This window comes from Azolla caroliniana, unplaced genomic scaffold, assembly GCF_043228905.1.
Source record: "Azolla caroliniana isolate FFs.n. ecotype wild unplaced genomic scaffold, voAzoCaro1.0.p SCAF_3, whole genome shotgun sequence".
NCBI classification, from domain to species: domain Eukaryota; kingdom Viridiplantae; phylum Streptophyta; class Polypodiopsida; order Salviniales; family Salviniaceae; genus Azolla; species Azolla caroliniana.
This window is the reverse complement of record NW_028230438.1, coordinates 17,963,701-18,035,789: the sequence shown is the minus strand read 5'-3', so window position 1 is coordinate 18,035,789 and position 72,089 is coordinate 17,963,701. Positions and strand designations below refer to the sequence as shown.

The 72,089-nt window shown below is 40.4% G+C and overlaps 2 protein-coding genes across 2 annotated transcripts; one reads left to right on the top strand and one right to left on the bottom strand.

Moving 5' to 3' along the window:
- The first annotated feature begins 36,642 nt into the window (after window positions 1-36,642).
- On the top strand, window positions 36,643-62,330 carry LOC147866371 (sec34-like family protein). The gene is made up of 25 exons (XM_087316811.1): window positions 36,643-36,779; window positions 38,607-38,687; window positions 38,830-38,937; window positions 39,518-39,562; window positions 39,670-39,744; window positions 42,285-42,380; window positions 42,529-42,606; window positions 43,558-43,643; window positions 43,760-43,826; window positions 44,395-44,457; window positions 45,271-45,378; window positions 45,458-45,562; window positions 45,658-45,750; window positions 45,973-46,061; window positions 46,129-46,348; window positions 46,763-46,852; window positions 46,942-47,058; window positions 47,134-47,166; window positions 47,257-47,343; window positions 47,468-47,530; window positions 47,673-47,789; window positions 47,884-47,976; window positions 49,553-49,663; window positions 50,845-50,945; window positions 61,891-62,330. The coding sequence occupies exons 1-25, from the start codon at window positions 36,699-36,701 to the stop codon at window positions 62,018-62,020; spliced, it is 2,337 nt and encodes a 778-aa protein (XP_087172937.1). The 5' UTR covers window positions 36,643-36,698; the 3' UTR covers window positions 62,021-62,330.
- An 868-nt stretch (window positions 62,331-63,198) lies between these two features.
- Window positions 63,199-65,312, bottom strand: LOC147866370 (guard cell S-type anion channel SLAC1-like). Its single transcript, XM_087316747.1, has 3 exons — window positions 64,500-65,312; window positions 63,610-63,641; window positions 63,199-63,508 (listed from the first exon to the last, which is right to left on the bottom strand). Exons 1-3 carry the CDS (start codon window positions 65,310-65,312, stop codon window positions 63,199-63,201), a joined length of 1,155 nt encoding a protein of 384 aa, XP_087172873.1.
- Window positions 65,313-72,089: the final 6,777 nt, after the last annotated feature.

Here is a 72,089-nt window from a genome sequence, read left to right as displayed (position 1 = left end):
CTCAATTGTAGAATCACAGAGAAGTTGGGTAATGAAAAACGACCAATGGCATGGCTCCTACTACAACCAGACTTGGTCATTTTTTTGTTGTCGAGAAACCTCTACGTGATAGGCATGGTGGAATTGGTGTTGAGTGCCCTACACAGGGCAATGCTGGATGACATGGCCGGGGGTACCACAATAGAGAAAGAGGCCATTGTCACGTCGATGTTGGCATTGGGCATCAACTACTGGTTGGAACCAAGCGTGGTTGATCTCCATTGGGGTATGGGTATCGGCCTCCATCGAGGTATGTGTATCAGTGGAAGATGGTAAGGTTGGTGTGGTTGGCAAAATTGATACATATGGCATGGTTATTGATGTGTTTCGGTAGGACTGAAACCCTCGAGTCCCACGTTCTTCCTGACAAAGTTCAAAAGACGATTATCACACTGAACCGCTTGGGACATTACTTGAGAGAGTTGGAACCGACCGTCAAGTGCGGAACAATCTCAACACTCTTTGAGTTGAAGATCTTCAACGAGTACAAAGAAATAGGATGACAACAATGGACAATTGAATCATAAGACAAGATCAACAATGGAACAAGGGAAGAGAGACAACAAAGTAGGCACAAGCCAGATGTAACTGTATTATTCTTAGAGAGTTACAATAGCACAATGTACAAAATGAATATTAACCTTTACACTAGGTTACAAGAGTTAGTTTAAATACTAACTGACTTAGGGCAACTGCCATTTCCACTATTTAAAGAAATAGCCTAAACCTAGTGTGTCCAATGGGACAATGTGAATACGTCCATTAGAGATCCGTATTCGACACTCCCTTGTAATGGGCGCAATAAAAATCTGTAAAAATGAATGAACAAGAAATACAGATTTATACAAGGTTGTCGGACAAGTCAGCTTTGTTCGAGTCGACAAAATCTGAGAACATAAGACCGGGTCAGCCTGGGTCGGAAGAGCTGAAGCTGAACTTTGAACTTTCGATGCTAATTGTCCGAAACCATGATGAGTGTTCGACTCAATCAAGTTGATTCTTCGTTACGCCCATTTGGTGCCGAATGGATCGGAACTGATCCGTCAAAAGATACTTTGTCATCCCATCAGCGACATTATCGATTGTAGATATCTTCTTGAGGTCGATTTTCCCTAAAATGGTAGTCCCGAATGAAATGATGTCTCACATCAATGTGCTTCGAGGTGTTGTGTTGAGCAAGATTTTTTGGAGTCGACTTATCAAAATGTTGTCATGAAATCTGCATGTCTGTGTCGGAACGAGCGGAACCACTGGGGTCTTGAACTAAGGAGCCAGAGAGACCACCAACCTTGCAGAGAATGTCTTGTTCGGTTGCTAGAGGTCTTTATAGAGTGCGTGGGCTTGCAAGAACTTGTATTCTATCCAGGCCTGTCGCCGTATTATGGTATATTTCCTTTGGCATTGTTAATTTTAATACCAATGGAGCATATTTTTTATGGAAAAACAAAAGACTCAAGTAAAAACGCGAAAAACGGACAAAAATAGAGACTAGAATGCAAACCCAAACACACACACAGAGCGAGATTTAGATACAGCAAACCAGAAATCGATTAAATGATAGAAAATACAACTGGACTTGGCCGACAACAGAGGTTCGAGCTCCGAACACACACTGACACACAGAAACGATTAGCCTCTGGTTGGGAGCACGCGGGCTTCCTAGCGAGCAGAGGCCTCACCTTCCTTCACCGACTACACATAAGAGGGAAACCGAAATTTGCAAACCAACAACACATTCCCCTCTCCAAAATGACCCCCCCAAAAGGTCTTCCTTCCTTCCTTCTATATCTCAAGGATGGTTGGTTACATCATCCTTTATGACAACCTTTTTTTATCAGTGATCCTCCTCTTGATTCTCTCCCATCACACGCTTTATTCTCCTCTTTTTGTGGGCATCAAAAGTACCTTATAGCATTCTCTACCTAGTACTTACAATACTTCAATATGTATATTTGTTTTTAATAAAGACTCCCCTTTTTGTGTGCATCCGTGCACACCCCGTTCCCACTGCGGTGTGTATCTACACGAGAATTCGTGTCGAATTCCCTCCTCCTGTAGATAACTTGTGAATTGGTCGGAGAAGTACTCCTTCCCGCCATCGAACCGTAGGCATTTGATCTTACGCCCTATTTCCCTTTCCGCAAGGCTCTTCACCTTCAGGAAACATGTGAAGACTTCGCTCTTCTTCGCGATCGTGCATACCCACGTGTGCCAAGTAAAGTCATCAATGAAGGTTACAAATTAACTGCTTCCACTGAGACTCACATTTTGTGCCGGACCCCACACATCCGAATGGATCAAATCTAGCGGATTTCGATTACGATTACGCTCGTTGGGGAATGGAAATCGGTGTTGTTTTCCCATCTGGTAGGCTTCGCAAACTTGGCCATTCCGGCCTCGAAATTTCGGCAAGCCGAACACAATGTTCTTTGTCTACATTTCACGAAGCCGCGGGAAGTTAATATGGCCGAACCGCTTATGCCATAGGTCGATGTCCGACTCGACCTTCTGCCCTTTCGCAAACATAGCGGTGCCCATATTGTTGGTTCCGAGGATAAACATCCTCCCTTCACGGCGCCCTTGCGCGATTACTTTGCCTTCCTCTTCTATGAAGCACCCTAGATGCGGGAATCGAACCTGCATTCCTTGGTCGACAATCTGACCGACCGACACCAGGTTCTTCGTTATTGGCAGGACATTCAACACGTTCATGAGTTTCACTTTCTGCCCAACGTGGCTGAGGAGAACTTCGCCGACATGTTTGATGGTATGCGGAGTGTCGTCTCCCGTTTCGACCACTCCTTGCGATTCTAGTTTCTCCAAGTATGAGAACCATTCCTCATGACTCGTCATATGATTTGACGCTCCGAAATCAACATGCCACACCTCACTCGATTTTGAGGTGTTCACAGCCATAGAATTGGCCTTATGCTTCATTATGAAGGCGGGGCCCGATCCATTTCCACCTCGTTCGGAGTCCTCAGCGTAGTGCGACCTTTGACGCCTCTCTGCATCTCTTCGGCTTGATCCAGCTTTGTCTGAATCGGCTCTCTTTTTCCAACACTCGCTCTCCTTGTGGCCTTTCTTGCCACAGTACCAGCATTCCGACGCAGCCTTCTCTTGCCAGCTTCCGGTGCCGCCATGACTCCCCCTGCTTGTGGAGGGTCCGGAACTGTTGTCGATATTTCAATTATGCCGCTTGTTCTACTCTTGTCGGCCGCCTCCATTGCGCGCCGATCCGCCTCTTCCACCACGACCACGGAGCCTATCATCCTCCGTGTACAACATATTGTTGTCAACGTGCGTACTCGTCGATGCACCCGCATTGTTTTCCTCTATGAGCAACATCGATTGAAGCTCGAAAAATGACGGCGTATTCTCCCTCGTACATACCGCCGTTCGGAAAGCTCCGAACCTGGACGCTAGCCCACCAAGGCACACTTGAACCATCTCGTCCTCCTCGACGTTCATATTGACAGAGGCGAGTGAGTCACAGATTTCCTTGATTCGGGTCGTGTAATCAGCCACAGACAAATCTTTCTGTCGGACATTGTTGAGCTCCTGCCTGAGTTATAGCTTCCTGGCCATTGTGCTTGTGGCGAAAAGCTTTATGAGATTCGCCCATGCGTCCTTTGGCATCTTAGCATCCTGAATATAGCTCAATAGTTGGTCGCTCACACAGGATGCAAAGCAGTAGAGAACTCTGCTTGTCACTTGTTCCCAAGCTGAAAAATCTTTGTGTGTCGAATCAAGTGCTACATCATTAGCTTCTTCGACATAACTCCAGTAGCCGTGACCGAGCAGGTACTGGTGCATCTTGTACGACCAAGATGCATTGTTGCTCCTATCGAGCTTCTCAGTCGGTAGCGAGCTTCCCATTCCTCTGTCCATGTTGTTCTCTTATCTTTTCCGAAACAACTCAACTATGTCTCTATCGCAAGCTTTTCTGTCGGTTGTAGAAGACTTCAACCCTCGCGCTCTAATACCATGTAAAAGAATACGTGTGTGGAAGCGTATGCAAAACACAAAGTACATTGTTTGAAGAACGATAGTTTGGTAAAACATAGAAAATGCAGAGATGGAGATGGAAAGGGAGAGAGAGAGAGGGAGAGAGAGGGAGCAGACAACTCAGTTCTATTTCAAAATAATGACACTCTGTACATACTTCATGCTCAGTGAGCACCTTTTATACAAGCCCCGACTATCGGGCTGACAGAAGTACTGACAGTACTTGACTGCTCATAAATGAGCCTACTATACTAACTCCCAAAATTATTCCTTACGAGGAATACCATACTAACGGCCTTTCGGTTTACGCACCAATACGGCCAAGTTATGCATATTGTTTTACGCACCCAATCTACACACTGGGTTACGCACTGTGTTACACACCCAACGTTGAGCTTGTCACTCAACATTCTCACGCTACCACAACTCACGATCAAGCCCAAGCAAAGGGGAAGAAAAGAGACAACGTCGCAATAGTCGTCGAAGAGGTAGCAGCAGCTTGCTACTCATACCCCCGGTTGGGCTAAAGAAGAGTCATGACAATAAAAAACGCCCCCAACTACTATGAGAGGAGCATTTCCCGAACCATCAGAACCTGTTTGAATTAAGTTGAAGTGGCAAGATACGGTGCAAGGACAGTCCGGCGGTAGAGCACACTAGGAGACTATCGAGGAGGAAGGGTTGGATGAAGAGCTGGAAGAAGAAGAGAAACCTGTCCAGAGATGTAGAAGAGTGTGTCAGGACGAGAAAAAGGAGAGAGGATCAAGTCCAGAGTTGGACAGAACACCGACCGTCAGCTCAACAGTGGTGGAGCCAAGGCCGGTGGAGTGCAGACACAGCAAGATCGGAAGAGGTTCAACCGGTTCAAAATGAATCGGAGCCAGAAAGGCGCACTCAACCGGGACAAGCCAATTAGCAAACTAATGAGGTCAGCAACTGGCTTGAGGGCCTGAGGTCCTGAGGGATCTGGAACCAGATACGCAAGAAGAACCGGTGTTGTTGTTCCTAAGAGAAACCGGTGAACAAGGAGGGATATCGGTGGCAACACAGGAGTTTGTCGTAATCACCCAACATGGGACTTGTTGGCAAATACTTGAATGTTTAGGACACTAGGTCACCGGGGTGGCAGAAAGGGTGGACACAGAACAACGGGAATGGATGAGTCGACCCACACAGGCGGAAAGGACAGCGGCGATGGCCGGACAATTGTCGGAGGCCCAAAGCCGTATTCAGACATTGGAGGAAGAGTTGCAACGGGCCAAGGCATTATTGGCCATACAGGTCCATCTAGGCCAGGACAACAATAAAGCCGGAAACAAATGTACGGGGCATAGTACCGGTGGAGGCTCGGAGGAAGGAACCAGTTGCAGCGATGGCACTGGAGAAAGAAAGAGAATGGGAGGCTCTAAAGGATGAATTGGTTGCTCAAAAGACATTGAAGGAAAAAGAAAAATAGTTACAGAAATCAGCCGAAGATGAGAAGCAGAGAATGGAGGAAGGACTTCGAAGAATGCAAGGAAACATGGACCGGTTGAAAGAAGAGAAGGACGCGCTGCAACAAGAAAAGGACAAGCTCTAGAGGATGGCAGAAACCGAAATCGAATGATTGAAAGAAGAGCTCTTGTAGTAGAAGGATCGGGACAATCAGCTGCACACACAAGGAAATCAACATCTCAAAGAAAAAACGAAGGAGTACGACCAACAGTGCGAGAAGCTCAAGGAAGCCCACACAGAAGTCAAAGAAAAAACGGAGGCCTTGATGGTGCAAGAGAAGGTGTTGGCGGAAACAACATCGAAGCTATTGGAGGGCGCGACAAAGGAACGAATGGAGTTGTTGTTGGATCATAGTCGGGTAGTAGAACGAAGGTTGTATTGAATAAAGTGTAAATGTCCTACTAGACCCAAGCAGCAAACTATGAGATCCATGCTAAGGCCACCATGCAACTAATCAAGCAGCTGAAACAAGAAAAGTAGGCCACGGAGGAGAAGGTGCAAATGGGCCTTAAGCGAATCCGAATGATTGTTGGAGGCCAGCGAGATTGGAAGAATGTTCCGTGGTTATATGGGACCAATGGTCAAATCAGGTAGCCGAACTCCAAATCTTACGAGCTTATGTAGAGAACCGAAAGAAATCCGATGACAACTTCTATCAGATGGACCAAGAAAGCATCATCACCATCCAGAAGGAGTTGTCGGAAGATTTCTACGCCACAAGGTCTGGAAGCTCCAGGAGGAGTTTGAAGACAACCAACTGCAGGTAACATTGGAGTTGGAGGCCTATGAACGGGAGAGAACGCGAAAAGCAGTTAGGCAAAGGCAGAACAAATTAATATTAGTGATGAAGACCTACAAGTTGAGCCGAGTACCTTGAAGACACACCAACCAAAGTCTCAGTCAGAGATGTAGAGAGAAGAGTCAGAGTCACGAAAGGATCTGGATTGTATGTATTAGAGAGCGAATAATATAACTCTTGTTGTTTTATCTTGTGTACTTGTTGTCTGTGCTTGCAATTTCTTATATGTGTAACCTATAAGCGGATACTGTGTATGTGTTCCGGATACGTTTATTAGTGTAATGAAGCATTAATCCATCTCTCTAACCACACCTTTGGAGAAGTATTCCGGAAAGGGATAGCTTTTGTTTGTGGCTGAAGTCTGACCCAGGGTAAACAAACTCTTCCTGAGTCGGCAGATTAGATGTTCCAATTCGGATACCACAAAGCCTTTTGGCTGCACCATATAAATTTCCTCCTCGAGATCACCATGGAGCAAAGCCATTTTAACATCTAGTTGAATCAGCACCAAATCCTCGACTACCACAACTCAGAGCATAAAGAGAAGGGTTGTCATTTTCACCACTGGTGAAAACATCTCGTAGAAGTTGACACCATGTTCTTGTCGAAACCCTTTTGCTACCAATCTAGCCTTGAATTTTGGGGTGGTCAAATTGGATGTCTCTTTTAATCTATAGACTCATTTGCACAGAAGAGCACGTCGATTCTTAGATAATTCAACCAAGTCCCAAGTCTTGTTTTGCCGTTGACTCCATCGCTAGATGCCATGTGGCCGAATCAGTTGATGCCAATGCTTATTCGTATGACGTCAGTTCGCCAGCGTTCATGAAGAAGACTCTAGGAGAATACCTCTCCGGGAACTACAACAAACTCTCGGATCTTCAAGGTAAGACTGGGTTAGTCGCATCGGGTGTGTCTGAGTCAGATGGTCCAAAGCTGAATCATTCGGTTCAAAGCTGAATCATTCAGTTGTGCCGATTTGGTTGGTGCCGAGTCGGTGCTAGAGGATTCGGCTACCCGTGAAGTCAACCTCGTGTTATGGGTTGGGCCATCCTAAAGGGCCGATACTTCAGAAAGGTTACCCTTTAGACTTCAAGTGGCCTTTCGGTCGTCTTATGCATAGCTGGCTCATTGAACACTACATCCGAACTTTGGATGATTTGCTTGTGCTTGGGGTTCCAAAGTCAGTATTCGAAGTCCTAGAGGCCTACTTGGTGACACCTAGAAGATTGAGAACACCCAATCTTTGGTTATGTCCAAATAAACTCATACCTTTTTGTTTGAGTCGTCAACAAAGCTTATGAAATAGAAGGCACCACCAAGAGACTAATGTGGCATAGGCCCACAGATGTCTGAATGAACCAAATTGAGTGGATTCTATTCTCCTAGTGTGGTCATAGGGTGTGAGGATGCAACTTGTTTGCCATACTGGCAACACTCCAGAATTGGTGATCTGAGAAGGAGAGTTTGGGGATATATCCGGTTTTGGATAAGCGCTTTATGTCAGCCTTGTTGAGGTGTCTGGGTCGTTCGTGCCATAGTGATGATACGATGACATCAACCAAGAACAAGTCAACCTCTCTTAGTGTGACGTATAACAGATGTAATGAATGTTGTTGATGGGTGGGGGGTGGAGCCACCCCCCCCCTCCCAAGGGGGTTGAGTGTGAGGAAGAGAGAGAGAGAGAGAAAGAGAGACAATTATTGAGAGGCAAAAACTACTATTATTCATTCATGTACCCTTGGGTGGGGTTATATAGGTACATTACATGAGGGTTCCAAATCAAGAACATTCAATCAGGCTTGGAAGGTAGTTACATACCCTTATAACAACATATAGTCACTTTACAACACTTTTCCATATTCGCACACATTCACATAAACATGCATATGTTTACACATATTAATATACTCACACTTACTCTTGTGTTCACTTGCACATACTTACAAAATGACTTTTAACACAAGATTTTACACTTATCTATCCATGTACTATCATTTATACACTCATACACTTACAATCCCACGGATAATAAATGTACTTTTGGTTTTGGAGCAAGTAAGAGAGTTGTCCAACTGAGATGAGTGGTCGTGAGAGTTTCGGTACATGTCATACATTATGTAGTACAAGTGTAAAGCCACTTGGAAGGTTGAGCTCTACAGTGCCGATTCCGATTATGGCACAATGTTGCGAGTTTCCGACTCGAACTAAGTTGGAATGTTGGGCCAAATATTGCTGAAATTGGGATCTGTGAGGGGTCACATGGTATGAAGCGCCTAAATCCAAGAGCCAAGTACTTGACTCTTCAATTGTAAGCAGAACTTCTAATTCAACTGAGTGCTCGATGAACAGAATGTTCTGGTCATTTGTCAATACTTCGATTGACAAGCCGACACAGTTGACCTCCTCATGCCATCCACTATTTTGATCAGCCCGCTGAGCTTTATCATTCCTAGCTTTGAGGGCGCAGAAATCTGACTTGATATGTCTGGGTTTCTCGCAGTAATTGCATATTCGATTATCCTGAGACTTGCTCCGGCTTCGTATGTTGTTCGGCGGTTGGGAAGAACTTCTTCCTCGACTGTTCAATGGGTCAGCCAAACTTTGTGCTACATAGGTGGCACTGGTAGAATCGTTTGCAAGCGAATTTCTCTGAGCAACTTCCGTCAAGATTGAGCTCATGACCTCAGAGTATTTAATGGCAGTAGACGACGCATTGCATACAGTTGTGATGAAAGTTTCCCACGAAGTGGGGAGACTACTCATTCAAAGCATAGATTTTAGTTCATCCTTTATCGTCGTCCACTGGGCCGAAATCTAGGAGCGTAGACTTTCGTACTCGTTTAGGTGTGCCTGGTCCGAGTTAGATTCTTTCATTTGAAGGTTGTAAAGGCACTGAATCAAATATATCTTTGTGGCAGCGACCTTCTTTTCATAGGTGTCTGAAACTGTCTTCGATAGTTGGAAGGCAATAGAACACGATTGCATTGTGAAGTACACTAACTCTGATAAGTGCATCCAAATAGTGGCACGAACGATTCTGTCTAGCTTTGTCCACTCATTTGGCTTGTATTCTTTTGGGACATTTTCTGTCTCAAATGGCTCGATTTGACCCTTGACTATTAGATAGTCCTGCAGCTGTGTCCTTCCAAAAGTTGAAGTTCGATCCGTTAAACTTCCTTAGACTCATCTCTTATGAGCTGTATGTTGATGCCATCAGTGTTGGCTTGCTAGACTCTGTCCGGAGTCGACCGCGAACAGTGGTGGGATGCAACTAATTGGCTCACCCGATATCGTTCTAGTCGGATTTGGACATGAGTCAAATCGACTTCGACTATTAGAGGGTTCTGTCTTAAGTGGTTACAGTAGATCGACTTAGCCGAGTTGGACCCGAATTTGCCAATTTAATTGTCGATTGGATTTGGAATAGCAGTTGGGTGCTAAACTTGCTCGGAGTGGCTACGATGAATGGAGGGATAGAGCCACTTAGTCTTCCCGAATATCACCTGGTCGAATTGAGCACAATTAACTGCCGATTCAATTTTGAATGTTGATTTTAAGATACCGATCACAAATTATGTGTTGTTGTTCCAAGCCAATCCTGCTTCGGGTGACTACAATAGAGAGAGGGACCGATTTGACCGGTCTTCCCAAATGTTGTCTACCCGAGTGAAGCATGGAAGGCGGTTATTCCTGTGGTGGACTTTGCTCCAAGTGGTTACGACGAGCGAGTGAACAGCGTCAGATGACCTATTCGGTCGTCACCTAACTGGGTGAAGCACAAGTATGGCCTGTCCAAGGAAGAAGTCTAACTCCGAGTGGCTACAATCACAAAAACAAAGTACAACTGACTGGCTTACTTTAACAGTGATTTAGATCAGTCGAGTGCAGACTTTTCATGTGTTCTCTTCACTGAAAATGATCTTCTAAGGAGTTACCAAACAAGGGATTTTAGTAGGACTAAAATCTTGGAATCTGTTATAACATAAAAAATCTTCAGAAGCGACAAAAGAAGAGTTGTTGATGAAGACAAAGTAGATGGCGACAACAAAATCAAAATGCCTCACTCAGATACCAGATGTTGTGACCAACCATCTTGTGTGGAACCAAGAATCAACACTCTTCTTGTGAAGATCTTAAAGAGGTAGCAGATAATAACAAATTGGTAATATAAGACAATCAAATCATAAGACACAAGAAGAAGAGAGACACCAAGATAGGCAAAAGCAAATTGTAATTGTGTATTATTCTCAGAGTTATAATGGCCAAATGTACAAAATGAACAACCTTAAAACTAGGTTACAAAAGTCAATTTAAATACTAACTAACTTAGGGCTACTGCCCTTTCCACTATCTACATGAATAGCCTTGTAAAGAATTGAGAGTGATGTAGGTGATGTTGTGCAGCAGAAGTAAACTCTGTGTGTGTGTGTGTGCGTGTGTGTACGTAAGACAAAGCGAGAGAGAGAGAGAGAGAGAGAGCTTTGAACAAGAGGCTATATTCGTAAAAATAGAATTACATCCAACAACAACTAAGTTACAAGGAGTTGGTTTAAATACCAACTAGTCTAGGGCAAGTGCCCTTTCTACTAATTACAAAACTAGCCTAGTATAATGCCCACTGGCTAGTGTGAACACTATCTTTATGGGAAGTTGAGTTCAATTCTCAACACACCCCTTCGAACACAACTTCCGGATGTCGAAAAGTTGGTTCAGTTCGATCCTTGAAAATTTTCAATTTGGCTTAATCGGCTTTCAGAAGGTTAGTCGACACTGCTTTGATTGTTCGGATGCTTTCTACTAATCACAAAACTAGCCTCGTATGATGTCCACTGGCTAGTGTGAACACTATCTCAATGGGAAGTTGAGTTCGGTTCTCAACATGCCTAAACCTAGTATGTCCAAATGGGACAATATGAATACGACCATTATATACCCATATTCGACAATTTGGTCTAGTGACATGATTCTCGCTTACGGTGTGAAAGATCCTACGTTCAATTCTCATATTTGTTTACTAACTCCGATGTGAGATTTTTTACATTGATTACTTAAATGTGGCTACAAAACTTGACAAGGGCATTGGATCTAGTGGCCTAATTCTCGCTTATAAATGGAGTGCATGCTTTGATTCTAGGCTTCGAGCCGGTTGGAAATCATATTACTTTTTGGAGAACCAATGCAATCAAAGTCATACTTGTGCATGGGAAGTAAAACTAATTTTATTCAATGCCATGCTAACTCAAGTATTGCTTTATGGAGTAGAAGTATGGGGTGGCATCATCTCTCTTGATGCATGGAATAAGATAGAGAAATTTCAAAAGATGTTTTTAAGGAGGCAATTAGGAGTTAAACGCACTACCTCTTACCAAGTTATGCTCTTGAAAACTGGTGTTCGGCCCATAGAGGTATTGGCACTCCAAACTATATATATGTAGATGCATTACAAAAGTCAAGAATATGTTGAATCATCGATTACCACATCTTTCTTGGAATGTTGGATATAAGCTACACAATGTTGGATGCAAGCCATAGAAGAATCATAAGAGTAAAATTCTCTCATCCAGTTGGGTTGTTGACATAAGTAAATGGTTCAGATGATGGGGTGTGGATGATCTTTTAGAGATTTCGAGCGATGATATGCATTATGAAATGATTGAGGAAAGGTTGGTGGAATCATTAAAGATGAAGTGGGAAGATGCTAAGAGGACAAAGCTAGAATACAACATTACAAATCTTAACCCTAAACGTTGGTCTCAATATAAGGCAAGAATGCCTATTGATCGTATCCAACCTTATCTCATTATCAATATGAGTAGTAATGCTCATAGAGCCCTCACACTACTTCACACTCAACCTCACAAGTTAGGTATTAAAGTTGCATCACGATATCAAAATGTAATGAATTTAAAGGCATGTAAAGTATGCAATGAAGCCATGATAGAGGATGAATGTCACTTGTTCTTCACATGCTTGACATATAGTGCAATTCGTTCAAGATATCAAGACATATTAAGAGGGAGTGATAACGTAAGTGCCATACTGAAGACACCACCTAGAAGGTTGAGCTCATATGTGTATGCCTTATTCATACATAGAGACTTTGTGCTTCAATGAATACCCCTTTTTAGGAAGGAGACACATATCAAGAACACATGTATACTCTTGTCCCATAGGTCAAAACTGGCCTCTTAATGGATGATAAAAAATTCTTCTCTCTCTTATGTTTGTGTCAACACTCCACATTCAACTCTCGGCTTCTAACTTTTAGTAAAAATGACCTAATTATTAAATTAACACTAGTAAAAAGTTAAAGTGAACTAGCCTGCTTAACCGGTTTGGCAGGGCTCAAGCCGAGTTGAACTAAACTCAAACCATTTAAGCAAGCTCAAGCCTTAGCCAAGCCATTAAACCGTCAAACTGGTTTAGTAGATCAATTTAAGTTTGAACCAAGTTGTTGCCAATCCCTACTATCAACATCAAATTGATAGGAAATTTCGCTCGGGAATTCCGTTTCATCGTTAGATTTGGGGTGTACATTCTTGATTAGTTTTACAAGCATAGATAATGATGCACTCAAAGGTCTTTCACTCTCCATATGAGTATTTTGGATACATGATAAGATTGAGACAAATAAATACATTCATTACTCCTACCGCGAGTAATATAGATGCCAAGAATGTGTTTTGCATTTCCCAATTTTTCATGTCAAATGTTCGACGTAGATTTTTCTTTAGCATGGACAACTCATCCTTGTTTTTACAACCAATGAGCATGTCATCTACATAGAGTATCAAAATCATATACGTGCCACTAGAAATTTCTTTGTTATAGATAAGTGTCTTCATAGCTCCAATTATAATTTTGTGACCTCATAAACCACTTTCGAGAAGATAGCTTAAGCCCATACCAACTTTTCTGAATATTACATACCAAATACATTCAAAGTTGCATCACTTTTTGTCCTATATACATTGTACTATTTGTGGGAAATACATTTATGGCCTTTCACACTATGCAATGTGCATGGTAGGAAAACCTCAACTATGCTATCTTCCAAGGCAACAACAATGAGAATACTTGCATGATGGTTGTAATGGACACTTCATTAATATGTGATAATATATGGGCTTGACATATAATACACAGATGCGCACGCACACACACACATTGTTAGATATAATCAATGATCAACCCCAAGCTGTCAATTTATCCCCATATGTATTCTTAGAATGCACATTTTGTAATAGCTCCCCAAATGAGGAGTAGCTATTGTGCAATCCGACCATATGGATCGATAAGGTGTCGATGTAGGATAGAATGGATTTAGGAAAAAGGGAAGTAGAGTAATAAGTTTAACTAGTCAGGTCGACTAGAAGAATATTATGTGGGCAAGTTAAGATTTACTTAGTCTTGAAGTATGTATCATTGAATTTAAGGTAAGTATTGTCTAGCACTAGCTTGTATCTAGGGAGCTTGGTCATATTAAATGACAAGTCAGTTGACAAAAAAGGAATATCCTACTATTATCAACTGCTTTGCACATTTAATGTGACTCAACCCAAACAAAGAATATAATCCTCTCTCTCTCTCTCTCTCTCTAATAGAGGAAAGTTGGCGTGGAGTTAAAGGTTTATATTGTTGCTTCATAGACTTTTTGAAAGCTTATGATATGGTACCTCGTGAGCATCTTTGGAGGCGAATGCAAGAACTCAAGATGCCAAGTGAATATATGCTTGCAATCTCCTGAATATATCAGAAGGTTATATGTTTTGTGTGTATGAGGGATAAAGTTTTAGATTTTTTCAATAGCACTATAGGTTTTAAGCAAGGATGCCCAATCTCACCAACTCTATTTGGTCTATGCATTGATGAATTGGAAGAAATGGTGGTCAAGTTTGTAAAGGAAGAAGGTGTTGAAGAAGTTTCAATTGGGAATGTTGTCATTATGCTTTTGCTATATGCGGATGATGTAGTGCTTTTTGCAAATACTTTAGGAGATGCGCAAAAGCTTATGCATGCACTGGGAAAAAAGTGCACGCATACGATATTAAGTGTTAATAGCTCTAAAACAAAGATTGTCCTTGTGAAGAGACAAAAAAGAGATAACCTACGCATTATGTACAATATGAGCCACTTGAATGTGTGGAAAGCTTCAAATATATTGGCCTTGAAGTTCCTTCAAATCATAGATGGAATGAATGTGCTACATGCCGCTTAGAGGCGGGAAAACGAGCATATTATGCATTTAAGAACACATGTAATCATTGAGATATTAAGTGTTGGGTTCTCAAGAAATACATTTTTGACACTTTGGTGACACCGGTCCTCTATGTGGTGGTAGCATCCCTAAATCTACTTGGAAAGAGTTTGAAAATATCCAAAAACATTTTCTTACAAAGTTTCCACAAGTTAAGAAAAAAACACCATACATCCTCCTCCTCCTTGAGACGTGATCACTTCCCATTGAGATCATGTCCATGGAAAGGGTTCTTGAATACATGCTTAAGGTTCAAAAAAGTCCCTCACATCGACTTCATAGAATCGCATAAAAGATCCAGAAGACGCATAAAAGCAAAATTTTGCGTTCCGGTTGGATACAAGACATGAAAAAGTGGTTTGGTAGATGGGATGCAACACATTTGCCTCATGAGGCATCACTAGATTCCTCTATAAATGAGGCCTTTTTGCAATGCCAATGTATCATGACATGGGAAAACGTGGAGGCTCACGCATCACACATTATACTACACATGTTGCACCCAACTACAAAACCATATTCTTCGCGGAAAGGGGAAAACGTACACATCGATACATGGTAGAGCCCATTCCATTGGCTTCCATTCGAACCATTGCTTCCATGCAACTTAGCTCACATGCATTGCAATGTGAGACGAGGCGTTTGGGAACAAGTGATGAGAGTGGTTGACTATGCACACTTTGCCCCTAAACAAGTTCGAGAGTTTGAGTATCACATATTGATAGAATGCTCTGTCTTTGATCATATTTTACCATGCTTTCCACACATCTTCGATCAAGCCCAATCCTTGCTCAAATTTCTCTAACAACCACAATATGCACTCTTGATTGCAGCATTCATTGGTTTTGAACATCGAGAGTCGCAACTCACTTTCACATGTATCATGGGAAATGTAATATTTTTTGTCTCAAGGGTCCTATTTGACCTCCAAAGACGATAATATAATCTATCTATATATATATCACACACACACAAAGTAGTTAAGACTATTATCTGTCCCACTAATCTGTAGTTGACTAGTCTAGATCCCATCTAAGCTATAAGGTGTGAATACATGGGTGGCCTACCATTATGAGCTACTCTCATATGTCATAGAAAGTTTGTTTTCAAATATACATCTTTGTAATTGTAACCCTATATACTTATCTAATCAATTCTCAAATTTTCTCACGTATATATGCATCAATGGCGGTATTTCAAGCAATCATTCAATCAACAACTCTTCTTTGCCTTCATCTAGGTAAAAAATCGCAATGAGGTAAGTACATGAAATTAGATCATCTATGCAAAACACGCCTCAATCATAATTGTTTATATGGCCTACTAAGGCTTCTCAATGAATAACCTTGCCTTCATATAAGGTTGTCATGCTACAAGTGACTTTGTTCCATGACAAAGAGGGACACTTTCGATGGAGCAACCCACAATCTCTTGTTTGGAAAAGCAAATGCATCCTTCTGGGATGTTATATGCCTAAAAAGAATTACATGCAGAAGCTTGTAGACGTAACCGACTTCACCGGATATCAACATATAACGGTAGGTTTAATGGAAGCTTCACAAAACACACACACACACACACAGGGAGGGAGAGAGAGAGAGTTAGAGCAGAACAGTAAAACTTAATTTCAAAATAACACTTTGTACATAAAATGTGCTCCGAGAGAACTTTTATACAAGTCCTTGAAAGGACTAACGAAAGTACCTAGTACTTCAATGCTCGTACCGAGCTGCTGACACTAACTCCTAGGATAACTACCTAGTAGTCTAGGAGTGTAGACCCCCAACGGCGTTCTGGTTTGCACTCTGATCCGACTCTTTTGTTCCGGATACTGATCTGGCTCTGGCTTACTCAGCCAATCCGGATCTAGTTCAACTTGTCCGCTCAACACTCCCCCTCAAGCTCAACTTGAGGTCGGATCATGGTGTCAGTGTTTGTCGGTCCTTCCCTCCGGCTCCTCCTGGTGTCTACCCGCCTTGCTCGCACTCTTCAACCCATCCGGTCCCGCTTTCCATGACTCGTCCAGTTCCGTGCTCCTCGACCTTCTCGGTCGGCTTGTCTACTCAACAGGCCCATCTCAACTCCTTCGTTGTTGTGACTTCGACACTTCTCAACCCATCGGTGTCGACTTCCACTGCCTTCTTGTCTGCTTGGCCTTCAATTGATCCAGCTCCTCTGAATCAAACTATTGAATCAAATCGGTTGCCTCTGATTCATTCCCGCTCTTCTCCAAGTTGGCTTTCTCCAACTCTTCTTCGGTCTTCAAGCCCTTCACAACATCAGACCACGTCCAAGTCTTGGCCTTCTTCTTTCGGTCAGCTCTATCCTTCTTGATTCTGCTACCGTCGCCTCTCATTCTGATTTTTTCGAATGTGCTGACTTCTTCAGCCAACTTGGCTCCCTTTTTCTTCTTGTCTCCCCCTGTTTCGGTCATTTCGTCCTGCTCTCCGGTGCCTTTACCTGTCTTTCCAATTTCTGTTTCGGCTCTCCCCATACCAGTACCGGTTCTCCCCCTCAAGTGCGGCACGTCGAGATGTTGTAGCTGAAGCATCGCCGAAAATTGTTGCAACTTGTCCGATCCGAGTGGCTTGGTGAATATATCGGCAACTTGTCAATCCATTCAAACATACCGGAGTTCGACTTCACCGCTCAGGACTCGCTCATGCACAAAGTGATTATGCACTTCGATATGCTTTATGTGAGCATGGAAGATAGGGTTCTTCGCAAGCTGCATGCTACTCATGTTGTCGTAGTAGATTAGGATCGGAGTTAGTACTTCGATCCAGAGGTCTTGCAGCAATCGCCGAAGCCAAGTGGCTTCACAGGTGGCGACGGTAGCACCCCGATACTTAGCCTTAGTGCTTGATAGAGCCACTACCAAGTGCTTTTTGTTGCTCCACGCAATAACCGCGCTACCTAGAGAAAACATATGACCGGAAGTGGACCGACGATCTGACGCATCACCAGCCCAATCAGCATCTGTATAACTGACTAGATTTTCAGTTATAGCATGTCGATATAATAGTCCCCAGTCCTTACTGCCGCTAACATACCTGAGTATTCGGTGCGCGCACTATAGGTGCTCCACGGTCGGCTTCTGCATAAATTGACTTATCATCCCGACCAGATAGTTGATGTCGGGTCGGGTGATAGTAAGATAGATGAGGCTTCCGACAATTTATCGGAACCGTTTCTCGTTGCAGGCCGATCCGGAGTCGGGACGAAGCTTCATGTTCCGGTCCAAGGGTGTGGAAACCGATCGGCAATCCGTCATGCCAAACTTGTACAACATATTCAACACATAGTGTCTCTGAGATAGCAATATGCCATCAAGGGTATGAATCACTTCGATCCCAATGAAGTAATGAAGGTCCCCCAGGTCCTTCATTTTGAATGTGTCCAACAGTTGGAACTTCACTCGCCTGATTTCAACGAGTCTGAGTCTGGTGATGACTAGATCATCCACATATAGCAAGATGTATACTGGACCTTCCAGACCTTTTCAAATGAACAACGAAGAGTCAAACTTCGAGGCCGTAAACCCTAGCTACTGGAGCGAAGGTCTCATCGTAGTCGATTTCGTGGGTCTGCGTTGACCACTAACCGGGGCTTGTACCGGTTGACCGAACCGTTGGCATTGTATTTCACCTTGAATATCCACTTGCTGCCGATTGGTTTGCAATGTCGGGGAGGGTCAACCTAGTCCCATGTGTCATTGGCATCGAGTGCCGCATCTCTTCCTTCATAGCGGCATGCCAATATGCATCCTTTGCCACTTCTACGTAGCTCTCCGGTTCATGCACTTCCACCACTTTCGTCATGCATGCCTAATGATGCGACATGTACTCATTATACCTGTACCGGTTGACAAGATTCTTCTGGAGGGTAGATCGGCGTAACCTCTCGTTAACCAATTTAAGGGCCCTCTTGGCCGATTTGGACTTCTTCTCCGGAGGTTCATCTTCATTCCTTCCGGAGTCGGATTTGCTCAGCTCTGACTCATCTCTATCGATGTCTTATTCCAACATCGTCTTCTTTCCCTTCTCTTTGCGTGTGAACCGTCTCCTTGGTTCCTTGCGCGGGGACAACACAGCCGAGTCTCCACTACTCGACAACTCTTCATATGACTAGTTGTTCCTATCACAGACACACCAACTATTAGAGATCTAAGTACTAAAGTAAGCTTAAGATAAGGATAAACAAATGATAGATAGAAAGGAGAAAGAGAAAGAAGGGTGTCGATCCACCCGACCACCCCCGAGCGAAGGGATTGAGACGGACTCGAGCCTCGATCGGCGTCCCATACCACCGTCGTGGCGTCGAGTCGTACCTAGTGCTGGCGCACTCGCTACAAGAGTTGACCCACCACAAGAGCAGAGTCTCGATGTAGTCAAAAGATGATCAAATGAAGGTAGCTAGGCCTCTTATTTATAGCGATACCCAAGGCCCCCAGGCAAGTTCACACTTGACCTAATGGGTTGTCTCAATCCTGAGGATTAAAAGTAATCCTCCCCTTCTTTACACTCTCGTTTAACCCTCACACTTATCCATGTGTATAGAATACTACGGTAAATTCTCACCACGGGATATTAAATGGTCATGCCCGTAACACCAACCGCGGACTCGGACGAAGTATGGATGATGGGGCTATGAGTGACAGGCTACAATTGATAAGGCTACGAACGTGGAACTAGATGCAATGAGGCTAGAAACTCAGGAAGTTGGGAGCGACGAGACGATGAACTTAAGACACTAGAAATGACACAAGAGAATGAAGACAATGATAAAGATCAAGGAGACAAGATGGGGGGAAACGAGAATACTAGATTGATGTGTCAATGATTGATGCTGAATACCTTGAAAGGAACCAAGGAGGTTACAAGTATTTATACAAGTTCTGAAATGAAATATCTCTAGAATATACCCGACAAATATCTCTAGAATATACTTACTTAGAATACACCATAGAATATTTCTAGAATATTCTGGAATGTACTATATGCTAGAATATATAGTACTAAACTATTATATACAAATACAAGCTCACATCCAAATGGTTCGACATGATTTCTTGTTGAAGTGAGGTAGTAGGTTCAATCCTTACAAACTAAGTATTTTATGCCACTGTGTCATGACATTATCCTCCCCTTTACGACTACCTTTTTGGAAGCGTCGTGTAGGGGTGAGCAGGAATTGGAGCACCAACAGACATGAGTGCCCATGTGCGGTCCTCACCAGAGACGGGAACACCGATGGCCGTGAGCGACCATGTGCGGTCCTCATCGGGAACACGAACAAGCGTGAGTGACCATGCGATCCTCACCAAGAACTGGAGCACGAACAGACATGAGCGACCATGTGCAGTTCTCATCGGGAACACGAACGGGCGTAAGCAACCATGCAGTCCTCACCAAGAACTAGAAAAGGAATAAAGTGAGCAACCATGTTCGGCCCTCTCCTGGAACTGGAACACGAATAGAGTGAGCAACCATGTGGTTGTCACCGGGAATTGGAACACGAACAGGAGTGAGCGACCATGTGCGGCCCTCACCGGGAACTAGAACACAAACGAGAGTGAGTGACCATGTGGCCCTCACAATGAACTCAAACACGAACGAGCATGAGCAACCATGTGCGGCCCTTACCAGGAACTCGAACACGAATGGGAGTGAACGACCATGCGGCCCTCACCAGGAACTCGAACACGAACGGGCGTGAGTGACCATGTAGCCCTCACCGGGAACTCGAACACGAACGACCATGAGCGACCATGTGTTGCCCTCATGGGGAACTCGAACATGAATGGGAGTGAGCGACCATGATGTCCTCACCGAGAACTGGAATGTGAGCGACCATATGCGGTTCTCACAAGGAACTGGAACACCGACGGGCATGAGCGACCATGCGGGCCTCACCGAGAACTAGAACACGAACAGGCAAAACAGTGCACGTGAAGCGGTCGACTCGACTTCTTCTATTATGAGAGGGTAAATAGTTGAGGTTGACCGAAAACACAGCAAAAACGGCAGCGCTAGCAAGAAACTGATGTGATCCCCACTAGGAAAGTGAGCGGTTGTGACCCCCACCGAAACTAGAAGTTGAGCGATTGAAATTGGTCCTCACCAAAGGAAAGTGGCGGGAGACTTGAACTATAATGAAAATGGAGTGCAAGCGAACAATGATCTGATCCCCACCAGGAAAGTGAGTGGTTGTGACCCCACCGGAAATGGGAAAGTGAGCAATCAAAAGCAATCCTCACCAAAATCGTGATGCAAAATGATACCTATAAATGATAACAAGTAGTGTTGATGACGATGAAGGTTGGGCGAAGAGGTGCTGAAAATGATGATGTCGAAGACAAGGATGTTGATGACGGTAACTCTAGAAGCAAGGACTATGACGATGGTAACTCTAGAAGCAAGGGCGATGACCAAGGTGGGTGATGCTTCCAGTTGGAAGGGATTCAAACTGTCACAGACACACCAACTATGGATAGGGACGGAGCACAAATGATGGCGCTACGAACAATGGGTTGTGAACTTAGAGCTAGAAGTGATGAGGCTAGAAACTCAGGAACAACAAAATAGAATGAAGACAAAGATAAAGATCAAGGAGACAAGATGGGGCGAAACGAGAATACTAGATTGATGTGTCAATGACTAGTGTTGAATCCCTTGAAAGGAACCAAGGAGGTTACAAGTATTTATACAAGTTCTGAGATGGAATATCTCTAGAATATACTCGAGAAATATCTCTAGAATATACCTGACAAATACCTCTAGAATATACCTATTTAGAATACACCATAGAATATTTCTAGAATATACCAAAGACTAAAATATTCTGGAATGTATTATATGCTAGAATATATAGTACTAAACTACTATATACAAATACGTGTTCCCATCCAAATGGTTAGACATGATATCTTGTTGAAGTGAGGTAGTAGGTTCAATCCTCACCAACTATGTATTTTATGCCACTGTGTCGTGACAGTTCCGACTCAGTCGCTCGTTCGGCCCACTCAGCAGAAATGAAATTGGACTCTCATCTAAAGTACCAAACTCTTCTTCCTCTTCTACCTGGATTGTTTCGGGCTCACTAGCCTCATCTTCTTGAGTCCGGTCGGAGGTCGGAATCAATAAAGAGTACCATGATGCCGACTTGTCAAATTTGACATCTCGGCTTACTCGAACTGTCTTTGTCCGGGGTTTATAACACTTATACCTCTTTTTCTCATGTGAATAGCCGACTAGTATGCACTTCTCCAACATCGGATCTAACTTCCTCCGTTTCTCATCCGGTACACGCACATAAGCTATGCTACTGAATATCCTAAGGTGTCTTAAGTTCGGCTTCCGCCCGAAATACAGCTCCTGTGCTGACACCTTCTTCCCGATCCGATTTTGGATGTAGACGGTCGTCTGAACCGCCTCAGCAAGTAGAACTTAGGCATGCTTTTCTGCTCAAGCATTGCTCATGCCACTTCCACAATTGACCGATTCTTCCTCTCAGCAATGTCGTTTTGTTCTAGCATGTATCGGCAACTGAATTCCCTCCGAATTCCTTTCTGTTACAAATAATTGTTGAATTGGCCGGAAAAATATTCTTTTCTTCCATCAGACCGTATCCACTTGATATTTCTCTCTGTTTCCTATTTGACAAGACTTTGTAGGTTCCAAAAACAATCGAAGACATCGCTTTTCTTCTCAATGAGATAGATCCACGTGTGCCGGTTGTAGTCGTCGATGAAGGAGACAATATATCAACTCATGCCAAGACTAACGTTCTCTGCCAGTCCCCATACGTCTGAATGTATTAAGTCGAGCTTCTTATGGCTCCAGTTTCTTTTGGTGGGGAATGGAATTCGGTGTTGTTTCCCGAGTTGGCAGGCTTCACAATTTTGGGCCTTCTAGCCACTGAATTTCGACAGTACGAACACGACCTGTTTCAACTACATGTCCTAAAGCCTTTGATAATTGACGTGGCCGATCCGCTTGTGCCAGAAGTCGATATCTGACTCGACTTTCTGTCCTTTTGCGAACAAAGTGGTGCCTACGTTGTTGGTGTCGAGGATGAACATCCTCCCGTCTCAGTGCCCTTGCGCAATGAAGCACCTTCTTCCTCAATGAAGCACCCAAGTTGAGTAAACCACACCTACATCCCCTGGTCAACAATCTGTCAGACTGACACCAGGTTCTTTGTGATTGTCAGAACATGTAAAACATTCATCAACATTCCCTTTTGTCCGACATGACTCAAAAGGACTTCTTTGACATGCTCGATCGGGTGAGGAGTGTTGTCTCCGGTTTCGACAACTCCCTTTTCCGGTGTCGTGAAGATCCGTCACTACGTGCGGATCATGAGGCGGAACCGCCAGGGTTTTGGACCGGAAGGATTCGAAGTTCGCACAAGCTTTAGCGAGAAAGTATTTAAGATAGATTGAAAGAGAGAGAGAGATTGAGATAAGATAAAACGCTTGACTTTAGATTGAGAGAGAGATTAAGATTGAACTCTTGACTTTAGATTTGAAGAACAAGATTAATACATCAATTGGATAACGAATTTTCTTCTTAATTTTAATTTTGATATAAAGTACAAAGGTTTTTTTGATAAAAATCCCCCCTTTTGCTTGATTCCTCCACTCTTTTATAGATGCCCCCCTGCATATGGTGCATGTGAGGGTACAAGACATGCACACAATGCATGCTTGCCATGTCATCATCTAAGCTCTCACACATGAAAATTTCCATGTAAAGCTATAATGATAAAAATATAATCCCTAAAGAAATGGTTTGGCTTAATGGTAAGCCTATTGCTTCCTATCTTGGAGGTGTTAAGTTCGATTCTTGCTTACATCTTTTTCTTTTATGCACAAAATACTATTAGGCTTTTGGATCAAATATCTTTAAGACACCATGCACCGCGATCAACCGACCCGACCGATCCGTCTTATTTGCATCCGTTTGGTCCAGCCCAGTCCGCATCCTGAGTCGCTTGTCGGTCACCGGCTCCTTCGCTCGATGCCGCCGGCTCGTCGGCTCCGTTGTCGGTGTTCACTGGCTCCGTCACCGGTTCCGTCGTCGGTTGCCGCCGGCTCATCGGCTACGTCGTCGGTGTTCACCGGCTCCGTCACTGGCTCCGTCGCCGGATGTTGATCTCGCCAGCTCCGTCGGTTGCCATCGGCTCCGTCACTAGCTCCGTCTCTGGCTCCGTCGGTTGCCATCGGCTCCGTCACTAGCTCCGTCTCTGGCTCCGTCGGTTGCTAGATCATCGATCATCGGTTCCGTCGCCGATCACCAGTTGTCAGAACCGTTCGGTCACCGGTTGTCGGATGCATCCGGTTACCGATTGCCGGCTCCGTCACCGGTTCCGTCGTCGGTTGTCGCCGGCTCACCGGCTCCGTCACTGGCTCCGTCGATCGTTGTCGCCAGTTACCGCCGGTTACCCTCAGTCGCTGGATCGTCGATCATCGGTTCCGTCGCCAATCACCGGTTGTCGGTTCCGTCCGATCACCAATTGCCGGATGCATCCGGTCACCGATTGCTGGCTCCATCCGGTTTCCGATTCTGTCGTCAACCGGTTTGAGTTTCTTCACCAACCGGTTCGGGCACTTAGCCATATCCGGCGACTTACCCACATATGTCCATCTAGACAAAAGTGGCTCCAGTCCAACTATTGCTTATGTGCTCTTAACACATATATGAATCATGATGGATCTCAATCTGCTTATATAGTTGGGGCCTAAACTTTTCCTATCTATGTGGGATATTTCACAGTTTTATTTTTCTCTTTTCCTTTGCAAACTTCCTACCCACATAACTTGAGGCTTAGATGTCTGTTTCTTATGTAGTAAGGTGCATTCGAAAGCTCTTGCAGACCTCCATCTTTTTGTACTAAGATATTAAACATATTTAAAATAATATTTTCACTATTATTGTTTTATATGATTCATACTCGATTTCGTATGTTTTATGCGATTTTCACACCATTGCCGAAAATCTTCACGACACCGGTCTTTCCGGTTCCGGATCCTTCTGATCCTTCTGATCCTTCTACATAGTGCAATTGTTGTTGGTTCTCCTGTCTGGCCTTACCATATTTGGATTTATCCGAATCAGCACGCTTCTTCCAGCACTCACTTTCCTTGTGGCCTTTCTTGCCACATTACCAGCATTTTGTATCGGCCTTCGATTGCTGGTTCCCAACGCCACTTTGACTCCCCTTGCTCATGGAGGGTCTGGAACTATTGTCGGCACTATCTCCGTGCCTCTGATTCTACTCTTGTCGGTCGCCATTATTGCGTGTCCATTCACCTCGTCCTCCACGCCCACAGGGCTGATGCACCTCTATGTACAACATACAACTGTCTGGTTGAGTGGTCCTCGACCCACTCACGTGGTTGAAGAAGGATGGTGGTTTTTACCAAGTGCAAATCACTATCCGGATTGGCCCATACCGATGTGCTAGACCACGAGGCAGATCTTGACCATTTCGCCTTCGTCCACCGTCACATTGATGGAACCTAATGCATCGCAGATCTCCTTGATCTTGGTGGTGTAGTCGGTAACCGACATGTCCCTTTGTCGGATGTTGTTGAGCTCTTGCCGGAGCTGCAACTTCCGGGCCGTGGTGGTAGTGGCGAAAAGCTTCTTCAAAGTTTCCCAAGCTTCTTTCGGTGACTTCTTGTCTTTGATGTAGTCGAGCATCCGATCTTGCTCATAGTATTGAGAATCAATCGTCGATCCACGGCAAAGATATGCTGAAATACACAAAATGCACAGGGCACAACGTTTTACGTGGAAACCTTAAATGGGGAAAAACCACGGGAACAAAGATTCCACTATACAGAGAGAATACAAAATGAAATCACAATACAACACTCTCCACACAAAGTGTATCAGCCACACAAGGCTCTTAGCATCAAACCTCGCTTGGCTCTAGCGTCAGACTCACTCTCTCACACTCTATCGCTAACCCCTTATTCTGTTCAACTCACACTCTATGTTTTGCATCATATGGGCTATTTACAAGTGTAGCCCCTACTACACATCATTATTGTTATTATTATTATAGTTATAATAATAATAGTAACAATGTATGGTTAATCAACCGACTCTCCATTGTCAACTCTTCGACTCTTGGTACTTGGCCCATACCGATATGCTAGACCACAAGGAAGATCTGAACCATCTCGTCTTCATCCACCGTCACATTGATGGAACTAGTGCATCGCAGATCTCCTTGATCTTGGTGGTGTAGTCGGTAACCGACATCTCCCTTTGCCGGATGTTGTTGAGCTATTGTCGTAGCTACAACTTCTGGGCCGTGGTGGCAGCAGTGGAAATCTTCTTCAAATTTTCCCAAGCTTCTTTCGGTGACTTCCCGTCTTTGATGTCGCGAGCATGTCGTCGACATATAGGATCAGATAAATTCTAGACTCGTCAGCCAGTTTCCGAATGTACATACATGGGTCGGAGTCTAATCGACGGTATCCAAGCTGTCTGATGTTGGAGTTGAACTTCTAGTACCACATCCTTGGTGCTTGTTTCAAGCCATAAAGGTTTTTCTTCAGTCAACATATGAGGTGACTTTCCTCCCCTGTCATCATGAAGCCTGCCGGTTGAGACATTTAAATGTCTTCTTCCATATCTCTGTGTAGAAATGTCGTCTTTACATCTAGCTGCTCTAGCTCTAGGTCTTCTATCACCACAACTCCTAGTAGGAGTCTAAGGGTGGTCATCTTGACTACTAGTGAGAATATCTCATCGTAGTTGACCCCATGTTCTTGTTTGAACCCTTTCACGACAAGCCGAGCTTAGTACTTGGATTTCTCTGAGTCAGATACATATTTATATCGAATAACCCATTTGCAAGGTAGCAGCTTTCTTCCAATTGGTAGTTCGACCAACTCCCATGTCTGATTCTTGTGAATCAAGTCCATTTCGGATTTCATGGCTTGTAGCCATGTTTCGGAGTCTGGTGCGGCTATAGCTTCTTCATATGTGCTTGGTTCTCCTACATCAGTGTAATTGACATAGTCGAGGCCCGGTTGATAGAACTTTGTCGGCCTTCGAGCTCGTCCAGATCTCCTGGGTGCTGAAATGAGTGGTTCAGATCCTTCGATCGGCTTTATTGGTCAAACGACATTTGTTGAACCAGTAGTATCAGGAGTCTTGTTAGATGACCCGCCCCCATGTTGGGAGTTCAACAATGTCATGCCGTTCTCCCTTGGGTACTCGGTCGACTCAGATTTGTTTATCCCTTGAGTCATATCCGGTGTTTCGGTCGGTTGGACTCTATCTCTTGTGACTCTGTCATTTCCAACTCTGGTCTATTTGAGTTTGTCTTCGAGTTCGACTCTTGGACCTGTTGCCGATTTGGAGGCGGTAGGTGTATTGTTGTCTTGTTCAAGTTCGACTATTTGTCGAATCTTTGAGTCGGCCCGGTGGGTGGGTCCTTCTGCGACAACTCTATCATCTTCGAAGGATACCTTTTTACCAACTATTTTCTGCTGAGAGAAGATAGAGTCTTCGTTGAAGTCTATGTCACTGCTCCGGATTAGTTTCCGGTTCTCAAGGTCCTATAGCCGGTAGCCAAAGTCCCCATTGGTTCCATAATCGAGAAATATGCATTTCGTTGCATGGGGTGCCAACTTGGTTCTTTCTCCCTGGGCATGAACGTGTAGGCTTTGCATCCGAATATACAAAGCCTATAATAGGTCGGTTGTTTGCCTGACCATAATATCTGTGGCACCTTGAGCTTTATTGCTCTCAACGGCGACGATTTATCAGGCATACTACCGTCTGCAATGCCTCGGCCCAGAACTCTAACTTTACTCCGGCTTGTCGGAGCATTGCCATCACCCTCTCCTGGATCATTCGGTTTATCCGTTCTGCCACTTCTTTCTACATGGGTGTGTAAGGAACGGTCTTTTGATGTCGGATCCCTTTGTCGGAAAGGTACTGCTTGAAGGTTCTAGAGGTGTATCCGCCTCCGTTGTCAGATCAGAGTGTCTTTACTCTGTATCTATCAAGAGCAGTACTAAGACAAAGAAGTATTGTCAAGAACAATACTAAGACAGAGAAGGAATTAGTACTAAAAGATGAGGTTTAGTACTAAGGGAGGTGTAGAACTCTCGAGAGAATGAAAGAGTGAGAGAGAGAGAATGAGGATAACAAAAGATATATATTATGTTAAGGGAATATACAATAGTAGCTAGGAGGCTTAAGACTGGCGTTGAATCGATTTGGTTCGAAATAATGCCTTGTGCCTCCTTTTATAGTGTTCTCAGGAGTATTCATGAAGTTTCTAGAATGTTCTAAAGAAATCTGGAATATACATCAATTTTCTATAGTAAAACTTAAATGAAAATAATATCCTTCGTATTACAATACATAGCCTAATGATAAGAGCTCGACCCATGTAACATAAGGTCATGGGTTCGAGTCTTGCCATATCATGACACTATCTCCCCTTTAAAACGTGATGAGTGTCACGAGTCATTTTGGATTGAGGACCCGGTTTGTCTGGATATTGACAATGGAAGTCTTCAAGAAGAGCACGAGCATTGGTCACATTCTCTATCGGTTCCCAAGTACGCTCGTTGGGACTATATCCTAGCCAATCGACTAAATAGTAGAGCTTGTTGCGAACAATCTTGGAATCGAGGATGGCGGCAACCTCTTACTCAGGTCCATCTTCAAGTTCGATCGGGGGTGGAGGTGGTTTAATCCGACCTGGGATGGTGTTGTCCTGATAGGGTTCTAGGAGAGAACACCGGATGTATCCGTAGCTGCGGAGGTAGATCGAGACGAAAAGCGACATCATTAATCTTTTTGATAATACGGAAAGGACCTAATCGTCGATAATCCAACTTCTCGCATGGGCGAGTAGTCTTGATGTGTCGTCATAGTAGCCACACCCGATCTCCAATGTCAAAACTGGATGGAAGCCGATGACGATCCGCGTAAACCTTCTGTGTTTGTTGAGCTTGTTGTAGATGAGTATATAAATCGGCTTGTATCTTACGTAGCCGCTCCAAACGATCCTCTGCACAAGGATTTGTAGGTAACTTTGGGGTTTCAAATACACACCACCGAGGGTGATAGCTCGTGTAAGCATAAAATGGTGTCACCTTTGTTGATGAGTGAACAGAGTTATTATACACAAATTCGACGAAGTGGAGAATATCCGCCCAGTCATCTTGATGATAGCTTAAAAAACACCGAAGATACTGCTCCAATGTTTGATTTGTTCGTTCTGCTTAGCCGTCTGTTTGCGGTTGGTAGCCAGAGGAGAGGTTACAAGTGACCTTAAGCATTTTAAAGAGGTGCTTCCAGAACTTCGAGACGAACTGGGGTCCACGATCGTTGATGATACTATCGGGAAGGCCATGATGCCGACATACTTCACGCATGACAATTGCGGCGGTTTCTTCACTAGAGATTTCCTTAGTACATGGTAGGAAATGGGCCATCTTTGTATATCGATCTACTATTGTTAAGATCGCATCGAATCCCTTAGAGACCGAAAGATCTATGATGAAATCTAGGGCAATGTATTGTCATGGCTTCCTTGGAATTGGTAATGGTTCTAATAAACCATATGGATGATGCCTTGGAATTTTTGCTCTGCAACATGTATCACAAGTCTGAACAAAATCTTCGACAAATTGTCGCATATGGGGCCACCAAAATCATCATTGTATTAAAACTAGTGTTTTAGTACTACCAAAATGCCCAGCTGTATATGTGTCATGACAAATTTGGACTACTTGAAGGCGACAAGTACCATTAGGAACATACAAGAGTTTCTTAAAGAATAGTAATCCATCATGACATTTGAATTGTCGATAGTCCGTACCTAGTTGTTGCGACTGTGAACAAGATGCTCGAGAGGGATCAATTTGTGCTAGAATGGCTTGAGCGAAAGCATCTGTCTTCAAGTCCTCACGTATGGTATCGATAACGTGGGAATCCAAGGGCATACCGAAGACCTGCATTGCTTGCAGTCGTGCCGGTCCCATGATTACTCGCTTTTGGTTATCGAAAGCCGGCTCACCGGGACGCGGTGTTAGATACGAGCGCCGTGATAATGCATCTGCCTTCCCTTGTTGCTTCCCCAGACGATATGTAATTTTGAAGTCGAAACGAGTGAGGAATTGGGCACCACCAAGCTTGACGTCGATTTAACACACGAGCATTCTGAAAGTAGGCAAGGTTTTTGTGATCATTGAATACGATGACTTGATGAGAAGAGGGCTCTAGAAAATGCCTCCATTGTGTAAAAGAGTCCACTATTGCTAATAGCTCCTTATCATGAATTTCATAGTTGATTTCCGCAGTGTCAAACTTGTGTGAATGGAAAACCACAGGATGTAGCTTTTCATCATTGCCTTGTTGAGACAGAATGCTACCCAAGGCGAAATCCGACGCGTCTGCTTCAATGATGAATGGTTTTTCTGGATCAACATAAGCTAAAATAGGAGCTTATGTAAATGCCTTCTTAAGACTCTCAAAAGCCATGTCTATTTCTTCAGACCAAACGAACGATTGTCTCGTCCTGGTAAGTTGTGTGAGAGGGAGAACAAGCTTTGAGTTGTATGAACTTGTGGTAAACATTGGCAAAGCCTAAAAAGCATTGCACATCTCGCAACGAATGTAGAGTCTACCACTCTACTACCGTTTTGACCTTAACTGGATCCATGGAGATGCCTTCCGAGGAAATGACATAGCCCAAAAATTCTACTTGGTTGCACCCGAAACTACATTTTTCTAGCTTTGCATAAAGACCATGTTCTCGAAGTCATTTTAGTACTAATAGTACATGAGAATCATGCTCTTCTTGGATCTTCAAATAAACCAGCAGATCATCCAAATAGATGATCAAAAAATCATCCAAGAGATCTCGGAATATATCATTTGCCATTTGTTGGAAGACTGTTGCCACATTAGTGAGGCCGAATGGCATGATCGTATACTCGAAGTGCTCATATGTGGTGCAAAACGCAGATTTCCATTCATCTCCTGGTCAGATCCGTACGAGGTTATATGCTCCTCTTAAGTCGATCTTTGTGAAGAACCTAGCACCATTGATCCGTTCTAAAAGACTTGAGATAAGGGGAAGTGCATACCTATTCTTGATGTTGACTTTATTCAATCCACGGTAATCTACGACGAGACAAAGTGATCCATCCTTTTTCTTGACGAGGAAAATGGGTGCGTCGGCTAGAGATTTCGAATGTCGAATGAAACCACTTGCCAAATTCTCCTTTATATAGGCTCGAAGAACTTCTAGCTCGGTTGGTGACAAATTGTAGATCGGTCCCCATGGTGGCTCTTTTCCCGGTTGTAAATCGATGGGGCAATCATACAGTCGATGGTGAGGAAGCGTATTGGCTCGTACTTTATTGAACACATCAGCATAGTGACGATACTTCTTTGGAAGTTGAACGGTGAACTCCTCTTTATTGATACCGGAGGGGTTTACTGATATTGCGATGAGAAACATTTCTTCCTTGCATCCTTCCTCACGCAACTGATGTAGCAAAATGGTTGCAATTTTATGAGTAGATCCTTGGGTTTGTCGACACCGTATTTCTCTTGTTCTCCAATCTATGGCTAGGTTATGTAATTCAAACCATGGTAATCCCAAAACAATGGGATGTTCTGGGATACTAATTATATTAAATGATACTACACACACTAAGTTATCTAGGACAATATTAACGGGTTCAGAATCTTCTATAATATTTCTGGAAGCAATAGGATGACCATCAATGACTTCTACAAAGGCTTGACACGGGAGTTTTTTTAGGGATATCTGATGAGCTTGGGCAAAATTCCTATCCATGAAGCAAGAGTTGGCTCCGGAATCTAAGAGTGCTAAGACATGTACTGGAGGAGTACTTTTAGTACTAACCATTACTTGAGCTAAGACCACATTGCTAACTTGCTTAGAGGAAATGGAACCACTAATGGGCTGCATAGATCTAGGGTTGTCCAACTAAATGGCTCCTATTTTGGCTAGACTTAATTGTTTAACTCTTCTTCTAGTTGACTAAGGATTTCAAATTTGTTTGAAAGGCTTGGGCTGTTAGGACTATCAGACACATCTAGAGAAATAGACTCGAGTTTAGTACTATTAGTACTAGCGGTTATTTGATTTACCTGCCTTTTTGGCCGATGGGGACAGTTCACTGCAATATGCCCCGGTCCACCGCAATAAAGTCATAATCGATTTGTCTTGCGTCGCTGCTTTTCTTCTTCCGATAGTGGTCCGCAACGACATGTGGTGTCGATTTCCATTGGAGTCGGAGTATTTGTTGGAGACATATTGAATGACTTCCTTGGGAAAGGCTTTGCTACGATTGAAGCGTAGGTGGGCTCCGATCTTGTCATTGGCATTTGGAACTAACATTCCGAATGTGGTTCGAAGAGGCGATTATTGCATCACACCACACGACTGATTGCTTTTGTCAATGACTTTGGCTCCTCGAGGAAAGTTAAGAGTAAATCTTTAACATCATTACATAGGCCAAAATGAAATTGCTCCATTAGTGCCTGGTCATCCCAGGGAATATCGGTGGCAAGAAGACGGAAATCCGCAGCATAAGCCAAGGTCGGCCGCTCACCTTGGCGCAATCTTCGGATTTTGTTGATTGTTGTTCTAACACTGTCGGTATCTCCAAAACAGGCTTTAAACTCGGTAATAAACTCTTCGAAATTATTTAACAAGGGAGAGCTTTTTTCTAATAGGGGGACGAACCACGCCACTAAGTAGAGTGCCTACTAGTCCCACTCGTGATGCATCGGTGGGATATCGAGAATGATGCATTTGAATGACTAATCGTACCTGATTAAGGAATCCTCTAAACTGCGATCGGGTTCCATCGAATTTCATGGGAAGGCCGATCTTGGGTTCTTTATGAACCCCTTGTGTATTGGGTCCTTGTTGTTGCATTGTTACTATGGTTGCTTCGAGCTGTTGCACGCGTAACGCTAGTTCCCTATGTTGTTGTTGCGTCTGCTGCTTCTCTAAGGAGATTTGTTGAAGCTCCCCCAACAGTCATTGATTTTCTTGTTCCAGTGCGAGAAACTTCTCTTTCAAGCATTGCAACTCCGAAAAAACAAATTGATATTCTTGAGTGCTAACAGTGGCCATAGTATGAGAGAAAAGAGGAATAAGAGATTAGTATGAAGGGAGGGAGAAGTAAGAAGATAAAGGAAGAGAAGGAAGGGGAGAAAATCGGTTCAAACTGTCAGGAGCAGTACTAAGACAGAGAAGTACTGTTAGGAACAGTAGTAAGACAGAGAAGGAATTAGTACTAAAAGATGAGGATTAGTAGTAAGGGAGGTGTAGAACTCTCGAGAGAATGAAAGAGTGAGTGAGAGAGAGAGAAAGAATGAGGATAACAAAAGATATATATTATGTTAAGGGAATATACAATAGTAGTTAGGAGGCTTAAGACTGGTGTTGAACTGATTTGGTTCGAAATAATGCCTTGTGCCTCCTTTTATAGTGTTCTCAGGAGTACTCCTGAAGTTTCTAGAATGTTCTAGAGAAATCTGGAATATACATCAATTTTCTATAGTAAAACTTAAATGAAAATAATATCTTTTGTATTACAATATATAGCCTAATGGTAAGAGCTCGACCCATGTAACATAAGGTCATGGGTTCGAGTCTTGTCATATCATGATATTATCTTGACTGGTTCTCCACTTCAGTTGTCCACCAAGTGAAGACCGTGAGCGCTTCGTCTTTGGACCTGATGGAGTGCGCCCATACCTTCCATGTACAATCATCTACAAATGTGATGAAGTACCAGGAGCCTCCTAGTGATCACTTTGGCATAGGCCCACATATATCTATGTGCACGAGCTCTAGGGGTTGTCGTATTGTCTCGTAGTGGAGAGAGTGCGGACTTTGGGTCTATTTCCCGTATCGACAATGCTCGCAGAAGTCCGTCTTAACTTGGAGTTTAGCCGATCAAGTCTGGCTTGAGACATATGGCCGAGTCGGCCATGCCATAAGTTCGGCTCGGTCTTTTCAGTTACTTTCATGACCCTATCTAGATTGACCGCCATCAATGGGTACAAGTTGTTGTACTTGTGCCCGCTTCCAATCTTCAAATTTCCACGGTTGATCATCCATGTTGACTCATTGAAAGTCGTTCGGTACCCATCTTCGGCTAACATGCCAATGGAGACCAAATTCCTTTTCAGATCAGGTACGTGCCAGACTTGGTGCAGGGTGATCATGTTGCCATTGGGAAATTGGATGGGAACCTCTCCGGTCCCTGCGATTCTGTACTACTACCCATTGCCTAGTTGGATTGTGCCACTGGCATTGGCCAAATAGTTTGAAAACCATTCGATGTTGGGGGTCACGTGGAATGTGGCACCGGAATCCAGTAACCACGTGTGTGCATCTTGTGCATTGTAGAGGACTTCTCCGATCATCGAGTCCTCTAAGGAAAGGATTTCTCCTGATCGGGTGTCGACAACATTGATTTGGTTGCATGTAGGAGAGTGGTCCGAGTTGGGTCATCCTCGATTTCGCTCAAATCGCCGACCACTATCTTTCCTCTTGATCGACCAACAGTCAGAAACATTGCGGCCAACTTTTCTACAATGTGTGCAGAATTCAACTGATCGGCCCATTCTCGACTTCGACTGTTGTCGGTCTCCCCTTGTTTTCGATCGACTATGGTTTCGACCGGCTCTGTCAGCTTGTTCTCTTGATCGACTCAATTGGTCGACCAACTCGGTCAAGTGGTGGGCTTCTGTCGATTCGTCGATGGTGAGTCCCATCGATTTTCGCCGAATGTCCTCGGTGAGGACTTGGCCGATCGTCTCATCTAAATTTAGGATTGGTTGGCAATTGGCGTACGTCGTGCAGAATACATCCCAACTCGCCAGTAAGCTCGATAGAAGGGCAAGGGCTTTCACTTCTTCTTCGAAGTTAATCCTTGTGAGGAGAGTTCTGACAACACCCGACTGAAGGTGTTGATGTGGGAGGTAGTTGGATCGGGTTCTCTCATCTTCATGTTTAACAGTTGTTCAATTAGAATCGGTTTTGAAGATGAAGGGACTTTTTCTCGTACATAGCTTGTAGCTTCTCCCACAATGAGAACGATATTGTCTCTTTTGCCATACTAAAGTAGACGTTTTCGGCCAAATGCATTCGGATGGTGGAGTGTGCAATTTCGTCTGTAGATCTCCACTCTTCGGTTGTTATCGAGGCAGGTTTTTCACTGTGTTGAATGGCTTCGACTTGTCTTCTGATGATCAACACATCCTGCATCATCTCCTTCCATAGTGCAAAGTTTTTGCCATTGAATTTTCTGATTTCAACTCCAATTCCGGATGTTGAAGCCATGTTCTTCTTTGAAAGTGAGATTTTACTGACTTGGTCTTTTTCCTTTCAGTTTCTCTGTTGCTTGTTGCCCAACCACAAGTCGCTCTGATACTAGTTGTGGGCAGATATGCGCGGAAACATAAGTGTGTGTGAGGACCTGTCGTATCTATTCAGCAAACTACACTGAATAGAGGCAAGAAGATATAACAGAAGATAAACACGGTTTAAGCTTTAATGGAAGCTCTGTTATTGCATTCATTCTCTCTCTCTCTCTCTCTCTCTCTCTCTTTGAGACTTGATTTACAAGATGATCAAGTGGTGCTTCTTTACAATGTTAGGTTATTGCTTATATACTAAACCCTAACTCTTTGGACGAGTTCACACTAGGATACAAATTGGAAGGAGACATCGTTTTATGCCAACACCTTCACCTTGCCTTGGTAAAGCACAATGTCTTCGCTAAATATATGTTTGAGCAACATCCCATTGGACTTTGTGAATGGGCACTTTGCAACATTGAGGTTGAGTTGGGTTGCTTGGAACATTTCAAAGTGTTAACCGTTGTGTACCCAGACATTGCAAATATTTATTCATTGGGTTGCTTGATCAACAATCCTTATCATACCAAAACTAGTCATGCAACATAATCAAGCATGTCTATTTGTTCCATTAGTTTTATATTTTGACCTTATTGTCTTTTACACTCATTCGATAGATGACAAAAGTTTAATGGGAATATGCAATTTTTTTAAATGATATCCTATCTTCTTACTATTTCATGCATAGAACGAAAACTTAACCTTGAAGAGTAACTTTTATTTCATTGGTGCCCTTAGAATTAATTCTTTATACAAAAGTTTCTAACCATGGGCAATGTGTGCACCTCTTTCCCATATTCGTATGGAATGTTTAAGAAATATTGAACTCTATTGCTGGAAATATTTCTGAAGGCAACAAATCTCACAGAAATATACAAAAGCATTTGTATGATTTACAAAAAACTGGTCAATAATGCTTTGTTACTTTATGCATCGAAAGGAAAATCAACATTTGAGTAAGGAAAAATGCATTGAAATAACCCTATGTTGCTAGCATTATTTATTGTAATTAGCTTACCATAGTCATAAGTTGTTATATTGTTAATCACAGGGGTTGAATTTAAGGCTCAACTTTTACACTTCTCTATTATATATTATACCATACATATTTTTCTTTATTGGCTAAATGCCACTAAAGAATGTAGGGGTTTAATGCATGACCTTCTGGTCTCTATTGGACAACCTTACCAATACCGTTATATCTATCTATGCAATTGTTATTTCTTTGCTATAAAACTTGCAATTGGCGACTTAGTTTTGGTTCAAAGTATTTACGAATAATAACTGGGGCGATTACGTGCAACTCTTTCTCAAAGATCCACATCGCAAATTGCAATGCAATGCAATGCTTAAGATTGATGAGTGTGGCCTCATTTGTAATGTAAAGAATGTAAAATAGCGAGACTAAATTTGTATATTTTCAGGATTTGGGGCTTATTAGTTTTAAGCGAGGAATTAAAAAAGGAAGAAGCAAAGACATTAAACAATACCAAAACTCTTGTAGGGGCTAGTTTTGTAAATCTGTAACTTTTGTTTTAGACTAGGTAGAAAAGAAAAGAAAAACTACAGACAGAGCTACCAAAACACTGTCCTGCACAGAGGGGTGTGGGTGTGTGTGCTTGTTTAGATCTGCAGAATGGCAGCTCGTGTTCCGACTGTTGCTGCAAGACCTGCTGCTGTTTCCAAAGGCTACACTTTCGCATCCACTTGGGATCAGGTACTCTTTTCTCCTCTTCATACAGAAAGGGTTTGATTACCTACCTAAGGGAGACAGAGGGGTATGATGTATTTTTGTCCTCTGGAAGTCTGCCGATTGACTGACTACCTGAGGGATAAATGATATAGATAGATAGAAAGGCGTATTATTTTCCACGGCAGCTGATGATTGATCACCTCAGAGAGACAAAGAACTGATGATGGTAATGAATTTGATGTATTATTGTCCTCAGGAAGCCAGTCATTGATCACTTTTAAGAGATAAATGATGTTGATGATTATGCATTATCGTCCTTGGGAAGTCAATGATTGGCCACCTAGCAGAGACAAAGAGATGATAATGATGATGTATTTTCGTCCTCAGGATTCAAAGGAACAAAATGACCTATAAGGCTGAAGGTATTCAATCTAGGTGGCATCCTATACGATCTCTGATAACAGGGGAAAGAAAGATAAGATCTAGGGTGGCGAATGCTCGTCTAAAAACTAGCCTGGCCAGTCTCAGGGGCTTCCAAATCCTCTCTCTTTTTGCATATGAGTTGAGCTCCACTTCAAGTACCGTTACACGTATTTTTTGGGTGTGGTTGATCGTGATTGTCCTGATTCCCCTGGATGTTAGAATCACCGGATTTGTGAATAGATACTATTGTATGTCTATTCTACAGTCTGGGAATCCCTCCTCCTTGATCCAGTTGAAGCAATGATTTAGTGATGGCTGCATAGACGAAGTGCTTACTCTGCAACCATTTATGGCTGCAGACCTATCTTGTTGCAAGGGCCAAATATCACACTACCATGCCTGGAGTGAAGAAGTCAGAGCTGGAAGGTTGTGGTTTGGGTGCTAACGGTATTGGAAATTGCCATCAACTTTGCATAATCATCACATGATATTGTGCCATGCTACAGTGCTATCCATACTCATGAGTAGATGGTGCATCCATCAAGTCCCTTCTCTTGTGGCATGTAAGAAGCTCATCTGTTGTCTAACTTCCCTCTCTGTATTTTCTCCTAGTGAATATCTCTACACATCACCATACCATTGTTTTTGCAGCATAGTCCTTTGGGGAGGAGTATGTTCCATGTGTATAGTGTATGGGAAGTGGCTGATGATTGATGTATGGATGATAGATAGTATTTGGGTTGTGAATGTGGATTGTGATGTGAATGGATGAAAAAGGAAACACCCATTGTGAGCCTCAGATGAGCATATATTGGGTACCTCATGTGTGAAGGGAATGGTGGTGTATGATGTTTGCAGTGCATGTGTAAGAGATGGTGTCTCCAATGAAAGGCAGACATGATCTTGAGTAGAAATGGGTGTGGGGATGAAGAAAGGCAGCAGGTGTGTTGTCGTTCTGGAACCCAATGGTGCACTAAATGCTGATTTCATCCCCATCTGCTGCATCCTCTGGACTACATTTCAAGTTCTGGAATAGATAACGAGACATGTTGGGAACCCATTGGCAGTGAAAATAGCTATATCAGTGGATGTGAGACTTCACTTTGACAGAATTTTATGGTCAGGAAGTTGTGGTTGATTGATGCACTAGGTAATCATTACTGTCAGCATATGCTGCTCCCCCCTTAATCTCATGTTTTTTGGTCATGTGTGTATACATGCACCATATTCCTTGACTAGGGTCTAGACCTCTTCATGCTCCATTATCAATGGATAAGCCATTTCTGTGAGTAGGAGAAGAGATTAATCGTCTCACTCTCGATGAGGATGGCAGAAAGACATGTACAATATTTGATGCTTATTCAGGTCATTTTTGCGGCATGCCAAGCTAGCTATATTTTCCTTATCATTCGTTTTTGTGTTTTGTAGAATGCTCCATTGACAGAAGGACAAAAAGCAGCTGTTGCAGCTGTTGCTCAAACATTTGCAGAGCGGCCAATTCCTTCTCATGTAAGTCCTTTCTCGATGCGATGTTTCCTGCATTTTACTATTCGAAAGAAAGTTGGCTACCACAATAACAAAGTCTTATAAGTTAGCTTATACAACATTTGTATGTGTTTTTAACAAATGTTTATTCTTTTATATCATACAGGTTGAAGAGTCTTTGAATGGACACTTTTCTGATGCTTCCTTTGCATCAGATGAAGCTTCACATCATAATGCATTTCCCACTGAAGTAGTCCTACTTAACAGCCATCAGGTATGCTGAAGATATTCAGTGTACTTACTGTAAGATATGTGCATTGTGTGCACTTTTATCTTTAGCTCTATTTGTATGTGATCTGGATTACGTTATTCTTAAACTTGCTAATATCTGGATTCACCATAACCATCATAAATTGGAGATTACACAATTGAACTCAATTAAGTTAAATGAGATAATCTGAGGGGATAAATAGCAAGTTCATGTTGAAAAATTTAATGTTTATGATTTCTCTTCACAGTAAAACCACGAATATTCTTCCAAACACTGTCGAAAAAACTTGGAAAAAGCTCCAAATTTTCTGGGCTGTAGGAAACAAAATGTAGGGAAACTTCCATATCTTTTTCCAGCACTAAATTGAGAATTTCTGGGAACTATGATGTGTGTATATACATACATGTGTATGTATAAACATTATTATATCATATACAATATTCTACCCTACAAGCAATTGATATGGATATCATATGGGCATTAGGATATCCTAAATGCACAAGTATTTTCTCTCTACTGGATGATACATCTAGCTATTGAATTTCATGCTCTTGCACTAACTCGTGAGACAAGTTAATTGCAGTTTTACAAGTGGTTCACAGATCTTGAATCAGCCATGAAGTCAGAGGTTTGTTTTGGTGTTTTTATGTTTTCGAATACTTGATAAAACTTCCTGTTTACATTGTTGGATGTAGAAATAAAAATTATGATAATGGTACTTTTACTTGGACATAGACAGAGGAAAAATATCAGAGATATGTGAAGACATTAACGGAGCATTTGCTGACTTGCGATCAGATTATGGAACAAGTAAGAACCTCTTCTTGTTTTCGGGCTTGTGAGATAAAGTTAATATATCAAGTAACATGTAGTGTAGTTCACTTGAGTTGAATGTTGGCTCATTATATATGTTAATAACATCTTTCTCTCATTAACATGTCAAACTATCATGGTTAGCTCGGGTATGATGAAGTTATATAGTAGTATAATGGAACAAAAGATTAGCTTGTGGGCTGAACATCATCAAAACGAGCACTTGGTCAAGTAGGCTTTAGACCAAAACATTCCATTGTCGATCATTTGGTTTTCGTTTGTGTAATTATAGATGAAAGTCGACTTCAAGGAAAACTTGGATATCAAAATGCCATTAGAGTATAGAGTAGTTTTAGTACAATTGTATGTGCAAATTAGATGCCAATTGCAAATGGATAGTGTTTGCTCGAAGTTCCTCTCGAGCAACATGGGGGTCAAGCAAGAGTTTCCACTCTCTCCACAATCTTTGGTCTATACATTGATAAACTTGAACAAATTGTAAACAAAGCTGCAAAAGAAGAAGGATTAGATGGCCCAAAAGTCATGCAAGAGCTTATTTTTATACTCTTATATGCCGATGACGTGGTTTTATTCTCATATACTTTGGATGATATGTAGCCATCGTCAGTGGTTTTGTTTGGGAGTCTCAAACTCAAACTGTTTAAAAAAATTTGAAACTTAAATGGAACTAATTAAACCATGGAAACATTTTAACCGAAACTGTTTAAACTGAACTTTTAAAGGACCTAGGTTCTACTTACAGGAGGCTGCTTGTGCCCGACTTTCTCGTGGATATGCAGCCCTTGGTGCTCTCGAGAGACAATGTGCACATTTGCAGTTCCAAGAGTCACGGACTAAGCGATGGTTATTTGATACACTTGTCACACCAACTCTTCTCTATGGAGTAGAAACATGGGGACCGAGTCTTTCTTAACAAGGCAAATCATTGGAAAGATTTAGAGGGACCTTTAGTGTCAATGATTGCTCGCATGATAAGGAGCAAAGCATCGGTGCCCCACGATATAATCCGGGTAGAGATGGGAGCAACACCTAATATAACCGAGGCATTGTTCCGATCAATGACATTTATCCAACGTTTTCGGGAGCTCCCTAAACGAAGGTACCCAAGGTTGGCACTTATGTCATCAAGACAACTGGCTGAAAATGGAGACACTCATTGTTGGTATGCTGAAATGCAGCAATGGTTCGAGTCACATGGCAAGAGTATAAATGCACTACCCCCGTTCCAATATAGTTTGGTCTGTCCCCACCTAAATATGACCAAAGTGGAAAAGAATAGAGTGATCTGAACTGATATTATTAACTAGAAAACAAGATAACATGGATCAGCCCCAAAATACCACTTGGTACAAAGATGGCCCACTATAAGACGCACTTCTTACATACATCGGAGGATGGATTTGTCATCAGGCCACCTTATATGGACATACATCTATCCTATGCTCTGCGTAGTGTGATAGGGCAGTTGCGAACCTCATCACATCAGCTACAAATTGAGGTAGGCAGATATACACGACTACCTCTAGAAGAGAGAATTTGCCAATTGTGTCATCAAGGAGTGGAATCTGAGGAACACTATGTTTGTCATTGTAGTGTCTTTTATGAAATCAGAGGGAGATACCATTGCCTCTTTAAACAAGGCTTTGGCCCACTACGCAAGGTAATGGAATATGAGGACCAAAGATGCCTAGCACTTTTCTTGCTAGAGCTCAAGAGACATCGGGAAAAGTTGTTGAAGAATACAGCCACACAAGCTCATCCACAAAGAACAATCACAACTTTCTTTAGCCCCATCACTCCTACTAATGCGACAAGTCCATCACAGGATACACAAATGGGCTCCAGACCAGGACATAACAAAGGGGTTACAATTGATCGGGCAATAGCAATTTGCCGAGCATGTAGGCCCCGGCCCCATGGACCACGACCTCGACACCCTTGTCATCGACAGATAAAAGCCATTATCTCCAGCCATCGTAGGTGCTTCCCTCGGTTCGGAGACATTTCCATTTTGGATCGACCTATGCTAGAGATCTTTCGAAGACAAAAGCTACAATATACCTAACTTGAGAATCTTACATGTGCCAAAAACCAAATTCCCTCGTTTCTTCTCTTTTCATCTTATTTACTTTTATATTTACTGTGTAATATTTTTTTTATTTTGATTTGTTCTCAAAGATGAGACAACACTCAAGATGTAATCTCTTATTTGGTCTTATAGGCCATTTTGGCCTCTTAAAAGACATAATATATCTTTGTTTGTTTGTTTGTTTCTATGTCCATCTTTTTGTCATGATCAAATTTACCCATCAAAACTTGAGATTTTGCGTGGAATTTTGCTTATTCAGGAACTAGGATATAAAGAGAGGACAGTTTTTCTTTTTCGTCTATGAATGATGGTTTTTATCTGTGGCTTTTGTTTATGTCCTGGAAGTCCAAGATCCTGGTCTTATTTGTGATGGTATAAATATTAAATATGTACTAATTTACAGTTTCAAATATTTTTGAATTTGTAGCTAGATAGCACGTTGCATCTCTTTGATGACTTGCAAGAACAACATCAGACAGTTGCAACCAAAACAAAGACATTGCATGATGCATGTGAGAGATTGGTAAGAAATTATATTTCTAAATAAGATAAGGTTTCATATATGAGGTTTTGTTCAGAAATGTTTCTTTTGTTTCGTTTTACTGTGGTGATGGTCTGTAACAGGAAGTCACTGTTGCATACCTTTATTTGTGATGCTTAATTGGTCGCAGGTACTAGAGAAAGATAGGTTGCTGGAATTTGCGAATGCATTGAGAAACAAGCTTAATTATTTTGATGAATTGGAAAATGTAAGTTGTTTTCTTGAAATGAAGTAATTTAGTTCTAGCATGAATAAATGCTGTGCATTTGCTTTCCTAGATAATCATTGAAACATAATGAAAGATTGATTTTAGGTTCCAACCTATTGTGGGACAACTTATCTGACACTCAACATGTTCCTTCATGCTAAAGTGGACATGTAGGTTTCATTACGAGGGGACATTGTTTATATTATATTAAATATATATATTAACATTATAAATGATGCAATATTATTATGAAGTTTTAACTTTGAACCAAAGAATTCCATCAATTTTACTGTGAAATTTGATAACACAAGTACTCAGATGATAGGCTGTAGTAGAGGGATTATTTTGTTTCGTTTTAACTATGTGCATATATTTACAAAGAAATGTAATGGAGAGATCCAATCTATTACATTTAACATGAACATTGTCGATTGTAGATGATTAATTACTGAACAAGGAACATGAAAATAGTCATTGCAGTCATTTTCAAGCTTGGGACTTATCTTTTTGAAAGCATGGAAATAATCCTTGGTTTTGATAAGTAAAAGTTTACATTCATTTGGTGTTCAAAACAAAACTTGTTGCATGTAATTGAGCTCACACTATCAAAAAAGGCCTTGTAGTTCATGTAGGATGCAATATTGTTTTCAGTATGAAACTATAAAGACAACAGGTAGGTAAAAACCATGTAAAGAATTCAAGTTCCAACAGGTGTAAAGAAATGTATTCATGATGATTATTATGCGTTTTGTGCCTTGTTAAGCTTTGTAAATACATAAATTATAATAGCACAGGCAGACATTTTCTCATATGAGTTTGTAATGTCCATCTTTGCTTCTGTATGTTCTCTGCAACTTCAACCACCCTATTTTTATAGAAATGTATTATGCACATAGAATTTTCTAATCTCTATATGAGCAAATCATGATATTTTTTATTTTTAAACAACAGATTGCAACACAGTTTTATGCTCCTACAATGAGTGTTGCCAGTGGACATTTCCTTCCTTTGTTGAAACGACTTGATGAATGCATATTGTAAGGACCTTTTGGAAGTGAAATTATTCTAACACACTTCAAATGATCAGATTACTCATAAGTAATTGAATACACCTTTTAGAAACTTGATTGATTGAGTACAATATATTGTACAGGTATGTTAGCAATAATCCGCAGTATGCAGATTCAGCTGTGTATATGGTAAAGTTTCAACAACTCCAGGTATTGCTTGTTTCTTTTCTACCTGGAAAATGTTTATAGTGCTTATGAAGCATTCTTGTTATGAATCTGAGACACTCTCCTCATTCTGCTGAAACTTCTATATTGGCTAACCCCATTATGGTATTTTTAGAGGCAAAAAATTTCAGCTCTAATGATCAAGCACTGAAAGTGATTGTTGGTTATTTATGATTCATGATTGCATTTCAAGCCATTTATTTTTAGGAATCTAGGGTAGAAATACATTTTTAATCTGTTATTTCTGCCGATGAGTTAATGTAAACAGTTGTAATTTTTGTTAGATCTCATTGGCCATTATGTTTATTTAGAGATTTTATATATCTTTCCTTCTTTGCTGTATTAGATTATGTCCTAGGGAAGTTCTTTAAATAAAACAATCAAGAGTATTAAATTCTGTTGCTGTAGATGAGCATCTATTTTTTTATGAGAGTAAAAAATGACTAATGCTTGGTCATGTCTACCTTCAGATAATTTATTGATTCAGAAAAAATAGAAATGAGGAAATTCCAAAGCATTTTATGTCGATGTTTTGTTTTTTCTCTTTGAGCAGTCTCGAGCACTGGGTATGGTGAGGACACACATACTTGGAGTCCTGAAAATGGCATCCCAGCAGGTAATTTGGCATATGATATTCTTGATTTTATGCTTTCTAGGTTTATGTCAAATAATTCTCTTAGCACTGGAATCTGTTGATCTTTATATTAGTGTGCTTTTCTACTATTACCTTTTGAATGATTCTCTCTTTATGGAAGGCCCTATGTGAGGACTTTGTAAAAAGAAGTTAGCAAAGTTGAATAAAATTAAAGCTAAACAATTTTTGCAGTAAATAATATGCAATGGGCTGTATATTTGTTAATAAGTATCCGCGTAATCCAACAATTACTTGTTCATGAGAGCTTGCATATGAATAGAGAATTCTCATATTATCCAGATGGGAGGGCATTTATTTTACCCAGACTATAATGTTACTTCCCCCCCCCCCCCCCTCCTCCCCCAAAACACGCACGCACGCACACACACCAAACTACATATTCTGGCTTGTAGATTAATAAATGAGGGTCTTGCCTATTCATTTTTATTAGCTTATGATAATATTGATTTATAATAGATTATACTTTCTTTTTTACACATCCATGATCCAATGTTGTGTTTTCTTCATATTTCCACAGTGAAATAAAAAGTCGGTAAAAGAAAAAGTGTAGAATATTTCACAATGAGATAACTCTCAACTTTTTATTAATAAATGAGGGTCTTTCCTATTCATTTTTATTTTTCTCTGAAAAGAGCAGGCACAATAACCAACCAATACTGCCTGTGATATATATAAAAGGAGAGTTGATGTTTTCCTCTAACTCGCAACAGGGGTTTGTATTAAGAATGTTGGAGGTTTAGGAAGGCTTGTGTTGATCAATTGTATTTAAAATAGGTGCAAACAGGTATCAAAGAAAGTGCTTCTGTTCATGGAAAAGCGCCTTTATCAGAGGCAGCAGAGACATCAGTTTTGTATGTACGGTTCAAAGCTGCAGCTAGTGAGGTAAAACTTTGGTGAAAGACAATGTTTGTAGATCTGAGACTTATGAGAAAATGTTGATGCTTAATTACTGGTTTTACAGATTAAGCCATTGATGGAGGAGGTAGAGAGTAGGAAATCAAGGATGGAATATGCACAGATTCTAGAAGATTGTCAATCCCTTTACTGTGAGCAGCGTTTATCTCTTGTATGCCACTTTTGTGTGTAAAACCACCTTTTTACCTTTTCTCCCATGGCGAAGTGTGCAATAGCAGAAATGGTACTGCTTATTTTGTGCCACAGGTTCGAGGAGTAGTTCGGCAACGCATTCTAGAATATTCCAAGAGTGAAGCATTGGCATCTTTCACACGACAAGGTTGTGCCTACCTGATGCAGGTAATCGTTTAGTTGCTATGACGGATGTTTGGTCTTATATAGAAATCTCCCTCTCCCATAATAAGTTGAAAGCTTAAAGAAAAGGAAAGTGGTGGATGTATGGAAAGAGGGTTGTGTGAAGCATAATAGATCTGTGTTGCAACTAATATGTTGTGAAAATATTTGTATGAAGTTCTGTGATAGTTTTTATAGAGCTAGTTAGTAATAGTTTGCAGTTCACAGGTTTGCCAATCAGAACATCAACTTTTTGATCACTTCTTCTCGTCATCATCCTCGGATGTTTCAAACCTTACTCCACTTGTTGATCCTTTGTAAGTATCTTCACATTTAATGAGAGCTGCAGATTGTATTTTTTTAACACTTCAATGATAATGATAGGTGTACAGTTTTCTACGATGTTCTGCGTCCAAAGCTCATTTATGAAGCGGATCTAGAACTGCTGTGTGAGCTTGTAGAAATTCTCAAAGTTGAAGTGCTTGAGGAGGAGATTGGTCGACGGGGGGAATCTGTAGCTGTTCTAAAACCAACAATTATACGTATATTGGCTGATGTACAAGAAAGAGTCACTTTTCGGGCTCAGACATTTATACGAGACGAGGTATAGGTTTGATTGATCTTATTGTGCACATGAATATGCCTTACTTTATTCGTATCAGAAAATTCTCTGTGGATTAATGAATTTTAATTTTAGGATGTATTTTTCAGATGTGTATAAAGGAAAAACCTTGAAATAACCCAGAGTTCTTTTGTCCTTTTCCGAAAGGGCTGTTAATTTGTGTCATTCCCACAAATAATGGGCCTGGCCAGTTCCCAAAGAAACTATAATGGGTTGAATTGACCGCATAATTTCTCAAGACAGGAAATAACAATTAGGGGCATTTGAGGGCGGGAAAAAAACTTGAGTATTTCACAGTTTTCCCAAAATTTAAATACCTGTCTGCAAATTGATCAAATCAATCTCTTGATATTTAGACAATTGTCTCTACAATATTTACAAAAATCTGGAGTGCAGGTTGCAAACTTTTTACCATCGTCTGAAGACCTGGAGTATCCGGGGAGGCTTGAGCGTGAGGTGAACTTGATAGCAGATTCTGATAAAGAGGTCTGATTCTTCAAGCATATTCTTATAAAATGCACGGTAACAATGCATGAATTTCAGGAACATCATCTCTTGATCATTATTTTATTCAGGGTGAACTGGGGAGGGAAACTTCCAGTGATTTGTACCCACCTCTTCAGAAAACTCTCTCATGCTTATCAAAGCTTTATAGATGCTTGGAACCTGAAATTTTTACTGGACTTGCACAGGTAATATTGCTGAAATTCACCTATGACCTCCATGTTTAGTTGTTTTTGTATTCTAAAACAAGGGGTTTTTTGTAGGATTCAATTGCAGTATGCTCTATGTCAATACAGGTTAGCTTGGTTGTTAAATTGCATTGAACTGAGGTCAACTCTAAAATTTACAGAAGTTAAAACCATAAATATGATTGCACAACTTTTCAGAAGGCCAGCAAATTGATTGCAAAACAATCTTCTCAAATGGATAGCCAGTTATTTCTTATCAAATATCTTCTCATACTGCGTGAACAGGTAGCATAAAACTTGCTCCTGAAAATTCGTTTTCTATCAGTTAACTTCGTATATTTTTGAATAACATACTCATGAAAAATCATTTGCTATTATTGTTCTTAGAGCTTATTATTGTTGTTGACAGATTGCACCATTTGACATTGATTTTGCAATAACTTACAAGGAGTTGGATTTTGCTCATCTTCTTGTAAGTGCAGAATATACAAACTAAGAAATCTTGTCATGTGGTATTATTATCAAACTACAGGATTAATTCCTCCTTTACGTAGCTCCATGTATTCCTAGATTTTTCTGTTATGAGTTTTAACTTTGTTATGCTACGTTATCAGGATCATTTAAGAAGGATATTTCGGGGGCAAGCATCATTCTTTGATTTCACAAGCCGTTCAACCTTTGCACGAGCGTTTTCACCTCGTGTAACTGAAAATCATCTGGACGCTAAAAAGGTGTACTACAAGAAATGTTCTTGACATTGTATGCTAATTCTGGGTGCTACAGATGTAAAGGATTGAATAGAAATATAACATTATGCAATGACAGGATTTGGAGAAGAATCTAAAGAGTACATGTGAACAGTTTATCATGTCCATAACCAAACTAGCAGTTGAGCCAATGCTATCATTTATAACTAAGGTGGGTATTGTTTTTTAATTATTGTCCTGTTATAGTTTTATGAGATTCCTCCTTTCTTCTATGCATAAAGAGTACTTGTTGTATAACAGTAGTATCCCAATGAATGTTTATGGGAAAGTTTTTCAACAAGATTTGGAGTTTATGGGTTGTTTTGATGCTTAAAACAGGTTATGCCTTTGCCTCTGTTTTTGTGTTAGATTTCCATCTATAAAGTTCTTGTATAGACACACTGTATTGCGATTTTGTACATATTATTCACCTAGAATCAACCATGCTCACTCAATATGTATGTTTTCTACTGTCATACCAACTTTTGTGTCATAACTGAAAAAGGATCAAATTTCAAAGCATATTGAAATATAATGTAATTAATAAATAATCAAAGAGATAGTTCAAAGCCAAATTGTAAAAATAAACAAAAAACCTTGAACTCAAGTTCTTCATAATGGTGCAAAAATGCTTTGTTACCAGCAGTTTAAAATATATGTAAAAGGCCACCTGACTTGCTTCAGATTTCCACAAACCCATGTACAAAGTTTTCCTATTGATTCAGCTTGTTAAGCTCTCTTGTCACATTCGTCTATATATCCACCTCTTGATCTTTTAGAGGTCTCAAGATGTGGAGACAGAAATTTCCATCCCCTTGAGCTCACCTTAAGCCAAATGTTTCAGGGATAGAATGATTTAGTTTTGTTTGCTCTCCACCTGAGACAACATTTTAAGATGTGATTTCTTGTTCATTTTCATAGTTCATTCTTGCCTCTTACAAGGTGTGAATATTTGTTCTTTCTATCCACATCAAGAATGACAAGAAAGGAGTGTGGACTTGGTCTTAAGCTGGTTATCACTTATATTTGATGATATGTAATTATTCCTCAAATGTCATGATGGATTTGGGTTTTTACTATGTGAATAGAGCAAGGAAAAAGCAGAACAAAAAAGTAAATTAAAAATAAGAACTTCATTTCTTTATTTGCGTATTTAGAAAGTGTTAAATGTTTTATGTTGGTTTTAAACCTATTTAAGATATCCAAGGGAATGCATGAAGAGTTCATCTTGGATGCTTGTAGCATGTGTGTGTGTGTGTTCATATATATTTGCAACTTGCTTTGTTGTGCGTGAAGAGCTTAAAGCTCATGGATGCTTGAAACTTTCTGATTTTTCATGCTTGATAGTATATGAAAGGCATAACAACTGTTAGCTTACTATAAGATATGATGCTATACATGGCTTTCTGGTCATGCACTTATGAGAATCCATGAAGAAAGAAAGATATATTAACGTCTTTTAAGAGGCCAAAATGGCCTATAACACCAAACAAGAGATTACATCTTAAGTGTACATATACAGGAGAGAAGAATAACAAATACAAAGAATGTACATATCCTTTTATACATGTCTTTGTTCTTATGAAGCTATGTGTGCCTTCTTGTATGCAACTTTGATCTAGGTCTGCATGTAATTAGAGATTTTTTTCTGAGTGCAGTAAGGCTATTGAAAAAGAGGATATTTGCAAGCTATAAAGATGGAATTATTCTAATGTAAGAATTTAATTAGTTTCTCTTACTTTTTGTAGGTTACAGCAGTGAAAGTTTCCATGACATCACGTAGTGGGGAAGAGGGACGAAAGCTGCTAAAAGATCAAGCTTTTGCAACTCCGGAGAAAGTTACTGAAATGGTTGGCAAGGTAATAAAATCTGCATACGATCTGGAGTTTGTAGATAATATGCTTTAAAGTAAGAATATTCATGAAATATAGAGTCCAATATGCGGCAGTTTAAGTTTAGTTCCTTTGTGCTTGCCCAAAAAATCCATTTTGTCTAATTGAAACTGATATGTGACTCACTGCTTAGCATCCAGCATTAAAAATACAATTTCTTTGAAGGGAAATCTTTTTCATCCATGATTCTGAGCCTAGTTGGTTACAACAAGGTGCCTGTTGTGGACTGTTCTATCTGATAAATTATCCTTCAAATTATTTGATGAAACAACTATAGTTGTTAAAAACCACTAATTTATGTTTAGAATATGTTTTAGAATACTTTGATGTATTTAACATGTATTCTACATTTTAGAACGGCCATTTCAAAATGTTTGAACGTATTTGGTGTATTCTAAGTGTTTTACGTATTCTACTTATTTAAGACCTATTATAAGTTTCCTAAAAATTTAAATTTAAAAAAAAAAACAAAGAAGTAATAAAAAATAAAAATTTGGCCATAAAACAATTGTTAGATATAATGTAAACATAAGAAGCATTTAAAGTATTCTACATGTATTTTACATTTTATCTTTAGAATACACATGTTCTATATCGTAAGTGTTTAAGAAAAGAAGGTAGAATACTTTAAAAATACTTAGCATATGTATTCTATGCATATTGTATGGTAAGTATTTTACAAGCATATGTATTCTATGAGTATTGTATGGTAAGTATGTTACAACTATGTCAGAACAGCATGGAAATACTACCAGAGTTAATGTTAAAATCTATGTATTTTGGAGGAATGAGATGTGAATGCCATCTATAAAGCTTAAGATTATGGCATCAATGCATCTAGTACTAAAAATGTGTGTTTTGACACTCATGAATTACCTTTGCTTTATTTCGGGTCTTACAATTTATTTACTCCATAAAGTTGTTACTTTTTATTGGAACTGTAACTCTTCTTAGGTTGCATGTTTTTAGTAGCAAGTTTACCCATGTCGGAGTTGTATTTCCATGTTTTAAGGTTGAAAAGGTCAAAGTATGTGTGTCCTCAGCCGATAATAATCCATTAGAGTAATTGAGGACGTTAAGAGAATGCATCTCCTTCTTGGGTATGATTTGGAAGTCTCTGTGGAATAACAGTTTCCATACTCTTGTAGGTTGATGATGCAGTTAAGAAGGATCTCCCACAGGTTATGAAAAAAATGAAGCTTTACCTTCAGAATCCTTCAACAAGATCAATACTTTTCAAGCCAATCAAGTAAGATTTTCTATTGTCTTTTATAAACATTGTTTGTTTAAATATTGTTATGCCAGAAATCCAAATTTCTTTTTCAGTATATTTTGTTGGGGTATTAGTTTTGCCAATGTTGATCTTTATCATCTATCTTGTACACATTATAATGCAAAATGCATTTTACGAGCAAAAAATGAAAAAACCAATCGGTTATAGCTTAGTTGATAAGATTGTATGAGATGGTTATGATTTCAAACTATTCATTTTGTTCATGATATTTTCTTGGGTTATTCGTTTTTGCAACTTTGATATTTCTCATCTCCCTTTGTATATACAATGACAAACACAATATTGTTGGGATTCCACTCCTTGATGACACAATTGGCGAATTCGTTTTTCTAGAGCTATTTGTGCATACCTCAATCTCTAACTGATCTGATGAGGTTCACAGCTGCCTTATCACATTGCGCAACACGTAGAATAGATTTATGTCCATATAAGATGGCCTGATAATGAATCCATCCTATGATGCGTGTACCAAGTGTCTAGGTACTGGGCCATGTTCGTACCAAGTGATATTTTGGGGCTGATCCATGTTACCTTGTTTTCCAAGTTAATAATATCAGTTCACTCTATTCTTTTCCAACAATGAATGTCTCCATGTTCAGCCAATTGTCTTGATGACATAAGTGCCAACCTTGAGTACCTTCCTTGAGGGAGCTCCCAAAAACGTTGGATTTATTTGGGCTGCCCCCATCCCCGTCCGGATTATATCACGGGGCACCAATGCTTTGCTCCTTTTCATGTGGGCAATCATTGACACTAAATGTCTCTCTAGATCTTTCCAGTAATTCACCTTGTTAAGTTGGTCATCACTTTTCTACTCCATAGAGAAGAGTTGGTGTGACAAGTGTATCAAATAGCCACAGTTCAGTTCGTGGCTCTTGGAACTGCAAATGTGCACCTTGTCCATGACAAAGTTAGGCACAGCAGCCTCCCTAAGAAAAACCTAGGCCTTGTAAATCTTACACCTAGGTATGTATGCTCTGGTTCTGATCTTTTTACTCATGTTTGAGTCTAGTTAATCACTAAATTATCCATGTTTATTAACAAACCTTTGTACGTACTGTTCAGCTAACTAATGGCCAATCATGATTTTCCCATAATTGCTCTATTTCTGTCCATGTAGTAGGGAAACATTCACACGGTTTAAGGCAATTAGTTTAGCCAATTAATGGCCAATCATGATTGTCCTGTAGTTGCTCTATTAAAAATGTTCTGTCCGTCTACTGTCTTGTAGTGGGCCATCTTCATACCAAGTGATATTTTGGGGCAGATCCATGTCACCTTGCTTTCCAAGTTAATAATATCAGTTCAGAGAGAGAGACAGAAAGAAAGATATATTAACGTTTTTTAAGAGGCCAAAATGGCCGATAAAAGAGACTACATCTTACGTGTTGTCTCGTCTTTGAGAACAACAAATCAAAATAAAATAAATATTACTCTAGAAATATAAAAGTAAATAATATAAAAAGAGCCGAGGGAATCTGGTTTTCGGCACATGTGAGATTCTCAAGTGAGAGAGAGAAAGAAAGAAAAGAAAGAAAGATATATTAACGTCTTTTAAGAGGCCAAAATGGCCTATAAGACCGAATAAGAGATTACATCTTAAATGTTTTCTCGTCTTTGAGAACAAATCAAAATAAAGTAAATATTACACAGTAAATATAAAAGTAAATAAGATGAAAAAAAAAAACGAGACAATTTGGTTTTTGGCACATGCGAGATTCTCAAGTTAGGTATATTGTAGCTTTTGTCTCCGAAAGATCTCTATCATAGGTCGATCTAGAATGGAAATGTCTCCGAAGCGAGGGAAGCACCTATGATGGCGGGAGATAATGGCTTTTATTTGTCGATGACAAGGGTGTCGAGGTCGTGGTCCATGGGCCCGTGGCCTCTGTGCACGGCAAATTGCCATTGCCCGATCAATCGTAACCCCTTTGTTATATCCTGGTCTGGATCCCATTTCTGTATCTTGGGGTTGACTTCTAGCATTAGGAGTGATCGAGCTAAAGAAAGTTGTGATTGTTCTTTGTGGATGAGCTTGTGTGGTTGTATTCTTCAACAACTTTTCCGGATGTCTCTTGAGCTCGAGCAAGAAAAGTCCTAGGCATCTTTGGTCCTCATATTCCATTACCTTGCGTAGTGGGCCAAAGCCTTGTTTAAAGAGGCAATGGTATCTCCCTCTGATTTCATAAAAGACACTACAATGACAAACATAGTGTTCTTCAGATTCCACTCCTTGATGACACAATTGGCAAATTCTCTCTTCTAGAGGTAGTCGTGTATATCTGCCCACCTCAATCCGTAGCTGATGTGATGAGGTTCGCAGCTGCCCTATCACACTACGCAGCGCATAGGATAGATGTATGTCCATATAAGGTGGCCTGATGACAAATCCATCCTCCGATGTATGTAAGAAGTGTGTCTTATAGTGGGGCATCTTTGTACCAAGTGGTATTTTGGGGCTGATCCATGTTATCTTGTTTTCTAGTTAATAATATCAGTTCAGATCACTCTATTCTTTTCCACTTTGGTCATATTTAGGTGGGGACAGACCAAACTATATTGGAACGGGGGGTAGTGCATTTATACTCTTGCCATGTGACTCGAACCATTGCTGCATTTCAGCATACCAACAATGAGTGTCGCCATTTTCAGCCAGTTGTCTTGATGACATAAGTGCCAACCTTGGGTACCTTCGTTTAGGGAGCTCCCAAAGACGTTGGATAAATGTCATTGATCGGAACAATGCCTCGGTTAGAGAGAGAGGGAGAGAGAGAGAGAATGGAAAATACATCTAAGGCTGAACAGTAATGGAAAACACCCAACTCTGATTATGGATGCTGGTACATCTAAAAACATAGTTGGCATTCTAAAGTGCCACTTGTAGCAAAGGTCTTCATTTGGAGAGTTTTGATTGAGGGTTTGCCTATGGGATTAGCTCCAAAGTGACATGGACTAGCAATGGGCAATTACTTCTTTTGCAATGTTCAAATGGAAGATAGTACTCATCATCTTGTACAATGTCCGATAGCTTGTCAGATTTGGAGCTACATTTCTCAAATTTGGGAAGTTTTATCACGGTGTTATTTGACACCAAGACAACGGGTGTTTGCACAATTCACATAGGTCGACCCAACTCAGAGATGGAGATTGTTTTCCTATTTCTGAGGTATTGGGGATTGTGTCATAATTGGGATATGCACAATGTTTTGGTATTTGATGGTAAGCATGGAGTCAAATTATATCTACGAAAGTTGAAGGGGGTACTAATGTGGCAATTTTCTTATTGGAGCAAGTGGAAATTATTTCCTTAGTGGAGTGTTCGTCTTGCCTATTGGCAATTCAACATGTTCCATCCACCACCCATGTAGTTAGTGGGTGATCATAGTCCATTGTAACACCCATTGTAAGTAATGTTTTTCACACACATTTATTAATATAATTGTGTTTTCACCAAAAAGAGAGATAGATATTTTTAGTGTCCCTAGAGACCAATATTGATCCATGGGACCTAAATACAAATTTTTTCTTGATGTATCTCCTTTATAAGAAGGGATTGTACTCCGGAGCACCAAGTCTATGAGCTCAACCTTCTAGGTGTTCTCTTTAGTATGATACTCAAGTCATCACCTCCTCTTAGTATTGTTGGGTTCTTGCTTTGAATCCCAAAAAGCTTCACCACTTTAGGGTTGTAAGAGTATTTTTAGACGGGGAAAAAACCTCCTAAAGAGGGAAAAAATGCCCCTGTAGTCCTAAGTGTGTTCACACACCTCATTGTCCTAAGCGTGTTCACACATTACTGTCCTAAATGTGTTCACACACATCACTATCCTAAGTGTGTTCACACATCATTGTCCTAAGTGTTTTCACACACATCACTACCAAAATATGTCAACAAATAATTCAAAGCAAGAACCGAACAGTGGTATAAGAGCTACAAAGCGACATTTGAGTAGCAACACAACGGCTGTCATACGCAGTCCGTCTATGCCATCTGTGGTGGCGTTTTTTTGCTGTTGAAAAAACAAATTTCTGCGTGTTTTCTTTCTCTGCGCATTGTCAGTTGTGTTTTTTTTTTGCTTCCAAGTCGATTCAATCCTAGAAAAAGCCTCCTTGAGTCTTCCAAGACATTCCTACAACCCTCAGAAATCAGATTTGCTTCCCTTTTCTCTTCGCTTGTTCATCTTTCAAGTCAAAGAGGTACGTTATTCCCTTTTATTCATTCAGCAGTCCATTTTTTTACATCAAAACGTGTTCAGTTCACGGCCATGGCTAAGAACAACGATGTATTTTGAATGCTTGCTGTTGAGGATAAACTGGATGGAATAAATTACCCTCTATGGGCTTATATGATGCGCCATGTATTAGTAGCAAAGGGGTTGTGGAATGTGGTTCAAGGGGCTAAAAAATGTCCTGTTGTTGAGAACACAAATGCTGATGGTACTGATTCTGTTGAGGATGTTGATCATCTTGCTCATGCCCATGCTACAATTTCTATTGTACCAACTGCAGAGCAACTTCGTCGGGATGGCAGAGATGCTTACGCACATGCTTTGATGGCTTTGTCTGTGAAACGTGCCATTATTCCCCATATTCACTCTTGTAAGACAACAAAGGATGCTCGGGATACTCTTACCACTTTGTACCAAGCAAGAAATGAGGCAAAGAAGGATGTTTTCTTACAAAAATCAAAGATTTAAGGGAACAATTAATTTCTATTGATGAAATGATATCAGATAGTTCACTTGTGCAGACCGTTCTAAATGGTCTTCCTGATTCATATTAGAGTTTTGCTTCTACTCTTCGTTTAATGATGAAAGGCAATCCCAATGCCTTATCATTTGAGGAGCTAGTCTCTGTTTTGTTACAAGAAGACCAATCTAGGCAAAACAGGTCTATTATGCGTGTTGCAGATCAAGCTTTCCTAGCTAGTCAGAAGGCCAAAGGTAAATGGAACTCTTCTGCTAGCAAGCAAAGATTTGCTAATAATTCACAAGTGAATGAAAAAAAACAAGAGCAGAAACAAAAACTATTTTGGAAATATTGTAAAGGAATTGATCATATTATAAAGAACTGTCCAAAATTGGTTGCAAAAGAGGCAAAGAAAAAAGAGGCAGGACTCGTTGTTGCAGAAGTTTCTGCACCAAAAACAGAGTCTGCAAATCTTGTGCAGAATGAAGAATGGGCATTTACTACTGTTTGTAGGTTTGACCCATCTTCACTTGAACAATGTATGTCTGTTGTACAATCAGATGTTTGTTACTTCGACAGTGGGGGCAACCAAACATATTACCTCGCAGCGCAATTTCTTCACTTCATTGGAGCCGTCCAAAGTAAAGGAACACCCATACGGACGGTGCAATAGTCATCTCCTGTGGGTACAAGCTCACTTAGAGCGCAACAAACAAAGTCCGTACAATAGCTGAAGTGTTAGCATCGCAACACCGTTAGCTATCTTTCTGGCCTTCCCAGCTACAGGGAATACTGTCACATGTGCCAACAACTCATCTTATCCAGTTATGGGTGTTGGTAAGATCATTTTGACTACTGCTAATGGTAGTCCTTTCATCTTGTCAGATGCTTTGTTTGTGCCAGGGATCAAGAAAAATCAGTTGTCAATTTCAGCATTAGCCAAGGTTGGCTTGGTTGTTAAATTTGTTGATGACAGGTGTACAGTTCATGATTTGTCCAATGGGGATGTTATTATTGCTTCTGGCATTTTATGTCATGGGCTGTATAAGCTCATAGATTATGAAAGATCTATAAATGATTCAACTTGTGCAATTCAAGATTCTCAGGCTATTTCAAAAGCAAAGATTTGGCATGCACACTTTGGTCATCTGAATTTTACAAGTTTGCTTCGCCTGCAGAAATCTGAAATGGTGTCCTCCTTGCCCAAACTTAAGGCACCTCGGAAACATGTTTGTGAAGGCTGCATTTTGGGCAAAATGCACTGTTCATCCTTTCCAAAAGATGGTTCAGTTCGAGCTACGTAGAAATTCAGCTTGTTCATAGAGATGTCTGTGATCCTATGCAAACACATTCTCTTGGGAACTACCTTTATTTTGTGACTTTCATTGATGACTTTTCTAGGCATGCATGGGTATATCCATTGAAGGCAAAGTCCGAAGTGTTTCTATGCTTCAAACAATTTCTAGCTTTGGCTGAGAATTTGTCATCATGTAAAATGGGCACCCTCCGTTCTGATCGAAGGGGGGAGTATATGTCTTCTAAGTTTAATGCATTTCTGGCTGAACGTGGGATAAAACATCAGTGTACAGTGCCGCATACACCTCAACAAATTGGAGTTGCTGAAAGAAAGAATAGGTCACTCATGGAAATGGTGAGGTGTATGGTCAAAAGTCAGGCCTTACCACATAGTTTCTGGCTTGAGGCTGTCATGTGTGTAGCATATGTACTTAATAGGTGTCCCACTAAAGCACTGCACTCTATCACTCCATATGAAGCTTGGCATGGCCAAAAGCCATCTGTTGCTCATCTGCGTGTTTTTGGTTGTTTGGCATATGCATTAGTGCCTAAACAAAAACGCAAAAAATTGGATGATAAAGCAGTGAAATGTATTTTTGTAGGATATAGTTCTGAAAGTAAAGGCCATCGTCTGTATCATCCACAATCTAAACGCATTTTGGTTAGCCGTGATGTTTTTGTGGAGGATGCAATTCAGCCACTTCTTTCATGTATGAAGGAGACATCAGTTAGCTCCAAAGATGTGTATGACACTTTGTTGCCTCTGTTTACAAGTGGACAATTAAGTGTTGACCCACTTGAGGCACCTTCTCAGCCTTTGGAAGCTACTCATAATGATGCAGATCATTCCATTTCTGATGCAGACTTACATGATGCACTTATTAATGAGAGGGCTGATATAGAGGAGGCAAAGACTGCCTAGATGGCTGTTGCAGACTTTGCAAGACAGTAAATTGGATTTTCCTTTGCCATACCGTACTCGTTCAGGTTATCATAGTGCTTCTTTTGCATCAGATTGCTATGCAATGGCTGCCTCTAGTCTTTGCAATGAGAGTGAGCCTGTTTCTTTTGCAATCAGAATATGTGGCTATTATGAAGTCTAGTACATGGTCTTTATGTGACTTGCCTCCTGGCAAGAAGGCTATTGGCACTAAGTGGGTATATAAGCTAAAGCGTAAACCTGATGGAACAATTGACAGGTATAAGGCTAGGCTTGTTGCGAAAGGTTATGCCCAAGAAAAAGGCATTGATTTTGATGAGACCTTTGCTCCCACATGTCGTATGACTACTGTTCGTAGCATCTGTGTAATTGCAGCTCATCGTGGTTGGAATGTACATCAGTTGGACATTAAAACAACATTTTTAAATGGTGATCTTCATGAGGAAGTGTATGTATCCCAGACCCGTAGTTTTGTGCAAAAAGGGCATGAACACAAAGTGTGCAGATTGCGAAAGGCATTATCTGGCTTGAAGCAAGCACCGCGTTCTTGGTATGAAAAGATACATGCCTATTTGATTGCATTTGGGTTTGAGAGTACTTCAACTGAAAGCACGTTATTTGTTGAGCGTGCTGATAATGTATTTCTGATCATGGTTGTGTATGTCGATGATATGTTGCTAACTGGTCCCAATGAGAAGCATATTGTTGACTTTAAGGCTTATTTGCATGCCTCTTTTGAGATGTCAGATTTGGGGCATTTGCATCATTATTTGGGCATTCGATTCATGCAAGTTGATGGTGGAATAGCTGTGTCAATCGAAATACATCGACACATTATTACAGCGTTTTGGCCTTGAAGACTGTAAACCTATTGCCACTCCCATGGAGACAGGTTTACATTTGAGCCTTCATGATGCTGGAGATGCATTTGATGCTGTTCTCTATCAGCAGGCAGTTGGATGCCTGATTTACTTATGCATAACCCGACCTGACATTCAGTTTGCTGTCTCTCAGATGAGCAGGTTTATGCATTGCCCAGGAATTAAGCATTGGCAGGCAGTTAAGCGCAATTTTCGCTACTTGAGTGGTACCCGGTCACTAGGGTTGTTTTATCCCAAGGGGGGATCACTACCGCCAGACTTGCATGCTTTTTCTGACTCTGATTGGGCTGGTTGTTATGACACTTGTGTGTCCACAAGTGGTTTTTGCTTCATGCTTGGTAGCTGATGCATATCTTGGTTGAGCAAGAAGCAGCCTACTGTGGCCACTTCTAGTTGTGAGGCTGAGTATAGGGCAGCTTTCACAGCTACAGTTGAGTGTGTGTGGCTCAGACGCCTTTTAGCTGATTTGGGTGTTGGTCAGTCTTCTGCCACCACCATCTTCACTGACAGTCAAAGCACAACGGCAGTTGCGAGGAACCCTGTGTTCCATGCTCGCACTAAGCACATTGAGGCGCATTGAGATCAGTTTGGCTTATGTGCCCACGCAGGAGAACATTGCAGAACTCTTCACAAAGGCTCTGCCTAGGGAGAAGTTTGAAGCTTTCTGCAAAGCTTTAGACCTAATCCCATTTGTGGATTCATCTCTATCCACATAGCTTGGCACTTGTTTAACCATGAATGTCAGCTCCTTGTTCACTGCATCACTCCCAAGGGGGATTTGTTGACATATTTTGGTAGTGATGTGTGTGAACACACTTAGGATAGTGATGTGTGAACACATTTAGGACAGTAATGTGTGAACACACTTAGGACTACAGGGGCATTGTTTCCCTCTTTAGGAGGTTTTTTCCCCCTGCCTAAAAATACTCTTACAACCCTAAAGTGGTGAAGCGTTTTGGGATTCAAAGCAAGAACCCAACAAGTATATCATCATAGCTTTCACAAATTGCACTATATTTATCCTCTACTAGCTAACCCTCGCATACCTTAGATGCATTTACATTTGGCTGATTTTGATGCAATAATACAACATCAATACCTAAGTTGTGTGATCGAGTGCGAAAGAGCTTTAGGGCTCTACGAGAGTTAATATTCATGCTAGTAATGAGTTAAGGCTGAATATGATTTATAGGCCTTCTTGTTTTATATAGAACCCAACATTCAGGATTAATGTTTGCAATGTAATATTCTAAATTTGTCCTTTTAGCATCTTTCCACTTCTTTCTTTGTGGTTCCATTAATCGTTCCTCAATAACTACATATTTCATAGCATGACTTAAGAGCTCTAAGATATCTTCCACAACCCATCATTTGAACCATTTTTTGATGTCAACTACCCAACCGGATGAGAGAATTTTGCTCTTGTGATTCTTTTGTAGTTTGCATCAACGTTCCAAGTAAGATGTGGTAATCTATGATTTGGCATATTCTTGACTTTTATAATGTATCGTATTCTCTGAAGCGCCAATATCTCTATAGGTTGAACATTTGTTTCCAAGAGCAAAACTTGATAGGAGGTGGTGGATTTAACTCTCAATTGTCTCCTTTGAATCTTCTCAATCTCATTCTGTGCATTAAGAGAGATAGTTCCTCCCCACACTTCCTACTTCATAAAGTAAAACTCGTGTTACCATGGCAATAAATAACATTAGTTTTACTTCCCATCCATGAGTATCACTCTGGTTGCATTTATTTTCCAACATATAATAACTTTTCCAGCCAGGTTGAAGTCTAGATGCAAAGGATGTGCTGCATTTATTTGTAGCAGGTACATCGATACCAATATACCTAAAGCTTTTAAGAGATATTAATGTCCTGTTTGAGAACTACAAATCAAAATAAAGTAAATATAAAGTAAATAAGATAAGAAGACACTGAAGAATTTGGTTTTCGAGACATGCAAGATTCTCAAGCTAGATGTATTAGAACTTGTCTTCGTAAGATCTCTAGCATAGGTCAATCCAGAATGGAGAGGTTTAGAAAGTGAGGGAAGCGTCTCCGATAGTGTTTATTTGTCGATGACAAGGGTGGTGAGGTCGTGGTCCACGGGGCCAGGGCCTACGTGCTGGTTATGTTCAACCTATTGTAACCCCTCTGTTATGTCCTGGTTGGGAGCCCATTCATGTAGCCCTTGTTTGACTTGTAGCATTAGGAGTGACAAGGATAAAGAAAGTTGTGATTGTTCTTTGTGGATGAGCTTGTGTGGCTATACTATTTTCCTTCAACAACTTGTCCGTGTGTCTCATGAGTTCTAGCAAGTAATGTCCTTGGCACCGTCGGTCCTCATATTCCATTGCCTTGGGTGGTGGGCCAAAGCCTGGTTTAAAGAGGCAATGGTATCTCCCGCTTATTTCATAAAAGACAGTACAGTGGCAAACATTGTGTTTTTCGGATTCCACACCTTGATGACACAATTGGCAAATTCTTTCTTCCAGAGGTATTCGTGTATATCTTCCTACCTCAATCTCTAACTGATGTGATGAAGTTCGTAGCTGCCGTATCACACCGCACAATGCATAGGATAGATGTATGTCCAGATAAGGTGGCCTAATGATGAATCTATCCTCTGATGTGTGTAAAAAGTGTCTTGTAGTGTGGCATCATTGTACCAAGTGATATTTTGGGGTTGATCCATGTTATCTTGTTTTCAAGTTAATAATATCAGTTCGGGTGACTTTTCCTTTCCACTTTGGTCATGTTTAGATGGGGACAGTCCAAGCTATACTGGAATGAGGTAGTGCATTTATCCGTATACCATGTGACTCGAACCATTGTTACATTTTGAGATACCAACAATGAATGTCTCCATTTTCAGTCAGTCAGAGAGAGAGAGAGAGAGTTATTGCCTCCGGAGGTCAAATATGACCTATGAGACCAAAAATATAAGATTTTAACGTAATTTATGTGTGAGTTGTAACTCTGAATTTTTAAGGAATGAATGTCACAATCGAGAATGCAGACTGACAGAGACAGTGAAATTCATGGAAGCATTGAGAGGGAGAGAGAAAGAGAGCGATTTGTGTAACAATTACAGGTCAAATATTATGGAAGCATATGGGCAACTAAATTCCTTGATAAAGGCAGAATATTCTCCCGAAGATATTGTTAGTATCGGCCTCCCAGATCTCTTTGAAGTGCAGTCTCATCTTGATGGCCTGCATTAATACTCAAATGTGGTGATTATTATGTGGAGGCTTATATTTTAGGGTGTAATAGTACATGATTGGCCAAATGTAGTAAATCTACCATTTAAATTTGTCGAATTTTTTCTGGCAATGTTTGTCTCTAATTTTTTGGGGGCTTTCCTCTCAAAACATCTCTAAAGCTTGGGGGTTTCTATAATATACACCTCAAACATGGTGAGCTGGCCATGGCTACCCTTACTAATTTTGTTTCATTATTGGTTCTTGCACATCACCTGTTAATATGATTTATTTTGAAATGGGTAGCCTTCAATGGCTTGGAGTTTTTTAATCTTTTTAGTGTTGGTTCTATGAGACTAGTTTGGAAACAGGGCACTAAGAAACACATATGGAGTCTGCCAAAAAATTCATCTGCCACTTACATATCAAATCTGAAATAAGGGGAACAGCCTCATTGAACAAAGTGTGTTCGATATGCAATAATCAATCATATCCTCGTGAGTACTCAAATTTCTAATCTTCTTGTGAAATACAGTGAATTTTCAATATGCAAGATCGATGTTGGATCTCGTTGAATAACCGTTATAGTCCTAACCACATTGTCTGTACACACTATTTTCATCATTCTTTCAATTGGATCATGATCTTCATAATGTGAGTTTATTTATGAAAAACATTTCTTCCTAGAAGGGGGAGTTTGTCAAAACCAAGAGCACTCTAGCGATGTCATTTAATCTCTCCCTCACTAAGTGTTCTTTGTTGGTTGCTACATTATATTCTATATTATGTTCTCTCCCTCGTAAGTATCTGAAATAAAAGAGTTCAAAGATGGGAAATTCTAGAATCAAAATTTGTAAACATGGAAGTAGTTTTCATGTTCTCTGAAATATTGAACATAAAACAGTGTCCATATAATGATTCCTGATTAATATTGAATGACCCCATTTGAACATGGAACTATTAAACACATGTTATCAGGAAGAAAATTAAAATTGGAAATTTGTAAGTATTGTTATATTTTGTTGCATTACAAAAATATGGGACATTCTTTTCTTCTTATTCTTGAGTCCAACTATAGGAATTGTAATGCTTGAAAAGAATGTAGTTGCATAAATTTTATTAGTATTGCAAAGATGTAGAGTAAATGAATGCTTTTACATTTTGAATCATGTGATTTTATTCCATAAGGCTGTTTGACCTTAAATGGAATGCAAGGAATACTTGTTATATTTCGTGTTGTCTTCAACGTTTACCTTTTCCACCGTGTGTTTCCTTTTACGTGTTTGCCTTCTTGGTATAATGACAATGTCGTTTGGAAAAAGTGTCCCCAAGAAAACCCCATGGAATATTGTTGAGAGAAAGAGACCAAAGACTGTAATAGTTGACATTATGGAAAGTGCTATGGCTAAAGCCATGCTTAAAGGATGTTTCACTGTGTGTGAGTAATGAATAGTTGCGATGGCTGCGGATGTCATAGGGTATAAGAAAGCCCACCAAGTAATGGAGAACCTATCAAATAATAAAAAATAGGAGCAAAACATATTGTCACTATTGAAGTAATACCAATGAAAGAATGAGAAAAAGACCTTCAAAATGAACTTGTTTCTTACGGGAATCCACGAAAGAAATTGAGACGAACAACCTAGTCAAATGAAAACTTTTGTTAGTGTATGAGATTAGTATTGCTATAGTTTAGATGCTTTATATAATTCTTTATCAACTTAAAATATAATTTATTGCACTTTTATAAATTGCATATGGCTAATTATTGGTTGGTTTTAACACTACATTGCATATATGGTATATCGATTATCCTCAAAGATTGTGTTATCATCAAGGTACAAGATCGAGATTGGAAGGGGCATTCTCCTTTGACCTCTAAAACTAAAAAGAGTAGTAACCAATGTGTGCTAACATACTATGATACCATACTAGAGGCAGAATGTTGTGCGGTAACTTGAACTTGAACCATGGAATTTAATATGATACAATGCCTACATTTTATGTTGGTGCCAACTATAGAAGAACTAGCATTTACATTATGTATTTTGCACTTTTTAGCAAGATATAGGGGTGTGAGGTATAAATAGATCTTAGTGAGGTTTGAAGAATGATAATTCATCAAAATACTTCGATCTCCAATTAAAGTTTCTAAAGTGTCTAATATTCTCTCCAATGTTATTGAAAATGTATTTCATGGTTTTAATTCACGTCAATAATTGAGATCAATGTATTAAGGAACACCTCTCTAGAGAACAATCATTCTACATACACTCTTGTAATTTATCAATTGTTTTGTTTTGTTTTATGAATAACTACTTGGGCTTGAATGAAAAAACTTAAGCCGACATCAACATGTACTTGCACACTTTATTAATTAGTAAGAGTGCTATACCATTTACTATTTCCTTTAAAGAAATTAAGAGGATTCTCTTAGTGGGAAAGAGCCTAAGTAAGACTTTAAAGTGGTTACTTTGAAGATTATGTGAGGAGCACTCACCAAAGCAGTGTAGAGGAACAAGCCCATGAAGTAGCAAATGCGAGACAAGTAATCAAAGTCTCCAACGATCGTTTTCCAAGCAACACTAGCAGTGCTAGGTGCAGCTACAAAAAGGAAAAAGACTGGGTGTAGCTCTTTTGGAACTGACACAGAGGATGGCAACCTTTGATAAAGGGTGACAAACAACACAAGGTAATGGATAATGCCCACTGCCCACAAAAATGTGGCTAGCTCTTGCCACCCAACTTTGGCTACAAGTAAAGATCCAATAAAATTCCCCACAACAGACAAATGTGTGCATGGGTTCGCCACTTCACTTAACCTATCTTTGCCCCCTAGTAACCATTGCCCGTAAACTTTAAGTTCCAACCCAATTATTGGCACCATCAACATAATCACCCATCCATTTTGTACCTTGTCATCCTTACCTATGATCCATCTCATAATATCTGGTGGCACCCCCAATGCCAAGAATAGGCATGCTACCCATGGTGCAAAGAAGAAGTTGCTCCGGACAATGTCCTTAAACTCTTGCTTCACTGCCTCAAAGTAGAACAAACTCTTCATTAGGTATGTGTATGTTATGATGATTAGGGAGGACATTGCCATGGTCCATACTACCATGTTCATTTGATTGATAAAATGCAACACTATTTCTATGCATGGAAGATATTTTGCCAATGTCTTCCATAGGTAGGCTTGGCTTGCTAGGCCTATGCTTATGCCAAACCATGATATAGGAAATCTTAGTAGGAAAGGCCATTTTGCATCTAAGGGAAGAACTAAACCTACATGATTTTGATCATTGTCCATAGCATTAGCAATTAGTAACAACCATGAAAGCGCTTTCAAGCTTATTGGTTCTGAGCATGTATAAGTTCACTAATGTGATATTTGTCTCTCTCTCACAAATAGACTCATACAAATGGATTGTATAGTTTCAACTTTCATATATGTTGCTCCTCTTTAGTATTCTAAAGTGATAATAATGCAATATTACGTTTATTTGAGCATTTATAGTGGGAAACAAGTGGATCTTGATTCTAGGAGCAGTTACATACAACAATCCAAACCCCGGGGATGTTTTGCATGTATCTTGCCTTTATTGCAATATTATACTTTGTCTTCACATGACCACTCATACACTTCTTCGCTTGAAATGATAAAACATATTGTTAGGAAACCCAAAGGTCCACTTTATTTTAAAACATCATCTTAGTTTGTCTCGAGACACCAAATACTTTCATCTAGGGGATGGGTTGTGCAATGAACATGTAAACCTTCACTCTACATCACCATGTTTGTATTGTTGATGAGAATGATGATAGTGAATTGATGTTATTGCACTATCATAACTAGGTTAATGCAAGCAAGTGGAATGCTTTAAAGTCATGTAACTAGAACATGTAACTGGGCCTCTTTAAGGATGCAACATTATTATATAGTGAGCTAAAACTAGACAAAAGAGAGGTTTAATTTTACGCATGCTATTTATTCTAATTGACCATACAATGGATAGACAGTTTATGATTGGTTGCATGTCTTGAACTAGAAAAAAATGATTTATTTCTATTCACAAACCAACTAACGACCTAAACCATATAGTAACAATGAAGTTTTGTGGAGATAAATACTGAAAGTTTACATAAAAAATTCTCTCTTTCTTTTTTCATTATCTCCCTCTCTTTCCTTTCCTAAAAATGACCAAATCCTTTGCATCCTACAAAAAGTCCCCCTTTATCCTTTCTTGTTGAAAAGGTTTTAGATTTGAGGATTTTAAATCCCACCATACAACATCGAAACATATATTTTTGCTTTTCTTGCTTTTAGATTTTGGGATTTTGACTAACACCATACAACATTGAAAATTTAAAATTTCCGGTGGACAGTATATCTAATAATTGGTTATAGTTAAATAAAAAAGGCCAATTTCATATCAACGATGCTAATTGTGTTGAATATCAATCAAAATGTACCATACTCTGGTAGTGCATTTGTATTTGTACAAGACATTATCTATAAACTTGTTGCTTTATTGCCTAAAATGATTTAAAATTAGATAACCTAAAAGATGCATACAAACACTATGTCCAAGTTTGACAATGTAAACTTAGTGGGCTCCTTGCAAGAGATCTTATTCTAGGATTATATACTATTCATTGGATAGAAGACAATCCTAAAGTTTTTGGCTCATCCCCAAACATATGTTGGACTTTACAAACCTTGTGTGCTGATTCCAATCTTGGATGATGAAATATTGTTATCAAGCTATTTCTATTGATAATATGGGAATTTATGTAGTGAAGTTCGTGAATGACATGAAGTTAGCTATCGACATTTGCATAGGCTATTATTTCCATTATACATGACCACACACAGTGTAATATCCACAACATATTGGTAGAATTGTGATATGTATCCACTACACAATGGTATGATTGTGAAAGTTGAGGCTTTCTACTAGGAAAATTGACATTAAACAAGCAAAGACTTTGAGCTAATTGAATTATAAGTTGTAAGGACCCTGATATAAAGTAGTCATAAATAACCACATGAAAATAGGGATTGTGCATCCTATTGGATTCAAAACTTTACGAAGTTTGAGTTCCTTGTCAACCACCACCACATGAACATAGGTTGATCGTATCATAATTTAAGCGTGGTTTCAAATTCTTGATGAACATTGGATGTAAAACAAAAATTAGCTCATGTATATAAATATACAAAGACAACATGGAAAGAGAAGTTGTAATAAACGAATTTTCCTTCATGGAATTCTTATTTTCTCTTTTAGGTACCTTAATATCTTTCGATGATAATGTTTACGAGGGTACATAAATTATAAAGGAGTTGGAACGTTAACCACCATTATATATACATGAAATGAAGACTTACATGTAGAACATAGGATATGTAAGTTTGAAAATACTATGAAAATTAAAGAAATTGATGAAATTCATGTGATACACGAATTAATGAAAGACAACCTACCGTATTAAATTAGAATCATTGATCCAAATTACATAATACCATTGAAAAACATCTTGTGAGTTGTCAATTGTATTAGTTCATGCCACATATGTACGAATACTTACATTATGTATTGAAAAACACGACTTGTGGCTTCTCTAGGGTTTTAGTACTTGCCACTTGTAAAAAAAAAGTACCAATGAGGGAAAGTAATGTACGTGGAAAACTTCTTATATAATAATGTTATTTTAATGTGGATGGTTTGTTAAATTTGAAATAGCTATTCACAACAAAATAACTACATATGTAAGTCCCTAAAACTCTTAGGTAAAGAGTGAGAAAAAAAAAGATGTAACAGAGTCAGTATTTTTCCCACGAATGAAATAGAAGGATTTTTGGGCTGCTACATAGGTGATTCTCCTTCCACCTTTCTCACTTGAACCCTAAACGATCTTGCCCATCACGTCTCCATGGTTGCATAAAGAATTGCCGTAACACATTCTTAACATGGTGTAAGAGCTTAGTTGCCGTTACAGAAGAATATTACTTTGTGCGCTGGTTTGAATTAGAGTTGTTTGCTGAGTTTAATCACAACTAAAACCCTAAAATTAAAGCAGAGATAGCCACCAAGAATGGAAGCCAAATAGTTATAGAAAAACTTGTTAAAAACAATTTTCGTGCGTGGAAATTCAGAATGACAAATTTCTTGATGGAAAAAGGTATTGGGAGTACATTGATGGAGACCTAGAAGATGCTCCAGAGATTCCTAAAGAAAATGCAACTACTGCACAAATCAAGGCACTGAAAGATTGGAATCAAGCAACAAGAAAAGTGTGTTGGCTGGTTTGGACGACCAAGGTGTGAAAGGGTTGTAGGGATGAGTGCGGGTCGAAACCAAGATAGGTGGGGGCTGGACAAGAAGATGAGGTTGTTGCCCGTAGGAGTGTACGAGGCGGTGTAAGGGTCAAACACAATAAATGGGTTGTGGTATGTGTAATGTATACGAGTACAAGTGAGGATAAATATGTGTATGAACACATGCACAATTATGTGGATGTGTGTAATGGTCTTTTTTGTAACGGTCGTATTATGGAATCGTTACATTTGATGTACTATATAAATGTTGAGTGAGCAAGCTCAACATGATCCGAATCTGCTGAATAAGCCAAGAGTCGGATCGGTGTCCGGTTGTCATGATATAGCATGGTATGACATTAAAAGGATTTGAACCCATGACCATGTGTAACATGGGTTGAAGCCTTACCATTAAGCTATTTATTATAATACAAAGAATGTTTGTTTTCATTTATTATTTCACTATAGAAAATTGATGTATATTCTAGATTTCTCTGGAACATTCTAGAAACTTCAGGAGTACTGACAACACTATAAAAAGAGGCACAAGGTATTATTTCAAACCAATTCGGTTCAATGCCAGTCTTAAGTCTTCTCGCTATTCTTGTACTTACTCTTCATATAATATATCACATGTTATCATCATTCTCTCTCTCTCTCTCTCTCTCTCTCTCTCTCTCTCTCTCTCTCTCTCTCTCTCTCTCATTTAGCCATTGTGATAACGACGACGACACAACAGTCTGCTGCTACGGGGTTGTTTGCGGCCATTTGCTGCTGTTTGTCGCCATTCGTCACTGTTCGTCACCGTTCGTCGCCGTCTGTCTTCGTCTGTTGCGTTCTTGCCATTGTAAAGTGCGCATAATTGGATCTTTGAGATGTGTGGGTTTCACTTCGAGTGTCAGCCTCCATTGGTGGGTTCTTTGGCGTGCTCGTAGTGTGCTTCATACAGACCGACGAAATGCCGATGTGACTGCGACATACACACAAACTCGGCTAAGTCTCACACCCATTTATTTTATCTTTTTCTTATTGACACCACAATGACATCTAAACGAGCTAAGGAACATAAGGATATACATGATGAGGCTATAAGTAAAGAAGACTTTTTAGATATGTTTAACCGTTTAACAAAAATAGAGATGGATATGAAAAAATGGGCGAAAGACGTTGAAACCCACAAGAAAAAAGATAGAGAGGAAAAAGACGCCCTCAAGGCCGAAATAGAAAAACTTAAAGTGGAAAACACCAACCTTAAAAAACAACTTAATGACATCGAGGTATCTCGAGAGGACGGTGAAATATCCTCCATAGAGGATATAAAGGACGAGATTAAAAAAGTTCAAGAGGAACTTAAAAATAACATAGAGTTACCTAAAATGGGTTGGGTAGACATGGTTAAAAGAAACATTAAAAAAGAAATAAACGATGAAAATATTGTTAATACCACCCTTGAAGAAGAGAAAATGCGTCAGGCCGACACTTAAATGTACGTGTCATTGGACTCAAGGAAGGTGCATCCCCAAATGAGGATGCACAAATATTTGGGAAAATGTTAGGGTACAGAGAGACCCTACCTATCACCAAAGCTTGGAGGGTCGGACGTGACACAACTAGGAAGAGAGCCTTAGTCCTTCAATTTAAAGACTTAGACTCTAGAATCACTTTCTTTAAGAAGAGACCGATTCTTCGAGGATTGGGTGGGGACCCTATCTATCTCGATGAAGACCTCACTAAGATGCAAATTGAGCATCATAAGAGTTGTATACCACGAGTTATGCAAGCTCGTAAAGAAGGGCATCACGCCTTTTATCGAGACGGGCGAGTGATCATAAATGATCACACTACTAATTGACGGTGTGTGGCCCATGTGACAGAAAATACACTTAGGATGACCTTATGGAATTGTAACTGACACACCCCGGCCGCCTAGAGGAGATATTAAAGGTATCAGATATACTTTTCTTGGTAGAAACACACCAAAATCCAAATAGAGGACTCCCATGAGTCGAAGGATTTCGTTCGGAGTCCGATTTTAGACAAACCTCACATCGACACACTACTAGGGGATCTGGAGGTGTCGTGATATTGTTTCGGAGAGAGCTACATAATAGGATAGAAATGCTGAGGACATACCCAGAAGCTCACTTTATGTCGGTGAAAGTCTCCACAAGTAAGGACTAGACAGTATTTATCGCCATTTGTTACTTTCCCCCAAAAGGATCCCATTATAATATTGCTGGCTTGGCGAGATTAGTTGATGAAGGAATGCCACATGGGCCTTCCCCATACGAGCCTCTATCGGATGACATAATCCAATATTTTTCCCAAGGAGAAGTATTCCTTGTAGGAGACTTCAATGCGAGAACCCAATCTCCAAAATGCATAGTATTTCAGATGAATAGAAACCTAGAAACGGTAAATGTTGACCCTTTAGACATAGGCACCACACGTAGATCAAAGGATCAAGGTGCAGATACCACGAGCTTTGGTCATCATCTGCTCGAGCTTGGCAGTCAGCACTGGATGGTCATATATAATGGTTTAGCCAAGTGGCCAGGCTCGGAAGAGCTCACGTGTTTCCCACATGGAGGAGGGGAAAGCACAGTTGATTATCAAATAGGACGCCCTGAAGCTACCCACATGACTAACTCCTTTCGGGTGGCCCCATGCCCTATTGGCGCAGACCACAATTTCTTATACTTCGAGCTAAAATGTGATATCTCTAACGTCACCAACTCTAGTCAACCATGCCATCACACCACAATACATTTCACACATGAGCTCTTTGACATATACTCTCGACATGTTCAGGCCCATCTCTCCTCCCTTGATCCCTCCCTACCTTTAGAAAGCCTTAGTAACAGTTAGCAGTTTCCCATATACAAAACACTCAAATCAAGGTAGATTAGGATCTATGCCACAATAAATGGTATGATGAGGATTGTAGGGACTTACATAGACAACTTACAGTATTGCTACTTAGTGGTAGTATTACCTCAATACAAGCTTGCAAAGAAATGCGCAAGATGACACGTCGTAAGAGAAGAGCATGGGAGGCATCCCAATATTGGGAACTCTACCATATGCTCATGAGTAGCGATTGCGCCATTGCATGGAAGAACTATGGGAGCCAAGACCACAAACACCCATCGAAGATCCCGAGACCTGGCACACATATACAGAGAGACTTTACCAAATCCCAAACCAACCACCCATTCCAATGCCTTCTACACCCCGACCTACCACGGGGACACTTTTCATGACCTCTAGGGTCACGAAGGTCATAAATAAATTATAACATAGGAAGTCCATGGACCACACATGATTGCGAGCAGAACACATTATATATGCGAGAGAGTGCCTAGCTCGCTTGCTAACTCTAAGCTTCAATCGTGCCCTCATAGAGGGTTTTCCACCACAATGGACTATGAACACAGTGGTCCCCATACATAAAGGGGGGGACCCCATGGACCCAAATACATATAGGACCATTATGATAGGTCATACCCTTGCTAAATTATATAGTGCAGTAATGGAAGTAGAACTTAGCGATTATATGGAGACTCTAAATCTTCGTGCACCTAAACAGGCTGGCTTTAGACGAGCCTTCTCCACTATTGATCATATCTTCACGCTTAGATGCTTAATTGACCAAACTAAGGCTCACAAGAAGAAATTATATCGTTGTTTTGTGGACTTCCGCAAAGCCTTTGACACAGTCCCTAGAGAGCGGTTTTTTGATAGGCTTAAAAGCTTGAGGATACC

Coding starts and splice junctions, on each gene's coding strand:
- LOC147866371 (XM_087316811.1), top strand. CDS start 36,699: ATGGCAGCTCGTGTTCCGACTGTTGCTGCAAGACCTGCTGCTGTTTCC. Junction 39,745..42,284: donor GCGATCAGATTATGGAACAA/GTAAGAACCTCT, acceptor TTGAATTTGTAG/CTAGATAGCACGTTGCATCT. Junction 45,751..45,972: donor GTTGTGCCTACCTGATGCAG/GTAATCGTTTAG, acceptor TGCAGTTCACAG/GTTTGCCAATCAGAACATCA.
- LOC147866370 (XM_087316747.1), bottom strand. CDS start 65,312: ATGGACAATGATCAAAATCATGTAGGTTTAGTTCTTCCCTTAGATGCA. Junction 63,642..64,499: donor TGTTCCTCTACACTGCTTTG/GTGAGTGCTCCT, acceptor TCATTTGACTAG/GTTGTTCGTCTCAATTTCTT. Junction 63,509..63,609: donor AATTTCTTTCGTGGATTCCC/GTAAGAAACAAG, acceptor ATTATTTGATAG/GTTCTCCATTACTTGGTGGG.